The following is a 60,948-nucleotide window of genomic DNA, read 5'->3' on the forward strand; positions in this document are numbered from 1 at the left end:
TATTTTTTGGGGGGGGATGACTTCTCTTTTGCCATGCCTCCCACTGCAGTCATCTTGTGGCGGTGGCTAGAACAGTTTCTCAGATAGCCAAATGTGTCCACAGCCCAAGACAGCTTCCCACCTTAAGGACTGCCCTCCAGAGCAGTGTGCATTGAAATGCAGTATGCATGAACATACTATTTCTCCAGTGCACATAACCCTTGTAGTTCCAAATCTTTTAACTTGGGCTGCTTCCGGATAAGGAATGTAATGCACCACTGCCCTTCCTCATTCCCAGAGATTTACAGGGGATACACATGTCATAGGTTTTCCACTCCTAACCCTTTTACGTTTACCCAACAGTTGTCTTTTTCTTATTGCGGAAAATCTAAGGGAGAAAAGAGGGAATTGCTGCCCAGTGCCTTCCTATCGGTAGCAATAAGAGCCCTCTAAATATCCCTAGTACCAGATCTGTGCGTCTCCCCTCCCAAGTGTTCAAGCCTTTTAATTGACGAAGCAGGTTGGAAATTAGGGAGGTTAGCCAATATGTTTTGATGTGGATTGAAGTTTTTAATATCCTCCATTTCAAAATATCAGACAGGATTCTGTTCAAACTTCACTAATCTTTCCTTTGCAAATTTCTGTATGAAATTGTATGTCTGTTGGGAAAAAAACTGGGAGAAAATGAAAGGAAGCCAGGCTAAGCAATTTGAACCAAGATGTTGGTAGCCACTCTTAGGTGTTCAAGAGATTTTAATAGATGGTTTTGAGGTTCTGTTGTTTTTCTCTTGAGAGTCGCTGAACCTGAACATTATTGCTCTTTAGGGAGAGCTGTCAGTTTGCGTATGTTTCCAGTGCTACATTAAAATATGAAACATCACTATGTTTATGTTTGCACTCCAACCTCTGTAGTTTTCGGCATGAGGATCTATCCATTCATAGTTTTGATGCTTTCCCTAATTTACTGAATTATGGGACAGACTTAAAATGATTTATGGGCAAACAGTAGTGAGTTTATGAGTAGAGTGTTCAAGGGTCTGGGTTGTAGTCTGCATAAATTAGGCCTAGCTAGACCACCTCCTTACCTCTAAATATGAGCACAGTGGGAATCCCTCAGTAGGGAATTAGTTTAAGCAAGCTATTTCAGAAATAAAGGGCTGGCCCCATGCACATCACTTTTGCAGAGAATGTGAAGGATGTGCCCACATAGTTGTTAAGCATTGTCAGTGCTGGTGCACTAGCACATGTTGGGCAGCCTTTCTTTTCTGGTTGTTGCAGGTTCTTGTACTAGGAATGTGTGGTTTGCATACAGAAGGAACGAGTGTACAGGCGTGATATGTTACTTAACACACAAGTGCCCCAGTTTGCCTGTACTGCTGAGGATCTGCTCCTAAATGTACTTGTGAGTAAACAAGGCTCATGGCTGCAAGCAGATTTACTCTTGGGCATCCCAGCTTTCCAGTCAGGTGGAACATTTACCTGCCAGTAGAGTTACTCATGAATGGGAGCCCTGCTTCTTTATGAGTTCATTCAGACTATGAAAGTGCTGACAAAAATTGTGTGCACACAGGACAAGACCCTGGCTATTGAAACTTGCAGCACTTTAATTGCAAATGCTAAGGTTGTCTGGCATTTGGCTTGAGTACTTGAAATGTACCTGAATTCAGCTTTCCTGGTGGTAAGTACCACCCAGGATGAGACCTATTCTGCATCAAGTACTCTTGGGATAAAACTCAGGCAAACAACCAGTATCCTCTAAGAGGGGGCGGTAATGAACCTGTGCTCTATTTGGGAGCATCAAGCAGAAGCAAGCAATGCCTTCCTTATCCCCTTCAAAATATTTTTCTCTGTTTGCCTGAGATCACATTGCTATAACTTCCTAGACGGCGACTGCCCTTTCCCAGTTTAGATTGGCTGATTCTGGATGACATTTTGCTCCCCAACAACAGAATAAACCTTCATTCATGTTTAGTTCCACCACCACCCCAGTGCTCACACACGCACAGGCACACACATACACTTTCTTTTTGCCTTGAGTCAGTGTAAGTCCATGCTGTAATGGCTTCTGCTTGGATAGCCTTTCCCTGCCACTGGAGATCTGAGAGCTTGGCAGAGGTTGAAGGGGGGCTTTCTTTTCTGGAGAGAAATGGGTGCGGAAGCTGCTTCAGCTTTCATGTCCTTGGCAACTCTGTTATTGTTGGATGCCCTTTTTATAGGCTGCTAGTACTAATCGGGCTATTTTGCCTAAGCCCCTGTGTTCGGAGGAGGAGGAGGAGGAGGAGGAGGAGGAGGAGGAGTTGTGCATAGTTGTGCATTTTGTTATCAGGCCTGTCTCAGCACCCATGTGAGAGGCAGCTCTGAGGTGGGGGACTTGGGTGTTTGCCTTCTTCAGCATAATGTACTGAGTAGTAAAATCATGAACATGGGAACAGAGTTGTAACATGCTGAATCCTGCTTTTGGGACTCAATTTGGTTAATGTGGCAATTGGAACCTCTGGGGGCAGGGAGTGCATGCATATGTATATAAGTAGATGGATGCAAATAAATGCTGGCTTTTTTAATGCTTCACCTTTAACAGATAATGAAGTCCTTTTGAATATAGAACATGCTGTTCTTAATATTAGAAGAAGTCCTCTAAGAGCCTGTGAATTAAGGTTTCCGACAAAAGAGCCAGTTAGACACATCGAAAGTAGTCAAATGCTAAGCCAGATGTAGTATGTTGCACTGAAACTGATCTCTTCAGATCATGACTGGCCCTGGGTTTAAATAGCAGAAGGCTTTGCTTTTCGAACTCTGCAGTTCTGTGGCATGGCTCAGGACACAGAAGAGGCTAAGGTGTCTACTATGGAAAGGAAGAAGGTGGTCCTGGTTATTTTTATAACATGACTCGCATCTACACCAGGCATGTGGATATCAATAGGGCCTGTGGAAATGTACAGAGGCATCATCACTAGTTTTTACTAAGGAATACACCAGTTGGTGGCTAGCTCTGAGAATCTTCACTTTAATTTCAAGTGGCCATAGTTTCAGCTAGCGTTCATTTCGAGCTACAGTGGATTACAGGGGGAGGGCTAAATTACATAAAATAGGGAAGACCTGTGAGGGATTCCTGTGCTGGTGGGCAGGTATGATAGTGAGATATCCTGTTTTGGTCAGATTGGAGAAATTGCCTCATCCTGTATCCTGGAGTCACGTTTACATTCCAGGCCCTCATTTTGTTGTTTAATTTATGCATAAGTAGGCCTACAGCCCAGTGCTCCTAGGAATTTGCCAAATGCATGGTAGTAAACAATGCCTCCAAATTTCATCCAGCTGCCTCTTCCTGTTTTCTTTCTTAAAAATAAACATGCCTGGGACAAAAAGTACCTCCTCCTAAATCTATATAACAATAGCCCATTTGGGGAATTTTGTTACCCCAAACAAAGTAAACATATTGGAACATATTGGAACACAAAATGAGGTCAGTTAAAGGACATCTTAGTCTCTTTTGAATGCCAGGAAGAGGAGTAAACAAAAACTGAAATCCATTGTTATACTGATTGTAAGTTGAAAGGCCAGAGTATTGTTATGTTGACTGCACACTGACGTGGGATTCAGCCTGAAGTTACCTGTACTAGCTGAAGCCTGAACCCATTGCCCTGCTGATTGTAACCAGTTGGGGAAAACATACATTCAGTCAAACATGCTGGGTGATGCTGGGTGAAGGTTGAAGTGTCACCTGCTCTTGTGTGATGCAATGCAGCCTAGATGTGTTGCTGCTACATAAAGCCTCTTCTCTACCTATGTATCGAAAGCAGCACTGGAAGGTGGTGGAACATCCTCACTCGCCTCCTTCAAATGATTTATTATTTATTTTATTTATTAAAACATTTTTATTTATTAAAACTTTATTAAAACATGATGTGCATTTGATGTCTTTCTGACCTTTTCAAAGCTTTCCCTCTCATTCTGCTACCCTTCCTATAAGCTTTCAGACAACAATATTAACTTATCCTAATGTTCCTGTTCACTCTCTCCAATATTATCTTAAAGGATTGGTTAATAGAGCTTCCTTAACCTTTTGCTCTAATGCTTATAAACAGCAGTGCTCTATCCGGCTTATTTATCTTCCTCTTTAGCTGCTGATCTCTCTGGAGTTCATTATTCCCATCTCAGTAGGACCTTGGCAAGAAATAATGAACACAGGTTTGCTGGGGCTGTACAATCAAAATAACATTTACAGTTTATTTGGAAATACATGCAGTGTATATGCATGCAGCCCCCAAATGGACTACCAAGATGGAGTCTGTACAAGATGCCTTTATAACCTATCAGTTACATACACTATTTAGGGGAGGGTGGGGGATCAGTTTGCTAGAGGCACATGAGAGAAAAACAATAGGGTTGAATGGATAAACCACACAAAAGGATGAACTTTCAGAACAGGCAAACCTTAACCTAAAGTGTACTTGGGGAGGAAGACTTGCAACATGCTTCCCTGATCAGATCAGGATCTCCTCTTAAGCCTAAAACTGTTCTTACAATGTCAGGCTTTCAGCACCTGTAACGTGGCAGACCTTTTGCTCATTTTGTCCTGACAACTTCGAGGTACTATCTGGATCCAGCAAAGGCAAGCTTGCTTGTTCTGAGCAGTAAGTTGAATTTGTGTACATGTATTTCTTAAGATTTTTAAGATGCAGTTCCCAATATTCTCCATTTAGGACCTTTTCCTGTCCAAACTGGTATAGAACTGCACCCATAATATGTTGTTTGTCTAATGAAAGATGAAGCCCTGTGCATGCTTGCCTAGCAGTAAGCTCGGGAACAGGATTGACTTTTGACTAAACATGCCTAAGATGGCACTTTTAACTTAGTATAAGACTAAACTGGTTTAAGAATTTTCCAGCATACTCGTTGTTTATAAAAGTGAACATCTGCTTTGGTAAATTACAGGGTTTTTTCCCCCAGTAAGCCTCCTGTATCTTTATACTTGCATGACAGGCAGAAATTAACAGGTAAGGCTTTTTCTTTCATACAGATGAACAGCATAAGAAAAAAATCCAGTTGTTGAATTTCTGCTAGCCATGAAGCTGTACTGTAGCAATGTAAGGGAAAGAAAAAGTAGTAGACTTACAAAAGAATGTAGACAAGTTAAGTTTCATGTTTAATTTGAACACAGTCGCATTTTACAAAACAGTTAATATTTTTAGTCTTGCGTGCAGTTGTAATGGCTTAGAATTCCTTGATTTGGTTTAGGCCAGGGGTAGACAATGCACAGACTTGCAGGATGAATCATATTTCTAGAAGCACAGTTCTGCTTAGAAACTAAATTTGGCTTTCTGCACACCTTGTTTCCCTGCAAAATCTTTGTAATTGTTGCTACCACAAATTTAGCAAATTTAGTATGTCCATGCAGTCACCCATGGGGGCTGGGAGGGCACTGTGATCCTGGCACCCAGAAGTCGCCTGCCCCTTATTTACACCCATGGTGTGTGCTGCCCTCCAGATGTTGTGGAACTATAATTCCCATCATTCCTGGGTGCTAGCTGTGGCTGATGGGAGTTGTATGCCAAGAATATCTGGTTCCCTGCTCCTGACTTAGATCATTATGTGTTTTGTTTTGCTAAAAGGTGCTTAGACTTAATTACTAGGCAAGTATTTGAAAGTGTGACTTTTCTTTTAAACTGAGGACAGGATATTTGAAAAGTAAGTTACCTAAAAGGACAATTGCCTACCAATATATTCATGCCAATTTTTGCCTGTTTGCATCTTGCAATGAAAGCATATTTGTGATTTCAGAGGCTGCTGGGCCTCAACTTATAAATGCTCTCCTGGTGTCTTTTTGTATTTCATTAGAATTCAGCATACATAACTAAGGCTGACACCTCAGAATGGGACTTCATGGTTCCCATGAACTGATCTCAACTAATAACGGGCCCCACAGGATTAGTGTCTTGTGTAATGCTGAAATGGGGTATACGGATATTGGCCACTGTTGTGGCCTGATCAGGCTCTTCTTGGAGGCACCAGTCCTGTCCCCTCGGCCCCAGGCAAGAAAACTTGCTGTCTTCACTGCTACATTGGCTCTGTGACCAGAAAAAGGGGCTGCAGTGCTCCAACAATTCTAGACCAATTAGATAATTGAAAATTGTGGACTCAAGGACAGGAGAGGCTGATAGGATGGGAAAAGGCAACATGACAAATGGGATACGGAGAAACCTGTGGCAGTGCAGGAAGGCGAGGCTGTAAAGAGAGAAGAGGCTCACAATGGCTGTCCCAAAACCTGTAGGGGAAGAAAAGCGAGAGCAGGAAGATGGTGGATGAGATGCAAGGAGGCTTGTGGGCGGGGTGGGGGGCACTGAGAACAGATAGAACACATACCTGTCTCATTACGATGAGAGAACAACAAACCAAGGGGTGGTGGAAAGACATGCTATGATGCACACAGCAAAATCTAGAATTAACAGAAAATAGATTTTAAAATGAAAACATGAGATGAAAGGGGTAACCAAATGATGATGTCCCTTGTTAAACCTGGCAATGTAGCCTTGCAGATTTGATAAACTTGTAACATTTTTGGCTTTCCTTAAAACAGGCTAATAACAATATGTGGATTCAGGTTGTAAATAGCCATTAACAGTCAGGCTTTCTCGCTCTTTCTATTCATCCAGATGAAGCATTCTGTGAAACACACACAAACCTGTGTACTTGGGCACCAAACTAAGGTGGCCCAGAAAAAACATTCCATTTTGTCTGTTCAGGCCTTCAGAACCAACATGGCAATTTGTCTCAAACTTCTTAACTCCAAGGACACAATAGAGCAATTCCAAGAATCCTATTATCTGTGACTCAGGCAATGATGGTGAGGATATTTGTGGTATCCTAAAACTGGATGGATGAGAGTCTTCTGACCCTCTTTCTTTCTTGTCTTAGGAAGTGTGTTTTCTCAAATGGCTCAGCTCACTGGGTTGGACTGAAGAAAAATAGTTATAACCCAACAGTACAATGGGTTCTGTGAACAAGTGTTGGAATTACAGGACTGTCACTGTGGCTTCTTCTCCTTTCGAGGCTGAAAAGATACCTAGAGCTGCTGTTGTTAAACCTGATAGCCACAGGGAACAGGGAGAGACTTTAACTGTGAGATCAAAGCCAGGAAAACAAATGTTGTCCACTTGTCTGCCCCAGAAAGAAGTGAGAACATCCTGCAATGTGTATGTATTTACAGGAGGGCAAATTTGCAGACTGGCAGCAGTGTGGAGTTTTTGGAAGCCATAAAGACTTCAAGGCATTGCTTTGATATTTTGTTACTGCTGTTTGTGCTGGCTGCATGATTCCCCGTGTCCCATGAATTATTTTAAAGTGTTCTCGAGGGCAGAACTGATCAACTGCAGGTTTCTCTGCTGCAATATTCCATCCAAGGGTCCCTGCAGCTCCAGCTGTTTTGTGTGCCTTTTTTCCAAGCTAGCTGGACTTTTCAGAGATGTTGCCCCATCCTTTGCATTCCACACCCCAGCAGCACACACTGGCATGACTCAGGCCTGGGGCTTAAAGAATGCCCATTGACAGATCTCTGAGTTTGTGCTTGGAAGCAGTAAACAGCGGTAAGCATCCCAGAGTTTGGGAAGGAGGGCAGACAGCAATGGTCTCATCTTCAAATAAGCTGAAGAAATCTTACGTTCTTTGATCGACATACCTTTGTGTGCCCCCACAGTTATATCTTAACTTTTCTCTGAGTGTTGGGAAGAGTTGCCTCTGGCATTGTCATAGTACAGGGATAAATTGGTAATTAAGTTTTCTAGAGCAAAAAAAAAAAAAACCTCTTTCCAGATTGGATCTTTATTAATGTACTTCCATTAGTAGATGTAACAAGGGAATGTGACCCAGCTCAGACACTATGGGACATCTGAACCAAGTTAAAGCAGGCTCTGTAGTTGAGGCTCTGTAGTTATTTCGATTGCTGCACCTTTCCCATTTGCAAAGGCTTGACTGATTTCCTGTCTTTCTGAGATGCTCTTGGTCCAGAGAATTTGCTCCACTTCTCCTTCCAAATGCTACTTATCATAATGTGTTAGGTTTCCAGATGAAGGGTTCCTAGTACTGCCAATCAAAAGGCATTGAATAGCTCATTCATCTTTTTCTCCTTAACAGATTATTTTTCTAGTGAGAAATGCAAGGGAAAAAGGATTACAAATGGAAGGCACCAATGTCTTGATCCATGCTAAAATTCCATGAATGAAGCAGTGTATGATTGCATGACAAAAGCTTCCTTTTAAAGCCCTCATAGACTCTTGTACACATACGATGAGATATTGATGACTGCAATCCTTATAAACAAATCCATACCATATCAGTCACTTTCTGTACTGAGAATATTACTGTGTCGTGGTCAAAACCTGTCTGATTTTGGTTTGGGGAAAAAGTTCCACTTTCAGATCTTATCTGATAAAGGGAACAGACTTTTGAGTCTCTCTTTTCCAGCTGCCTCAGGCTCCCTCTGTGTTTGATCAGGGTCTCCTCAGCTTGGGAAGCTTTGTTCCTGGGTATTAAATGAGACAAGGCCATTTAGGCAATGTCCCTTTGACCGTGGCGCTTGTGTTTATATCCGTTCCGGAGATGCTCTTTGCCTCTTGTCAGAGAAGCTTTTGATCCACTAGTTCCCCGATTAAATTTTCCAAGTGCTGGTTTCCTTGTTTGGCGAAGGGGTGGAGGGGAGGGGTGTTGTGTGGTATTTCATGCTGGTAGCTTGGATTTCTGCATTCATGCACATGTTTCCTTTGAAGCACTCATTTACTTATTAATCTTTAAACATCAAACTAACAGTGGACCTGTGGCACTCTAATCATTTCAGCTCATGTAACGGAAAGAATGCTTCCCTTTTTGGCAGCTGCGAGTCCCTGTCTCTCCCCTCCTCCCATCCCACGCAGGGAAGTAGTCAGCGCCTGCTTCTGAGGCCTCTGAACAAACTTAGCAATCTAGTTAGTAGAGCAGTGTGAATGGCATGATCCTGCACCAGCCTTTGTTGCAGGAGAGTATGTTAGGGAGGTGAATTGATAAGGGCCAAGTGCCTGAAGGACAGGATTTCAGGGAGGCCATGGAGATACTGGTCTTCTGCGGGGATACGTGTAGCATAAACCTTGAGGCAGAAAAACGTAGTCGATAGGCCTCACTGGTTTTCTTTTGCATACATGCATGTGTGTATGGGGAGGTGGCAGGGTTGCCGGAATGGTGCGTAGAAGTTTACTGAATTGCACACAAGGTCCATGTAGTGTGGCTTAACATTTTGCCCTCTTTCCCTGTCGTATTCACAGTTACAATTCCCCCAGCGGGTTTTCTTTTGAATTTATGAAATGTGACTTCAGATGCCACACATTATGTCTGTGCCAGCTGTTTACGGTATGATGATCACTCACAGTTGGTGCAGAATGTACTCTCACCTGAAACTAACCTTAGCCCAGTTTTAGTAACATTCTGTCCTATGTTGAATGCTTGGACTACCCAAATGTACTATAAACAGTATCGTTATCATCCCTGCTTATTAATTATATGAGGAGATAGGGTTGAATGGTGGGTACGAGCAATTGCTTCTTAAGGAGTGAGGGCACAGTCCATAACTGGTGAGAGAAGCGCAGAGCTTTCACAAGTTTAAAATGTCTGAATATTTTTTTCTGTGAAACAACAACACAAAACTAGTGGAGCATTAGTATGTGGATAAGTCCATTAACAGAAGGTTCATTTTGATAGCGTGTTTCTCAAAGCTGTTTCCCAACCCAGGCCTTCAGGAACTGGAGAGGCTCAAAATGCTGCCTCCTTCAAATGTAGAAATACTTGTAAGCTGTTATATATGGCCCACAGATCTCTCTGCTTCTGAGTGTGTGTGCATTTATTATATTTATATCCCACCATTTTCCTGCAAGGAACCCAAAGCGGCTTACCTAATCTCCCTCCTTTCCATTTTATCCTCACTGGAAGTTTAGATTGAGGTAGCTAGGGCTGAATTCAGGTGGAGTCAGTGATTTACTGATTTTTACCCAGGGAGCTTCATGGACAAGTGTGACCAGAACCTAAATTTCCCAAATACCTGTCCAGTATTCTAACCTCTGCACCACAATGGTTCTTATAAACTCTGGAAATCATATTTTAGTTTCAAAATAGCTTAAATTTTACTAGGTTTTGGTTTCTGTTGTTTTGTTACAGCTGCATTATTACTATTTTCATTGTTAGGTGAAATCTTAATATCTTGGGACTAACCATAAAGAAACAAGACTCTCTTTTCAGAATGAGTGCCAGTTTTTCTACAGTCATTGCATGCTGTTCACCGTAAAGCCTCAGAAACTAGGCAAATAAAGCTGGCAGCCCTGTGCACACTAACCTGTGAGTTTCATTGAACCTGGTGGGGTTTGCTTCTGATAAACATGTATCAGATTGTGCTGCTGAGTAAGCCCAAACTCTGATCTCTGGGGACTGGTTTTCTTCTGGATTAAAATTGTAGGTATATTTCTGTTTATTTGGCAGAACAGGAAGGCTCCCACTTTGTAGTTGCAGGGTAGACCAGTCAGAATTTCCTCCCAGCATCCCTCCCCTTTGTCCAGTTAGCCAGGGTTGAAGGAGAGACCCAGGGGTGTGAACATCAGTTTTGAAATGCAAGGATGCATCCATGGCTGTGTTCTGTATCAGCAAACAATTCTGGCAGTTTTCGTCTCCGCCAGAAGCAGTCTTTGGTAAAGCTAATGGGTCTTCCTTGCTTATTCAAAACTAAGTCACTCCAACATACTTTGATGAAAAGAGAGAGCAATATACTACTGTCAGGAAAATTAATTCCCTTCCCCCATCTCCCGTGAGGATTGCAGCCATGCTCAGGGGAGATGGAATTCTGCGGGAGGGGTGGCTGATGATTCCAGCCTCTCCGCTAATTGAAATGTGCTGGCGCTGTGTACCTGGGAGCCCCAGCTCCACTCTGCCACTGCTTTCTGGACAGCAGTGACTGCCCTGAACCTGCCAGCAACAGTGTGGGGCTATGTCAGTCTGTCCTTACCTACCTTTTGTGGCCAACGTCACATGTGCTTATGTGCTAGCACAGGAAGGGAAATGAATGTTGCTCGGAGCCATAGCATGGTGGATGTTTGCAATATAGTAGTTTAATCTTTCAAGGCACACCTTAGGGTGCAATCCTGGGCTTGTTCAGACAGAAAAGTTTCTTGCACCTCCCAGCATCCCTCCAGCAGCTATGGTAGCTGGGGCATGCTGGGAACGGTAAGGTTTTATTTTTCTGTCTGAACAAGCCCAGGATCGCAGCATTTGCCTTCTTGCAGTCCAGGATGCCTTTCACTCATTATCAGTTGGGTTTCCAGGGTTTCCAAGCATTGGTTTTCCTCAGTGCTGACATCATTTTGAGCTTCTCAAATAGTCTTTCCTTCAGGACATCTGCATGAAGAGAAATCTGTACTGAGATTCTTAACTTTAATAGGCGTTGAACTAGTTAAATGAGCTGTCTAGTCACCTAAGCCCTCTATCTCTTGCAGAGATGTCCACATAGCATGTTCCAGTGTCAGACTAATTCCATGGTCTGCTTGTAAGCTTCCAGAGACATCTGGCTGGCTGTTGTTGAGCTAAAAAAATGCTGGACTAGGTGGATCCCCTGTCTGTCCCTCAAACTGCTTCTTACGTTCTGTTCTTATTAATGTACTGATGCTTTCAGGCCTTGTAGATTAAAAATGCATTGGAGCAAAGCTGATATGGTACATATCTCCCACATTCTCCCCTTGTGACCAAGGCCAATCAATTTAGAGCCCCATCCTATGCATATTTATAAAGAAAAATGTCCTACAACTCCCACTATTACTGGCTGGCTAATGCTGGATTTTGTAGGATTTTACTCTGTCTAAAATGCATAGGATTGTACTTCTAGTATCTTTTTTGCAACTTTTAACACAGATTTTCTGTTTTCTTTTTAACCTGCTAAACATGGCAAACTGTTCTTGGATATGTGTGAAGATAGAAAAGGAATGCTTCAAAGAAGCCTGCAATATACCACTCAGTTAAAAGTATCTGTATATGTTTAAAGGAAGTTGGTCCATTCAGTTTTATTGTAGTCCTATCTCAGATGGGATGGAGCTGTACTTTGCCTGACTAGACTAAGCTCCAGTGTCAAATAACACAAGTTCCTGCATTGTGCACCATCTGTTATTTCTGAAATTTGAGTTTTGGATAGTCTGTGGTACTTTGTGTCCTCTAACTTGGGCTTTGATTTTGGAATGTATTAATCTTTTATGAGTTCCAGAGGTTTTTAAGCTGTTGATTGAAAATATTGGAATGTGATCTTCAGTAGCTTTGGAGAATTCTTCATCCTACTACATTATCCCAGAACCCAAGTAAAGGAGTGGGGCCAAACATTCAAGAGCCAGAGTATCTATCACACAGAGGCAGCGGGGAACAATGCTCAACTTGGAAATGATGGTTGCCAGCAGTGAGATCACAAGTGGCCCCAAGTATTTTGTTTTCATTTTATAGTCTATCCAATAGAATAAGAATGAACATTGGTTAATGATGCCATCCAACAGGCCTAATGGTGTTAGGGGCATGCCGAGCTCGGTGGCAGGGTAATTTGTGGGAGGAAAACAGCGGTGGAAGGAAGTTGCTTTCTGTACATGTTTCTAAGTTGGATATGTGTTTAGCTTGTGTGTCTGAAGGAAGTTATTTTGACCTAGAGGGCTCAAACTGTTCTATAAATCTATTAAATTTAATTTGTACATAATAAGCTAGAGAATGTCTTGGCCATATTGGGGAATATGCTTTTCCTTGCCTTGCCCATAATGTTGTAACTGTGCAATTCTGGTGAAATATGCATAAAAGATGAGGAAAACAGACAAGGGGCACCCAAATGAGCATGCCTTGTGCCTAGCCTGAAAGAAAAGGAGTGAGCTATGGATAAGCCTTTGTGAAGGGAATTTTTATTGGCCAGACCCTCAGAAGAGAAAAAGGCGAGCAGGGGAGGGGGAGAGAATGAGCTGTGAGGAGGCGGCTGAATTTTGTGCGCTCACGAGCTGCTGTGTCATTCCTTTAAGTCTCTTCCAATTAAAAGAGCTTTGGACTGATGTCTTGCCAGTGGTGGGAATTGGTTAGGAAGGAGGAGCTCAAAGGCTAAAGCTGGACTTATTTGTCAACTTGAGAGTAAAAATAGGGTAGCAGCTCTATTGGGGCACGCTCTGTGAGTGTATGTGTGTTACAGAGTTGGTGCCGCGTGTGTCTGTCTCATTCTTGGACCATGTTCCTCTGCTGTCTCTCTCTCCCTCTCTCTCTCTTTGTGCCTCACTCACAGGCCCTGCCATGAATTTTCTCTGACCCCTTGGGGCCATTCCCACATGGAGCTTTGATGTGTGTGCCCAGAGCTTGATTGACAAGGAAGTTTTAGTGGCAGCAACTGGAGAAACGAAGAGAAAAGGGCAGGACTTTGAACTAAAGGGCTTTGAGCTCTGAGATGCTGTGCTTAGTTATCTCCTTCAGAATGTTAATTATTCATCACGATAATTGGGCAGGAGAGGGGAAAAAAGAGAGGGGAGGTTATTAAAAAATTCCAACACTAACACGCTACAAAAACCTCATTTTCCAACTTTGTGGCTGGCGTGAAAAGGATAGTGTGTATGTGGGGGGGGGGGTGTCCTTTTTTAATCCATTCCCTAAATAGTAGGATCCCTTCAGATGAAGGCAGCGGAGACATCAAAGCTTTTGTAAGAGTTTTCGGGGAGGGGGCGGGTTCTGAACTGTGTCTGGTACTTTTTTAATTAAAAAGTTTACGGAGAGCCGCCTTTGTGACTGGCTTCTGGTGAAACTGGCAACCTTGGGGTCTTGCCGCTTGAGAGAGGAAATGTTTTTAAGGGAGTCATAAACGTGGGTTCCTACTGCTAGGCCATCAGGTTAGCCCCATGAAAGATCTGGTTTCTGGAAAGGCGATGAATCTAAGTGCTGCTGGAGAAAGCCTTTCCTTTTCCTGGGAGCTGAATGTTCTTGACTGCTTTTGTACACATGCCTGTACACTACCGTGGGTCTTGATGCTTGTTACATAAACATTTTGAGTCCTTGCATTAAGTCAATAAAATGGATAAAGTCAATAAATTGTGATGTTGCCTAGCATTATGTTACGTAGCACAGTCATTTCATAGAATGGAAGATGCAAGATTTATGTTACAAATGGATATAGCCTATCTCTTTCCTGTAGTTAATCAAGAGATTGTTTTTGGAGAATGGCAATAAAAGAACTATGTACTTGATGAAAATACATTTTTTTGGCCCAATATGTATGGCTGCATGCTTGCTTACACTGAACCTCAAACCTCATTTGCCATAATGCTGCGCATTCATTCAGTTTGAAGCGATCCTTCTGGAAGCATCTTCAAATGAAATTAAGAACGTATTTAAAGTTACTAATGCATAAGATGATCCATCCTCTTATGTCTCAGGAGCTTTGTCAAAAGCTTTAAAAAAAATCAAGTGTATAATGTTTCCAGGATCACAGCCCATCCACACCCTTATTTTCAAAGAACTCCAAAAATTGTTAGTGAGGCAGGACTTTCCTGTCCAAGAGCCTTGCTGTTTCTTTCCCAGCCTGATTTGTTCTGTGTCAATAATACCTTCCAGTGTTTCTATCCCAGGACAGGTATTAGGCTAACTGGCTTCTGGTTTTCTGTCCCTTTTAAAGAGTAAGTAACATGTTAATTTCTTTCCAGTTTTAATGCCAACTTCTCTATTTTCATAGCTACATCAGCGATTTCACACTTAGGTTTCTTAAGACCCCTTAAGTGTACTTCATCGAGGAATAGCGACAGGCTAAACTCTAGTTACTCCTAGAATATCCTGTTCTGTCACCTGTTCTTAGTTCTTAGTTTAGTTCTTAGTTGTTGAACTTAGTTCTTCAGATGAACTTCCTGAAAAAAGTGGTTCAGGAGCAGATACCCAGATTTTTCTGCAGTGAAACCATATTTAAAGAATTCATTGCTGCAATTTCTCTGTCCTTTTCTGGGCAGTCCTTCCATTCTTTATCATCTAATAATCCAGCTGCCTTGCAGTATGGTTTCTTGCATTGTTACATTTAAACTACATATCATTGTATATCTAAACATTTGAAGCGTTTTTTCCCCCAGTTTTTCCTGCTTGCTTTTTTTTTTAAAACAAGTTGTACTACATTTTGTTCTCACTTGGCTAAGATGTTCACTTAAAACAAAAACACTATCTTGCCTTTCCTTGACTCTGCTTGTTAACCATGCTGGCATCCTTTTGTACTTGCTGGTATGTTTCCTACTCCATGGTATACATTTTAGCTGATGTGCTATTATTGTCACTGCCAGCCATCCAAGAGAAATTTGGCCCTTTTGACTCCCAATTTTCTACTTCCTTTAAACTCTCTAATCTATTTTGCTTCCTTTATAATATTCAGATTTATATGATTCTATTTGTGCTTTGTTATGTACTGTTGGTGAGTTGAGGCACTTTTTGTGGAATGCAGAAATGTGAACAAAATGAATTATTAACTAATGCTTTTATTTATTTGGTTAGAAGATTTCTTTTTGAGATGAAGTGTGTTTGACTTTCTGGACCAAGTTCTGCTTACACAGTACTTCCCGGTTCCTAGTTGGTTTCTCAATGCTTATGTCCTGCTCCAGATCCAGGACTTAAGTGCAGGCTCATTTACTTGGCATCATAGCCAGTTTCTTTTGCACTGTTCATGAAATCAAGTTTTCATTCTTTCATTTCAGTCATAATCTGAAAAATGATTGGTGGGAAGGGTTGCACAGAGGAAGTGCCATGGGGAAAGGATTATATTCACCCAGCCACTTTTTTCCTGCAAATGCAGCTACTGCTGGGTTAAAAATGCATTAAATGAGAAATCTCATGTTTGTTGTCCAGTTCTGCTCTGAAAAGTGTTACTTTTTATTCACAATATTAGCAAAACAATACCTTAATGTTGGGTCCAATATATGGTACAGAAAAGGGCAACCAAAATGATCAAGGAGTTCTTACCCCCTAAGAAGAATGTTTGGGATATATTAGTTTAGGAAAAAACGTGAATGCAGGGAGAGATGATACAGGTGTATAAAATTATACATGGTAGGCAAAAGTTGATAGAGAAAGGCTTCTCTCTCAATAGATCATTGTGAGAGATTTGTGACAGATGAAAGAAAGTACTTTACACAGTGCAAAGTTAAACTATAGAATTTGCTTCCAAAGGATAGTTTTGCCCACCAAATCGAATACTTTTTCAAAGGGAGAATAAGGCTATTGGTGACGACTACCATGGTGGCTGTATATTACTTCTAATACGTCGTACTAGTTGCTGGATAATACAACTGGGAGGGTGCTTTTGTGCTTGTGGATTGCTTGTAGGTTTCCTTGTGAGCAGCAGGTTGGTCCACAGCGTGAGCAGAAGACTGGATTAGATAGACCTTGGGTTTCATCCAGTGTGGCTCCTCTTATGTTCTGCTACCACTGTGTATACAGGGTGTGAGCAGCAGGCAACTATGGTTGGAACGCTGGAACCAGGGCTCAGGTGCAAAGCGGAGTCCTGCAGCGGGTTCAGAGGGCCCGAAGCAAGAGGTGTGTTTATTTAACAGTCCAGGGCCATGGTCAGGAAGACGCTAGATCCAAGCAAACACAGTCCCAGATGTCACAATCCAAAGGCATAGCCCAAAGGTCAAGTTCAAGAAAGAGACACATTCAACAACAAGGCAAGGCCAGAGAGGATGGGTGCAGGTACCTCAGAATCAGGAACAGGCTGGAGCAAGGCAGGAGGCAGGCTGGCCAGGTGGAAATCCAGATTCAGGTGAGGCAATGCAGAGAGCCATAGCACAAGGAAGTTGCAAGAACACCTTGTGTTGCTGTGGCAAAGAGCAGCGGTGTAGGGAGGCCTTTGATGCTGGTCTGTGGGGCCTCCAGCTGCACTTCATACTTGTTCCTCAGCTCTTCCCTGAAAGTGCCTGCAAAGGTGTTCCTGGTTCTTCAGGCACTTGCTGGGTCATTCACAGTTGACGCATGGCCTCAGTGGTCTGCCCTGCAGACCAATCATGTTCTTTATATCGTAGCTAAAGATCTATCAGAGAAACATGTCTTAACAGTCCCGTGGGGAAGGGGCAAGAACCATTAGCTCTGAAAATGAGGCAAATGTTGACAGGAGTGCAGATTAATCTATGATTTTATTGCATTTTTCTGCTGTTTTTCTCCATGAAACATATCTTGACTTGCTTAAATCTAGCTCCCAAATGTGTCACCGGGAAATGGATGGGGAATAAGAGCCTGAGTTAGTATAATGTTGGATTACATTGATTGTTTATATTTAAAAGGGCTTTGTTGCCAGGAGGGAGGCTGGACTTGATGTTTTTGAACAGCAGTGTGTTAAACAAGCAAAAAATGACCACTTTATGCCTGGGATAAAGGCTACTGCTCTCCTCATGTGCATTCTCAAGGCTGACCAGAGAAGAGGCATTCCAAGCTCTTTGTTCTAACCCTGGGATCTCTCTCTTGATTCAGGCTAACCTCTTCCCTGCTGCTGTTGTATACTTTGGATCTGAGAAGCACAAAAGTGAGTAGCAGCCTTCTCTTGTTCTTCCCAAGGAACTGCATAGCTGCTGGATGAGCATTCAAGCTGACTCTATCCCTGGCTTTAGTCCCCCATGCCTGTGGCAGTTGACCCTAGATTAGCATGTTGGGAGTAAAGCAGCGGACTACCGTTTGTTTGGGGCTTTTAGGTGAGGCTATGAAACCTTTTAACGTGACATATGCCCAGATTAGAAGCCAGCCTGATGGGGAAGTGACAGTAAAGGAAACGTCCTGTTCTAAGGTGAAATGAGCAAGAATCCTAATTCCATCACTTTTTGTCTACAGCTAAATGATAGATCTCAGACAAATTAACGTTCCATTTTTGGGTTGTTGTTCAAAGTAAAAGGTTGCTCTTCACTTGAGCCTTGCCTTGTTCCACTTTTCTTCAGTTTCTTAAGATCTCCACTAAACTACAGAGTGTTATTTGTCATATAATAATTGAATCCTGAATGATCTAGAACTGATAAGAACAGTGCAACATAGGTAAACAGATTTCTTTTAATTGGTCCAACTTGGCTGGTGTAATACTAGCTTTAAATCACACATTCTTATGAAATTTGGGTTAAAATTCATGGCTGAATTGTTTTTTATCTCACTGACATCAAACAGAAATCTGGGTCTATACCAGATGCTAATAAATGCCAGTGTAAACTCTTCACAATTGCCTTCAGCCACAATTCACCTTCAAGCTGAGGACAAGTGTTTGTGTAATACATCGTGTTACGGTAATCTTTAAAATACAGCTGGACTGACCACCGTAGCTGAATGGGCTTTAAGAGGATTTGTCTACAGCAAAGATCAGAATACGATTGAGCTGCAGACTGAAGATAACATCTAGTATGCTCTCTTAATGGTGCAATTTATTAGAAGTCCAATGGTGTAACCTCTTCAAGGACTAAATGATAAGAGAAACTTACATATGTTGGATGAGACACTGTCTCTGTCTAGCAGTTGTTTTTCTTAATGTTACAATCCTCATTAGTATAGTTTGACAGAATAGGATCTGAGACAGGCTGATGGTATCCTAAAATCTACAGTATCAAAATGTTAGATAAGGTTTCACAGGTTTGAAGATGAGGACTGAGGGGGATTAGTCTGGCTTGAAGGGTCATTCGTTTTGTAAAGAGAACATCATAGTCCCACATTGCTTTGAAGCATTTTGTTACAGATTTTAAAGGAGGAGTGTTACTTTATTTAGCAAACATGAGCTCTTTGTGTTTTCAGATTACTATCTGAGGTTGGACCTGCTGGAATCTGCAGTATCCCTTTCTGAAGCTGACATTTTAGTAGCTAGGTAAGTAACTATTGCGAGCAATTCCTCTCGAAGATATGGAAGGGATTATTGCTTTGCCCAATGAAGAGTTGGTCAGTAGTTGAAAAAACTTGCTTGCACCTTTGCCCTTGCTCACAGCTTAGTAAATCCCATATGAATGAACAGAGACCCTGTATTACCAACAGGACTGGAACACATTAGACATTTGCCTTTTGCAACAGAGTTCAAAATGTTAAACGATGGAAAGAAGAAAATCTAACATGCAATCTTTTTCTCAGGCAATTGTCTAAATCGGTAACTCATACTACTGAGCAACATTCGAACCCTGCTCTTAGTTCCCCACCTGAGCCACATGAGGCTGATGAGAGTGTAAGAACTGGGCACTCAGAACTGGCAGCAGCCCTTGAAGGACCTCAGCAGCAAGCAAGGAGGGCTCCATCAGGAAAAGTGCCAAAGTGGCTGAAACTGCCAGGTACCATTTAAGTGTTACTTGAAGATGTTTGCCGCCAGCCAGTGCCTTTGCGAGGAAAGAGGGATCCTGTGCATGGGCTTGCAGGCCGAGTACCGTTGTGCAAGGCAACAAAAAGCACAAGGAATTCTAGGGATATTGAAAGAGCTATTTCCGACAGTTCTTTTCCTTCCTTTCCATGTGGGAACAGGCAGTGAGTAAAGTATAAATGGTACCCTGAGGAGGGAAAGCTTATGTCAAAGTGCTCTACGTTTCTCTCTTGTAAGACTTCAGAGAGAATTGGGTGTGAATCAGGATATTGATATACTGGTTTGAGAATGGGCAGTGATTCCTCAGCAGAAGATTGACTGGAGGCAATTTGCTATCCTTACCATATGTGCCATATCCTTATTTTTTTCTTGCTATCCATACAAGGAATTATTATTATTTTATATATGCCCCCAGAGCAGAAGCTCTCTGAGTGGTTTACACAATCCATACAAACAAACGATAAAAATGCAAAAAACCAGAAAAATAAAAAGCTTAAAACAATAAAAACAGATGATAAAAACAGACTGTACAAAGAATGACAAGAAGAGTGACTCTGTGGAACACCTAGTGATCTCCCTCAAGCACCTGGGTGGCCAAGTAAGTCCTTAAAAGCCTCAGAAACGAGGGCCATCTTAACTCGGCACTGAAAGGAGGACACATTTGGCGCTAGCTGGGCTGCAGTGGAGAGGTTATTCCATAGATGGGGTGCCACCACTAAGAAAGCCCACCTCCATGTTGCCACCCTCCATGCTTCCCTCCAAGTTGGCACTGGGAGGAAGATCCTAGAGGTTTAGTGTTGTGTCTGAGTAACTTACAGGTGGGAGAGGCGCTCTGACAGGTATTGTGGTCCTAAGCCATGTAGGGCTTTGTAGGTTAAAACCTGGACCATGGATTGAGACTAGACGCATACTCGTAGCCAATGCAAGTAGGCCAGAACCGGTTTTGTGCATTTGGACCTATGGGTCCTGGTTATTAATCTGGCTGCCACATTCTGCACCAGCTGTAGCTTCTGAACTGTCTTCAAGGGCAGCCCCAACTTGAGTGCATTGCACTCATCTAATTTAGAGATTACCAGAGCGTAGATTACTGAAACTAGGTTATCTGTCCAGGAAGAGCTGTAGCTGGGATACTTGAGCCTCCAGTTTCAAAGATGGGTCAAGAAGCACCCCTACGCTACAAATCTGCTCCTTCAGGGGGAGTGAAACACCATCTAGAACAGGTTCAGTACCCCCCAGTCAGTCGAAGGAACCACCCACCAACAGCATCTCAGTCTTGTCTGGATTGGGTTTCAGTTTGTTTACCCTTATCCAGTCCATTATCGTATCCAGACATCAGTTTAGCACTTCCACAGCCTCACCTGCTGATGATGAAAAGGAGTAGAGCTATGTGTCTTCAGCATATCGATAGCAATGCACTCCAACACTCCAGTTGACTCCACTCAGTGGTTTCCTGTAGATGTTAGGGGACAGAACAGGCCCCTGAGGAACTCCATGCTGAAGAATCCACAGAGCTGAACAATGTTCTCCAAGCACCACCTTCTAGAGACGGCCCTACAAATAGGAGTGGAACCACTGCAATGCAGTGCCCCCCCACTCCAATTTCAGACAGTTGACCCAGAACAGAAGGATTCCATAGTCGATTATATCAAAAGAGGTCCAGCAGTATCAACAGGGTCACACTTGCCCTGTCTTGCTCCCGGCATAGGTCATTCATTATACAGGGCAACCAAGGCTGTTTCCATTCGAGAACCAGGCCTGAATCCTGACTGAAATGGATCCAGACAATCAGTCTCCTTCAAGAGTGCCTGGCAACCACATCTCAAGAACCTTACCCAGGAAAGGAATATTTGCTACCAACCTGAAGTTGTTCAGATCTTCTGGATCAAGGAATAGTTTCTTCAGAAGTGGTCTCACCACTCCCTGTTGGAGGCAGCATGGGACCATTCCCTCTCACAAAGAGGCATTAATGACCTCCCTGGCCCTGCTAGTTATTCCTTCCTTGCTGGCTTTTATACGACAGGAGGGGCAAGGATCCAGGACGGAGGTGGTTGCACAGACCTGGCCAAACACCACGTCCACATTCTTGAGCTGTATCTGTATATTCCCTTTGAAATGTGGATCTGTGCCAAGTCTGTATGCAGCAGTGTCCTGAAATAGTCTAATGTATTATCTGGATTGCAGATTGAAAGTACAGTACATATAATCGGGGAGGTTCATGAAAGCTTAAGAGTATAGAAGCTCTACTCTAGCAAATATTATTTCCAAGGTTGTCATTGTTGCTTTATGTGTGCATTTCAGGTGGGAAGAGATGAAGGTTTGGTGAAACCCTTCAGAGGGATGCCTTGCCTTTTTGAGAAGTGACAGATTCAGCTGCACCATTTTCTTCTTGTGAACATCTAGCAATGTGCCAAAAGACATGGCTTTACAACCTGATTTTTTCCAAAATAAAATTGCAAGATATCATTTTCTCTCGCCACTGTTACTGTGTTTGGAATATGTAAATGAAGCTCTGCTTGTATTTTTTTCAATAACAAATAGTTTACTAATAATTAAAAACAAATATAAAGCAGATAAATTCAAGTACATACACCATTATAAATACATATACAATGCTTACCAATTATAAAGGATTACAAAAGTTGCTTTTCAGAAAGAGTAATCTCTCAGAGCTCTCACAGAGTTTTACTGTCCAAATCTAGAGCAAAGTAAGCTTGTCTATAGCTTGCCATGTATTGCTGGGACAGAGCAGAGTCCATCTTCTTCTCAGTCAATTAAGTTGATAAATGATGACCAAATACGCTCAAATGTGTCAATATCTAGATGGTCTGTTGGATAGCTAAGTTGCTAGGTCAGTTTCTCTAATAGAGTCCAATTCTACACTTGCCAATTCCAGTTGATCAAATTAGGGATTCTTTTACTTTTCCAGCTTTGGACAACAGCTTGTCTGGCAGCCAACAACAGAAAAGAAATCAGATCTTTTTGTGAATATGCAATTTTGAATTTATTAATAAATTAAGAAAGATATAACCTGAACCTAGAGTGATTGGTTAGTAATTTTATTATTTTCATTTTCAGTCTCTGTAAACTTGAATGGTAGGATGAAGCAGACCAAAACTCCAGCCTTGCTATCATTTCAAATAACATGATAGGGGTAGGCATGGAAATTTTGCTGCATTTGTTGTGTAGGTGCTAGGAAATTCAAGGCCATGGTGTGGAGGCAGAAAGTAGATCTGGACCTACTGATAAAGCTCTATGTATTTTACAGTAAATAGGCCAGGACTTTTGAGTCCCAGCTGTTTAACAATATAACAGCAGCAAAATGACTCTCACTATATTATTCTGATGGAATAACAGAAGCTTGGAGTACACAGGAGTGGAGTTGTGTGTAGATAGACTGAAAGCTCGCTCTGGTGCCCCTCAGAATTCCAGAATTCTTTAATTTTAACTGTATGCCTTTTGTGCCAGCTCTGGTTGATTCTAATAAAATCAAAGATTTTACATACAAATACATGTTAGTTTGTACCCACATCTTAAATGCCATCCATATGCTCCCGTTCTGGCTTGGAAAATGTAGACAACTCTTGCACAGGTTCTGGTTGGTGATTTTTGGAATCCTAATAAACATTGGCCTGACATCTGCCCACCCCTGTGCTGATTATGCAGAGCAATAGTGCTTGTCATGTAATCCTTGGATTCAGTTTCTGGGCATACATGACTATGAAATTTAGTCAGTTTGTGGACAATCACTCTCTACTTTATGAATCTTTGACATCTTGCATGTTGAAGGTTTGCTTCCTCTAGCCAATAGGTTTCATGCCTGAAAGTCCCTGGATGCTGTTTTTTCAGTGATACCTATGTTATCTACAATTTTAATTATGACTGATAGATCAGAATGGAGAGATTACTTAAGACCTGGCACTACTCAATTTGAGTCTCAATAAGGATCTCTTTCAGTATTTGGGGTAATAAAATAGCAGATCTCTGCAAAATTGCTCCAGACAATAGAGTAACAGCAAAAATCATATAATTTCAAAGTCTTTTTCATTATAATCATTTGATACTTTTAAAATGCCATTAAACAGTTGCAGTGAACAAAGTGTGCTTTTGGCCATCCTTGCTATAGTTCAGAGGTGGGTAACATGTAACTACTGTTGTCTCCTACAGTTGGGGGGGGGGGTTTAAAAATGGTTATAGAGTGCCAAAATTAAGGTTATTTGCAAAATTAAGGTTATTTGACTCTTTTAGTGCTATAGAGGCTGTTAAAAGTGTCTGCAAGAGGGGCTGAGGCAAAAATAATCTCCAGACCGCTTGCAGTTTCTTACTCTGGCTATAGTCTCTGTGCCTGATGTATTAATAGTGGATGTGAACAGGAAAGCAGGCTACTGTGGCAAAGAGCATGCTTTGGGCTTCAGATCCACGATGGGATTTCCATGGCATGGAGTCCCCAATGAAGCATCTCTCTTGGCTCTTGTGTTCCCTAATCCTGGGCCTCAAGAAAACTTCTTGCCTGTTTTATTCTATAATAGGCTCTTCCGCATCCTTGGAAGACCCACATGATTTCCACTATTTGGCCAGTGGGTCTGCAGGTTGATAGGACTCCATATTCCTGCCTGTAGCATTTTCCAGTGCTGCCAGTTCCTGCGCATGTATCTGCAGCTTTTAGGGGAGTGTCTAGTTGCTCTAATACACTCGTGCTGGCCCTGACAGCAGTGCTGTCCCTGCCCAGGTGCACAGGTGGATAGCAGCTGCTACTTTTTCCTTGCCACCAGCGGCTCCTCCCTTGAAGGCCAATCCCCAGCAGTGATGCCAGCAGGGAGGAGCAGAGGAGCAACTATCCACTGCTGACCTCCAGGGGGCACTGGGCCCAGAGAGTGAGGGTGGGCGGGTGGGCTGGCTTCATTCATTCATTCATTCATAGCTGAAGCTCTCTGGGTGGTTAACAAAGTTAAAAAACACACAGTGAAAAAGACTTAAAACATTAAGATCGCAGCAGTTGCAACCCAGGCGGCAGAGAGGTATAGCAGCAGTGCATGGCAAAATACCATATTAAAACCAAGGTTAAAATGTTAGATGTTAAAATTCGGGGAGAATAAAAAGGTATTCACCTGGCACTGAAAAGGATGAAGAGTAGGCTTGAGGCGCACCTTTTTATGGAACTCCTTCCATCATCAGGATGCTCCAACCAAGAAGGCCCTTCTCCTGGTAGCTATCCTCCTTTACTTCCTTTAGAGGGGGCTCCTGGAGATGGGCTCCTGCAGAAGACCTTAGGGTCTGGGTAGGCACATATGTGGCAAGGCACTCCTTCAGATAGCCTGAAGGACCACACCACCAGCAGCAGTCTCAAGAGCTTTTGGTTCCCTTGTCCAGGGAGGTTTGAAACCATGGTCATCGGGGATACCAGGCTTGTCTGAAGGTTGCCAAAACTGTGTCAGAAGGCCCCTTTCTTCCTACCAAGATCACCTCTGAGGTAACGTGTGAATGAAGAGGCAAGATTGGATTGCTATTTGGAATCGTTCTGGTCAAAACTGCAACAGAATCTGAGTGTTTGCAGACTTCTGACTTTTGTTTTCAATTAATGAAAATATTTATTATTATATAAAAATTACTAAGCAGGAAAAAGTATGTTCTTGTAATTGAGGACTTTTACAATGATTATTTCAATATGTAGCAAAAAGGGAACCAACAGGGCAGCAATTACTCAAAACTTCTTTTTCCATTTGGAATCATAGCAATAGTCAATTTCCACTCCAAAAGAGTACTTTCCTTTCTAGGTATTCTTTGATATGCACTACTCATTTTTTTCCACTTAGAGGCTTATGACTAAGCACTTTAGTGTTTTTCCCAACAATATCACAAAAGCACCAGGTTGAAGCTTAAACCAGGTATCTATTAAAACATTTTTCTTAAGATTTTTACTACCCAAGCACAAATGTGATATTCCTTGTGTGACATTCCAACATTTAAATTGGTTTTGTAAAACTGATTGGGCCTACGGGAAAAGATACCATCGACATATAATGTTTACTGTGCTGCTGTCATTTTCAAAAGAAAATAATAGAAACATTCACTTTGCATCTTGTTTCATAATTGTGATACCTAAGATACCCATCTACCCTTGGTTTAGAATACTGGGGTGTGTGTGTGTGTCTGACAGTAATCGCCACTCTTGTCACTTCCTATTGGATCTTTTTCCCCTTTCATAATCAACATCTCCACTTAATGTTCTCTTTTTGCTTTTGTGCCAAGAAATGTCAAACCTGCACATACTGATAGAAAAAAGCTGTCCCCCAATTTGGTAGATACTCTTGTTTTAGTTCATCTTGTGCTGATCCAAGAATTTCACCTCTAGCCTCTGTCACTAGAGCCTTGTTTCTATTTGGCCCTCAGGGTTGCTGCGCACGTTCCATTAGACGCAAGGTACATCGTCTGGCTGAGCACCAGGCTGGCAAACTAAGTAGCACTGTTTGTGGAGACATACAGGCTGCTCTAAGCAGGGACATGCCTTCTGCATGGTAGCTCTGCATTGCTCCATACTGAGCAATGTGCAGTGCTAAGCAAACTGAAAGCAGTGTTCCTCTAGCCTTTGCTGAATTTAAACTGGCGATCCTGTAAAAATTAAAAACAGGAGCTTGAGGGATATCAGTCCTTCATGAACATCTATGCATTCATCCTAGTGTAATGACTGTACGGATCTGTGGCCTTCAAGGGTTTCTGTGTCTCCAAGAGTGACAGGAACAGATAGAAGAGTCATAGTTACTGCTTGGTAAATAACTGCAAGGCTAAGCTAATTTCTTAAACTCTGTGCTATATATACTACTCAAAAGTCCTAATTCTTCTGTACAGGAAGACACTTCTTATTTGGCAATGTCTTGATCCTGTTTTGTGACAGCACGACACCAACAACATGAACAGAAAGATGACATCTTAGATGGGTGCTAAGTGTATGACTTGCCTGTAAGGGTGCATCACTCGTAGAGATGACTTAAAGACAGCTGGCTAGAGAAAGCCTTTTGGTCATTCTCCCTTTGAATTGTACACTCTCTCCACCCACTGTCTAGGGGTCTCTATCAGTTCAGAGTAACCTGCTTTCTATTCAGTGGGTCTGACATGGCCCATTTCCCTCCTGCCCCCACTTTTCTAACAAAGAAAACAGAGCATTGTACCATCTGAATGAACTTCAAAGTGGCTGGAAGGGGCACCAAGGGTTCCTGGCACTTGTCATTGTCTCCCAGACTGGCCAACATTTCCCTTCAGGTCTAATTACTTCCAAATGCTTCCAGCCACTTTGAAGAAAATCAGGAGGGGGGGCAGGGGAAGAAAAAAGGTAGGGAGAAAAGCCTTAGAGCACAGGGAGCAGAAAGCAGTTAAAACAGCAAGAGACCCGATCTTTTAATGTCACCCAAAAATGAGCCACCGAAGAGGAATGTGTAAGGCAACAGCAGATGCAAAGGGTCCTAGGCATACAGGCACCCACCATGCTGCCATCTGTGGTACTGGGAGGCAGAGGCTGCTCCAGAAGACAAGGTAGAAATTAAACGCAGGCGGCACTACCACAGTGCCAACTCTAACCTGGAAGAAAGCAGTCTGTGTAGTTCTTCAGTAAGCCTGTCTCTGTCTCTCTCTGTCTCTCTCGGGTTTGGAAGCTTGGCAAACATCTTTTATCTGCTCTCTGTGGTGATTTGTAATTGTTTCCTTTGGGCCAGTTCCTGTTGACACCAGTTTCTTTCTGGTTTCTCCTATGATCTTACAGTATAAAAGATACCAAGGTAGATCAGGCGCATAATCAAGCAGCCAGCATTCGGGACTGAAATGTTCAAACAGAACACACACACTGCTATTAGGATGGATTATTCACATCAGCATATGGGCTTCTGGTTGAAAGGTGTGTGTATTCTTTAAAAATACAGAATTTTGGTTTACTGATGTATTTTTATTACAAGCGGGGGAGTGAGTAAGTAGTTAGGCTGGGGACACTTCCCTGGAGGCAGAACTTTCATACTTAAAATGCCAGATTCTGTCTTATTCCTGGGATTTGACCATAAAGTTACTTTCATTTCTTTTACTCACAAGATGTTATTAGAGACTTTTCTTTAAAAACCCGAAGCGGCAGCATTCAGAATGCTGCTGAGTTCTGTGCTGTAGTAAAAGATTTAGAGACAAGCATGCCACATCCCCAATTAGGATGGGTGCTTTCACTGTTTCCTTGGGTTGAACCTTCCTTTTGAGTGCAGTTTCTCTGCTGCGCTAGCACACATTCTCTCCATGGCAAATGCTAGATGTGCTCTGGGTGGCTTGGCTTAGCCAGGGCTGCCTTTCTCTAAGCCAGATCAGCAGATAGATACAAGCCCTGCTTTAAGAACCTTCTTGCTGCTGCTTGTTCTTTTACAGCCGAGGGAAATCATCAAGCTTTCCTCCCTTCAAAAAAATTGCCAATGGCATCAATTTTCTTTAGCCCGCTTTCTCCTACCCAGCAGTTATTTTAACACCTTTCCCTGCACATTTGCAAAGTCTTGTAGTGATTCTTCCATGAGAAATTTGTGAAATAAACATTAGGCAGTCTGAAGTTTAGTGACTAGAGGGAAAATATTCAACTTCTGGTCTAGTAGAGGGTATTGGGCCTGTGCTTCAAGAAGGAAGCTGAACTTTGATTTGCTGTCAGGCTAGTGCTTTTAATAGACCATGTCTCATCTGTACTTATTGTCAGAGCCTCAGAATTAAAATCCTACTCATTTGCAAATGAAGGCACAGCCTGCCCTGCTACACCTACTGTACAAGTATTGTACTGTACGAGCAGATACCACTCTTGTCCAAGTTGCCAGCCTTGATGTGCTAGATGAATGTATCATCTAACCAAGTTGTGTGCTTTTTTAATGGAATAGGTACAGCAAAACACTGTGGGAGATCGAGGTCTTAGCAGTACAATCCTATGCAAGTTTACTCAGAAATTAGTCCTCTTGATTCCAGTGGGACTCTATTCCCAAGTAAGTGTGAGTAGGCATGCATCCTAACTGAAATGAGCCAAGAGCACCAATTCCCTCTGATCCCATTCCTGGACTAAGCAGTGGTTAGCATGCCATGAAAAACCTCCTTTTCTGTTTTAGAACACCAAGTTTGGGCCAGAATTTGGATTTATCCTAGAGAAATCTAAACACTGAACCCTGTTAAGAATCAGTGTGCAGGCATACCCAGATCAGAGAGCTACATGTGTTTTAGTTTAGCTTTGCTGAGGGTACATGTGTGTTCAAATCCATATTGAGTGTTCTGTAGTACATTCACACCCCTTGCCTAATGGGGATTAAGTTGTGTGTGTAGCCAAAGCTCCTGCTGTGGTGGTGTCTAGCCTATTTTTAGACAAGTCAAAGCTATATGTGAAGCAGCTGCCTGGACCATTTGTTGTTGTGTGGAATAGGCTACATCAAAACAAGTGGAAATGAAGGTAGACCTTTCAGTCATTGCTTCTGCGCATTAGAAGAAGATGCTTGCAACAGCAGAGAAATGGCCTCTAAGGCTGCAATCCTATGTGTGCTCCTCTGGGAGTAAGTCCCACTGTAATCAGTGCAAGTTATGTCTGAGTAGATATGTAGAGGATTGCACTGTCAGACTGTTACACAGACTTGCTTCAGAGTAACCAGGCATAGGCTAAAGCTGGCACCCACCTCTAACTTACTTTACATGGATGTTGTGATGTTTAAAATGGGGCAGGAGTGGGTGGTGGGGAGAGAAGGCAGGCTAAAAGTCTAATGGAGATGTATTTAAGACAGTAAGTTGAAGCACACTTACTATGAAGTAAGCCCCATTACGTTCAGCTTCCCCATAAATATGCGCAGGATGGGAGTGCATGAACATCAGTGACGTGTCACACAATTTTTACAAGGCAGTGGAAGACAGAATGGTCTTTCCACTTCGTTCTTGCAATACAAGCTTTTTGCAACAAGGCAGCATTGTGCTGGAATCGTTTAGCCATGGCACTGGCTCTCTACGAACTAGAAAAGGAGGATTGTAGCTAAAAGCAGAACAGAGATTTTCATGTAAGAGGCCACAGATTCAGTCCCTGAAACCTGTTTATGATAGAGGCAGCAGGTGATGGAAAAGATGCTGGGGAACTGGTCCCAGTCAGACTACAGTTCGAACAGCCTTCCCCAACCTGGGACTCTCTAGTTCTGTTGAACCACGATTCCCATATGTCCCAGTGACCCATTGGCTTTGTTGGCTGGGGATGATGGAAGCTGCAGTCTAACATATCTGGAGGATGCCAGGTTGGAGAAGGCTGAGTAGGTAGTACTGGGCTAGATGAACAATAGTCCCACCTCCGTGAAAGCTGATGTTTCTGTTCTCCAACTCTGATTTGTAAGTAGAAAGTCAGGCAGAGTATGCATATTTCCACCTCTCTTCCTTTGATATACATATCCAGAGGTATTAAGTAGCATTTGCAAACCTCCTTGCATGCCTATGCATAGACTCTTAACCCAGAAGTAACACCAAGCCATGGTTAAAGCCAAACAATGGCTCTTAATTTATAGACTGTGCCTTTAAGGATCACAGCATCAAGCCAGCTTAAGCAACATTCCATGTAACTCTGATCCTACGTCTTCACGAGTAAACAGCACACCAAGTCAGTGGTCCTTTGTCTCTATTCATTACAAAAATGTAGAAGTTGGGACGGTCAGTGTCTCCTTGGCAAGCTATCTGCAGCAATCAGCACGGCTGTTTATCATGGCTTGACCATATCATTGCCTCCTTGGATTCGAGTTGTACTCACACTGCAGTCCTATACATGCTTAGACGGGAGCAAGTCCCACTGAGCTGTGGAGATCTGCAAAGGACTGCATTGCCCCTTCCTTAAGGTGCCGTTCCTCGCCCTGCTGCAGGCCAGCTATCCTTTCACGGCAGAGCCAGACTTATTAGGGCTACGCCCTGCCTCCATGTGTAAGGTTTACTGTTTCACAGCTTCCCCCTCCCCTGCTGATGGAGGAGCTGCGTCGTGCGTGATGTGGGATCCTCACACATGCTGTTTGTTATTCTGCCCCTTTTAAAAAGTTTTTCTTTCGTCCTACAAAGAGGGGGTGGGGGGAGGCCAAACAACTCTTTGAAGCGACTTGACTTTCTATGATTAATTGCAACAAGGAGCCCGCACGAGGGAGGGAGACTATTTTTGATTTATTGAAGTTGCTTTGTGAGAACAAATTTATAGCAGAGGGAAGCAGCTTCTGAGAGGAATATCAAATGGTTAAAAGGTTCCAAGCACTCTTTGATGTCATGGCCCCAGTGGAATGCTGGAAAGGATTGAGGGACAGGCACTGTTTATTTATAAAATAAAGATCAGGTACCTGCTGCTGGCATAGGCCAGGGACTGGGCTCCTGGTTAAGAGCTCAGACAGCAGGCAGGCCTGGAGCTGGCCTTTAAGCGCCTGCCGAGGTGATGAGAGCCCACGGCGCAGGCAAGGCATCCAGGCAGACTCACTCTTTCCACACACCGCTGCAGGAAGGCACCTGTTTCTCCCATTGGAAAAGTGGAGGCTCTGCCTAGCTGTGAATGGGAAGCGGCAGGACAGGACGCAGTCTTGGACAGCAAGGCACCATCTGCTCCATGCGTTCTGTCACAAAGGGAGTAGAAAGTCCGCCTCCCTGGGGCAACATCTGACAGCCACTGGACTCCCAGGAAGACAAACCGTGATGACTGGGAAGGAAGGCGCACTAACCAGACTATCGTTCCCGTGAGAAGAGTTACATTGGAAGAGAGCAAAGTCCATGTGCACGTCTGTGGTCTGTTTTAGCCAGGCAAACGTTTTTCTGCGAAAAGGAATGCAGGATTTGCCCCATCAGATTTCTTAGAAGTCCAGAAGCTGTGGAAAATATAAGCACTTTTAAGTTCATGTGAGCGACAAGTTTTCCCCAAATTAATTAACAGATTTGCTTTAAGTTCCAGGTGCCCATTGAGGATATTACTAACCAGTCAGATGCCCCCCTGAAAGAAGGGAATCAAGAGGTCTTTCCCCATGTCCTTTATCCTGTCAACTAAGGAACTGGAGCTGTGCTTTACATACCACCTGCGGCAGCACTTTTTCCACATGCTCCACATCCACCCTGGTCAGGTCCTCAGTCTGAGCTTGCCGTGCTCCTCGTGCTGCTGTCTCTGCAAGACATATAAACACTGCAAGCAAAAGACAACATGTAGGTGTTGGAAAGGACAGCAGAAACCAAATGGCCCTTAGGTAAGTGTGAAGTCTTTGGAGTGACCAAAGGAGAATGTATTTTTATGAGGCTTTCGCCTGTCAGCTTCATCCAACCTGCCCCCCCCCCCACAACTCGCCCTCCAGCAATCAGCAGTTTGGAACACCAGTACAGTAGCTTCACTGTAGGAAAATGCTGGATTCTCACCACTCAGTACTTCTCAAGATTGTACTCAACCTCCAGGAAAATCTCCCCCAAACTAAGCAGGTGCCCCCGTTCTGTCCACAGCCACCTAACAGTGAACACGGTATGTCATGGACAAACTGATGGAAAAGGTCTAAGTGCCACAGAATTGCTGGGAGTCACAATCCAACATGTATGTTCAAACTCTGCCTCTTGTGTACCAAGGCCAAAAATCAAATTAGGAAATCAGAAGAAAAGATGAGGCTCTGAGCACAATATATTTATTTCTGCTAGGAGTTTGCAGAATGTGATTTTCTTTCTGGAAGGGCTGGGCTGGGAAGGTGCAGGCAAGCCAGGAAAGGCATGCCACAGGAATCAAAGACTCCAGGGAAGGAAAACAGCCATGGAAAACTTGGAAACCCTGATTAGCCCTCTCCAATTTCCAAACTGAGCTGGCATTGCTTTCTAGATTAGCAGGAAAGCTAGAGCTTAGAAAAAGTGGAACATGAATTAGGTACTAATGATACCACTTACCACCAACCTGTGACTGCCATTCCAAGGAACGAAGACCCATCCCTTAACAACTTACCTCGGACAAACACTTTGAGCATTTCTGCCACCAGCAATACAGCATCACCACTGACTGGAAAAGGGAAAAAATAATTACCATGAGACAAGTGCCTCTAGCCATAGCATAGTTAACTGCCCAGCTGGGGATCAGCAGGTAGCCACCATGGATCTTGGTTAATCCTGATATTCCAGGGCATGGTCCCTCCACAGGAAAGCTTTGGGAAGATCTCCAGCAGGAATTGGCCTCTTTATTGAGACAGAAGGAAAAGCAATTACCTCGTGTTTTGTCATCTTTGAAGTGGAACTGGAGCAGTTTGTTCACGGTCTCCTGCATGGAAAGGGAATCAGTCAAGGAGTGTTAATGGAGAAAAAGTGGATCTCCTTTTTTCTTTCCATTTCGAAGAGATATAAAACAGGTAAAGTAATCTCTTTTATGAGATCAACTTCTGTTGGTGCAGGAATACATCAAAAGAGACTAGTCAAGTAAAATATATTACCTTACCTGATTTGCATCTCATTCTCTGGAAGCAACAGCTAAGGATGCCAATTTTCCATCCCTATATAGAGCATATAACTGGCCCCATTATCCACCCATCTTGTTTCTGTCGCTGTGACCACCTCTTTGCCACCAGTCGTCTCAGCTGGCGAAGGCCACTCTTCCTTGAAGAACAGCTCTCTCATTCATTCATTCATTCAAATTTATTAAAAACAGCCTCTGAAGAATGGCAGGACAGCAATCATTATCCTTTGGACTGATGATGGGAGTTTGACAACCAAGGGGGTTCAAGTGTGGAACATACTTTTGAGCACAATAGAATTGCCCCCTTTCCGTGTTTCTACTTTAGATGGTGCTGGAATGTGCAAGTGGCAATGAATTGTATGCCTTGTACCAATGGAGGCCCTGTCATAGAATATGAACATTGGAAGACCCAATATAGCCATCTGGTCCAACATCCTACTTGATGCAGGACTCCAGGATAAAGCATCCCTGACAGACAGCTGTCCAGCTGCATCCTGAATGCCTCCAATGTGGGAGAGCCATGACATCCCTAGGTAACGTGTTCTATTGTTGGACTGCTCAAACGGGAACCTTTTCCCGATGTTCAGCCAGAATCTGGCTTCCTGTAACTTGAGCCATTATTCTGTGTCTTGCATTCTGGGATGATTGAGAAGAGATCCTGGCCCACCTCATTGTGACAACTTTTCAAGTATTCAAAGAGTGCTACTGTATTTCCCCTTAGACTTCTCTTCTCAAGGCCCAGTTCTTTCAGTCTCTCCTCACAGGGCTTTGTTTCCAGCTCCCTGATCATCTTTGTTGCCCTCCTCTGAACCTCTTCCAGTTTTTATGTTTCTTCCTTAAGCTGTGGTGCCCAGAATTGGACACAGTACTCCAGATAAGGCCTTAGCAGTGTTGAGCAGAAGGGAACCAATCCTTCGTGTGATGTGGATGTTTTATTTCTGTTCCAAAATAGTATTTGCCTGTTTTGCAGCTATATTGTTGACTCATATTCAGCTTGTGATCTACAATTCCAAGATCCTTTTTACTTGCAGAATCATTGAGTCAGGCATCCCCTGTCTTGTAACTGTGCAACAGGCCCCTTCTCTGCCTACAGAGTAGGTTAACAGTATCTCTTGGTTCCAGGAATGCCATATGAAAGAACCTTCAACTGTGATTTAACTCTTATGCTTGGACACTTAATTACGAACTATACTTTAGATGTCAAATTTGCTGTCTTCCTAGAAGCTGTCTCCAGACAAAATACTCGCTTGTGTAGATTTGTTCATGAAAAGGGACCTAACCAGCCGCACTGGGGAGGCATCAGTGGTAGCTGTAGAGACAGAAGGCTAAAGTTAGGATCACGGATATTGAAGCACAGAAGAAAAGGGAGTTTCGCCCTAATCCCATTGCAAAGAATGTTTAATGATGCCAAATAAATATGACCACTACACCTAGAAAGCTGTTAAGCAGCTGTTTGAATCTTAGCTCCTTATTCAAGTGAGATTCCAGCACTGTGCAGAAGCAGTGGAAACTCCTGCATACCAAATCAGAAGACCATCAGTTCTTTTGTCTCACTATTGTCTACACTATTTGGCAGCAGCACTTCAAGATTTCACGTGGGCGTCTCCCACCTAGAGATGCCAGAAGTTGCACGAAGGATGTTTTCTATGTAAAGCATGTTGTCTGCCACTGAGCTACATCCTTTTCCGGAAGACTTTTGAAACCATAGGGTTTAAGCATGCCAAACTCAGCATAAAATTGAATTGTAAAAACAGGCTAGCTTCAAATGCATTCAGCTAGCTTCTTGATATCATGTTTTTAAAAGGCATTCTTATGCAAGGCACAAGCAGGCTTCTGGGTTTTCCCTTGTGGGCTTGTTAGAAGAAAAATGTGCAAAATCCAGCAGGCAATAGCGCAACCTGCTGCATCTCACTAGAAGTGCTCTGAAGAATTTAATTCATTTGGTAGCAGATTCTTGTGACAGAACAGAAGGACGGGTTTTGAAAAGTTTGTAGCTCATTCTCTCTATGATTTTTTGTTTTATATGTTTCAGGTCACAAATGGAACATTTGAGGAAAGGAAGATAACTAGTATATAGCATAAGATGTGGAGCAAACTATCCAAATAGCTACAGAAGGGCCAATTTGTACAACACTACTGCCCATCATGGATTAAATTACTCTTAGGAAGCTACAATGGTTGCTGGTGACTGTTATAAGCATGAAAACCCCAGTTCCAACCAAGGTGGTGGGTGCTATTTGACAGTTAAAACGATTTTATTCCTTTCTGGGCACCCAGGTTTTTAAAAGATGCACAAAACCAAGAAAGGGTTCAAAGGAGGGCAACAAAGATGATCCAGGGTCTGGAAACTAAACCCTTTGATGAGAGGCTGAGAGAACTGATCATGTCTGGCCTTGTGAAAAGAATACAGTAACAGCAGCAAAATTGATACTAGCAAAGAAATGAAAAAAGAAATGGGATCTCCAGTTAATTGAATGGTATACAAAAGTTTGGAATATAGTAGTTAATGATAAGTTGACGTGTGAGATTAAAGTGAAAAAACTCATAAAGAAGAAAGATTGTAACAATATATGGGATCTCTTTATTGAACATGTATTAATAAAAGGGGAGGGAATTAAACCTCTGACAGATATAATGCAATTTTGGATGGAGGGGGGTATTTCTGCAAGAGTGGAAAAATGAAAGAAAAAATATACTGTACAGCCATGGTCCTGGTGGAGTGATTTTCTTTCACATATTTTCTTTTGTGTTTTTTTCCTTTTATTATATGATTTTTGTATTTGCATGTTTAAAAAATTAAATTAAAAAAATTAAAAAGAGAAGACTACAAGGGGGATATGATAGCACTCTACAAGTACCTCAGAGGCTGTCACAAAGAGGAAGGAAAAGACCTCTTTTCACTTATTTATAGTATTTGTATGCCATCCCATCGCATAGCCTCGGGACAGCTTACATAAAATAAAATAAAACATAATACAAATAAAATCCAGATACACCCTGGCTGCAGATTAAAACCTATAAGCTGATGTTAAAAGTTATTAAAATATTGTTGAAATAAAAAGTGTAGGACATGGAACAACCAACTTAAACTGTAGCACCCCAGATTCAAGCTAGACACCAGGAAAACTTCCTAGTGGAACCAGTTGCCAAAAGAGGTTGTGAGCTCTCCAACACTAAAGACATTCAAGGTAAAAGCGGACAGTCATCTGAACAGCATGCTGTGACTTGGTGTCCTGCTCCAGGAAGGGGTTGGACCTGATGACTGCCTTGGCCCCTTCCTGTCCTACTATTCTATGTATCTACAAACTCTTGCATAACCCTAAAAGAGACTGGGGTTGTACAAGGTTTGCTTACCCATTAAATAATGGCATGATAAGCTACAGCAAACCTCAGGCAAAGAGCATATTTGTTATTGTTGTAAACCACCCAGAAAGCTTCAGCTATTGAGTGGTATTGAAATTTAATTACAACAGATGACATACACCACTGCACCCTAAGTGTTAATCAACTCATGTTGGGCTGTCATTGTCCAACCAGGTCACAAAAGATTTGTATAAGATGCTCTCTCTCTCATATCAAGTCTAACATCTTGCTTTTTTTTGATAGCAATGCTTCTGGGAAGTCTGGAAGGTGAAGGCACTACCCCTGCCCCGACCATGCTGTGTGCTCCACCCTGCCCCAGAAATGGGTATTCAGAGCCATATTGCTACTGCATCTGTAGATTCCATTCAGCCATCATGGCTGCTCACCACTGATAGACCTCTCCTTCCTGAAACAGCCTGACCTGCTTTTTTAAAGCCATCTAAGCTAGTCATCATCATCACATCTTGTGGTAGTGAATTTTGTAAGTTAATTGTGCATGGGATGAAGATTTTTTTTCTTTTGTCTGTTTCAGATCTAAATTAACAATCAGTTTCACTGGAACAGCTCAGGTTCTAATCCTATGAGAGGAGAAAAAGCTCTTCCCATCCATTTTCTCCAAGCCTTGGATCATTTTATAAACCTCTCCCACATTCCTCTCCTAGTCATTAGCCTTTCTTCCTACAGAAGATATTCATACACTTTCCATCACTTTTCATTGCACCTTTGTGAGATGAGATGCCCCGAACCCTCTACATTATTCCAAATGTAGCTGCAGCACTATGAGCTTCTATAAAGGTGTTCTGTTATGGGTCATTCATTCCTTTTCACACAAGCATGAAATTTGCTTTTATTTTCCCAAATCATTTTATTTGTTTTCAGAAAATATGATAGAAAGAAAAAATGGGGCATATAGGGAGAAAAGAAGGCAAGGGTTATTCCAAAGATTTAGCAAGTAACTCCTCATGTATGATTTTGCTTTTTTCACCATTGCTGCATACCGAGTTAACATCTTACTGCTTAGTCACCAACCAGTTCAGGCTAGCAGTATATAAGTGACAGTAGGTGAACTTTATCAGTACATAAGTTATATTTTGCCCTAAGGTGTCATCATGGTGCAATCAATTCATTGAACCCATACCTGCCATTTTGTTGTCCAGTCATCATTTTTTAAAGAAATCCTTTACAGATCTTTGAAGTCTGTTTGGGTTTTCCCAACATTTTGGTGAAGTTATGGCATCTGTTAGTGTTCACCTCTAGTTCCAGACTATTTGTTCATTAGCTTAAACACCACTCTCAATTCAGAGCCACATGGGGCCCCCTACCTATTTCCTCTCATTGTGAGAGCTTTCCTTTTACACAGACTCCCCACCTTCTATTCTTTCTCTAGCTTCTTCGTATAACAAGGACCTGTCCTTTTAGCCCATGATTGCAAAGCTTATTGAAAGGCCTTTGTCAAATACTTTTTTGGCAATCCAAGTACGGGTATGTAATGTCTAGTTGATCACTACTGTTCACTTACTTGTTGATATTCCTAAATAACTTTTAAAATTAGTGCACCAAGACTTCCCTTTGCAGGAGCTATTATGACATTTCTTCTGTAAGTTTTGATCTTTTACATGTTTCATCATAATAACTTTAATAACTCTTTTCATCAATTCCCCAGGTATTGATGGGAGCCCAATAGGCCTTCCATTTCCTATTTCTCTTTTGGGTCTTTTTTTTTTAAATCATCATCACTTTGTCCACTTTCCAAACATATGTTAACTTAGGCCAGTGTTGATGACAAGGACATGTAATAATATTTGGTCACATCCTTATACCCATGTCTCCCCTTTCCCTAGTCAGTTCTTCACTGTATTTAAGACACCAAGGCCTTTAGGGGAAAGAAGAATCTGTCTGTGTTGGTATGTGATTCTGTAAAGCACCAGGTACACTTGTGGAGCACTATAATCATTAATACATATTTTTGTAAATGTACAACAACTATTTCATATTTCCAGTGAATGTTTGGATAGAGAAAAGTTCTGTAAATTCCAGCATTCTTTAGCCAGCTTTTAGCCTTTAACCTTATATATATATCAAAAGACTAGGAAAGGTACAATTCAATGTTCTGCAATTGTATTTTAAATAGTCTCCTGACATCTGAGAGAAGTGGGACCACGCTGACTCTTCCTTTCAAGACTACTTGTATTTTAAAACTTTGCTGCAATTAAGTTTTAACACAGCTCTCCACTTTTAGTTTGAACAACATATGCTAACACTGTGTTTCTAATCAGTTCAACAACACATCAGTCTCACACTGTCTCCAAAATGACACCAGAATCACATTTAAGGTCACCTTCCTTCTAGCCAGTTCCATGGCACAGTTTCTCTTTGCTTCCTCTCTGTTTTGTGTGTGATCTAGACTTGCATTTTACCTAAGCAGTATGAAAGTAGCTGAAGTCACCCATTATTACAACACCCATTATCACCATTATTCCTATACTCTTAGCCCTCACATTTCTATAGCAAATCAGTGCCTCTGTTTTCTCATCACGACTGGGCTGCAAGCAGGTGTGATGTGGTGGGCAGGAGGCACTGGCTGATCTACAGATCCAGGCACGGGGTAAAAGCAGCGGGCTGGGTTCAACAAGACTTAATATTACCAATGTATTGTTGTAAGCCGCCCCGAGGCTTCGGCGAATGGGGCGGCATAAAAATGTTTTAATCAATAAATAAACTTATCACCCCAGATCCTGAATTATACTTGAGGCTCCTTGGTCCTCTGCCACCTCCTTCCAACCCCCAACTAAAAACACTAGCTCGTCCCCTTTAAGCAGCGGGGGGCTACTTGATGGCCAAAGCATCTGGAGGGCCACAACTCCCATGAACCCTCGCCAGCGCAGCCAGTGGTGAGGAATCACAGATAGACCAAAACATGTGGAGGCCCGTCCCTTCAGCCACCCCACTCTCTAGGCACCCTTCTTCTCCGTTCCCAGAACAGAAGCCGCTCCAAGTTTGCCGACGCACGCCCTCCTCCAGTCCCCAGCGTCAACCACGCCTCCACTGCCCAAACGTCTCCTGCCAAACTGCCGCAATATCGTCCGTCTGCCCCAGTAAAGGGCGGAAGGCCACAGCCCGACGGCAGAACTCGACGAACATAACTAGATTTCAGCCACTCCGCTCAGGTCAGAGCCCGCCGCCGCCTGCGTCGCTCTCTCGGCCTGACGTGCTGGGAGCTTCAAACTACCACGCTTTCCCTCTCAACTCTCCCCGAGCCCGTTACAATCCTAACCGGTAATTTCCAGAGCAAGCTCCCCTTTCTCCCCGCTTCCTCCGACCTTTTTGAAGCTTCTCGCGCCCTGCTCCCTCTTCTCCATTTCGAAGCGGATCCACCCCTTGAAGCCCTTCCAATCACCGCGCACGTCGAGCGCCGAGACGGCCAAGAACCCCGCGCGTCGTGACGCACAGCCTGCTGGAAAATGTAGTCTCTCCCAAGTTTCTGCGCCTCCCCCCCCATTTCCTTTCGCTTCCGATGGCGGACAAGGGCGCCTCTGTCAGGCATTCTGGGAGTTGTAGTTGACTTCCCGTTCCATCGCTAAAGTAAGTCATGGAAGCAGTTTGGGATTTGTTAAACTAAACGTCTTCTTTTATGGAGGACAAAGGAAGATGGCCCTTGGAGATCGGAGCTGAAAAAGGAAGCGAAGTGAAACGGTGGGGGGTGGGGAGCAAGCAAAAATGCGTGAGCCATGACTCGAGTCCTGCGAAAGCGGTTTGTGGCATCCTTGCGCCTTTGCTATTTAATGGCGTTTGCCGAGCCACGCCTACCCTTGCCATTGCTGCGAGCGGCAGCATTTCTTCTCAAACACTCGCTCTCTCATGGCTTCAGCATGCTCTGATCCCTCTGGCGTCGCTCCCACTAGGCGCTCGAGCGGGACCACGTTTGCTCTGCAATGAGTTCCGCTTTATGGGAACGACATTAGGATCGACGAAGAGAGTATTCACCATTAGCCCTACTGGATCATAATCGTAAAGCACTTATTTGGAACTTTATCAGTGGGACTTAAGTCCAAGAATACGTTTAAGTCCAGTAGGATGTACTCCCAGGTAAGGTTATGATCCGAGGCTGCCAATCTAGTCTCACCGAACTCTGTGGGAGTTACTGGGCGTTTCTAAGTGAGGTTTCTGTGGTGCCATCAATGGAATTTCAGGGGGCATCCAGATGGCATCTTCCCTTTGTAACCTCTGTGGTTTGCCACCACTTATTTCACCTTTTCTCCTACTGCAGAAAATCTCTTGAGAGAGAAAAGAAGGAATAGCTGCACAATGTGTCCATACTGATAGTGCTAGGAGCCCTCTGCCTGGAGGCATTCACTGAGGAAACCGGCATAGAATTGGCCTGCAGTGCCACAGTCCTAGACATACCTGAAAATGAGTTCCATTGAGTTCATTTGTAGGTCCAAGTCAAACAGGCCCTGGACTGGACTTTTAGGCCCTATTTCTAATCTTATTTCTCTGCACATTACGTTGAATTCTATGTGACTTAGGACCAAACATTATATTTGGGATACTGGGCTGCAGGCTACAAGCTACTGATTCTGAAGTCATTCCAAAGTTTTTCCATCACCAAGGCATGCATACTTTGTGGCACCTGTATGATAGGTGCTCTGCAAAACACAGGTGAAGTGCTCTCTTGTTAGGGTGATATTGGTGTGAACCTCTCCAGTAGGTCAGGTGTTTGCATACAAATAGGTGCAGAACAAAGAAATCCAGTGACATATATTCCTTCTTCAAATTTCAACTATCAAGAATGTATTCTAGTATAAGCCCTTTGGAAGTCCACGTCTTACACATTCCTGAGACCAGAATAATGTGCTTAGCCACCTCTTCCCTAAATTCAATAACAACATTCCCCATACCACACTTGTTCCACAGTGGTTTTTTGTGTGCCTGTGGTGGTCTGAATGGAAATGAGTGCATGGAAGGTTCACAGCAAGATCCATAGTTATTAAGATAGAAAAGAGCCAGTGTGATGTAGTGGTTAAGAGTGTGGGACTGGGACTCAGGTGATCTGAGTTCCATCCCACTCAGACATGGAACCAGCTGGGTGACTTTGGGCCAGGTACAGACTCTTAGCCCAACCTACCTCACAGGGTTATTGTTGTGGGGATAAGATTGAGAGAACAGGAGGAGAATGGTGTAAGCCACTATGATGTCTTTAAAAGAAAAAGGTGGCATATAAATCTAATAAATAACTAAACAAAAATGTATTATTATTACATTGTATTTATATACCAATACAAAAGAGTATTTTCCTCTTGAGAGTAACACAAAGTGGCTTGCATGGCTCCATTTTATTTGCACAACAACCTTTTGAGGTAGTTGCAGTGAGAGTCTGTGACTGGCCCAGGTCACCTGGTGAACTTCATGGCCAAGTGGGACCTAGAACCCAGATCTAGAACTAGAATTCTAACTACCAATCCACACTGGCTTTCATATAGATAAGACTGAAATTGTCAGGATAGTTTGGGATGATGTTGGGGAGAGGCTGAATAATTAGATGGCATTAAAGAAAAACCTACATATTAAACTGTTTCAGTTTTGAGGATCAAAAAACTTTCTTGTTGATGTTCATGTATGTATTAAAAATAAAAAGTTAGGGTTCCTGATAATTTCATACGGCAGTCTCATAGGTTGCAAAACTTTTAAATTGCACAGACCAGAGCCTCCCAGGCAAATCCAGGGAGAAAGGCAGCCTTTTGGTTCTTCTACTCCAAAGACCGTCTCCACCTATCCAGTTTAAATAAAATAAAATTAATGCATAAAATAGACAAGGTTGCCAGATGTCTTAAGTTCTATTGAATGTGCATTCCCAGATTTCAACAACTCCACAGACCTACACACTGCATTTTGAGAGCCTTGTACAGCAGCCAAGCACATTAGACTAGCCAGAGGTTTATTTTTAAGGGTTGCATCTTACTCCACTGATCAGGGCTTCTGAAAACACAATCAATGCACTATCAATGAATCAATGAGCAGGCACTAAACATATCTCTAGTGTCCCTTATGTTGGACATTGGATTGTACCAACGCTGCTATTTCATTTCTTAGTTCAGAAATCCAGGTAAACAAGAGCAGTCCTTTATTTAAGTTGAGGATAGATTTATACATATAGTTCAATGTATAAAGCAAGAACTCAATGGAGAAAAGTAATGTCCCGGAAATAGTCAGTGGTGCCTCTGAACTACATCTCCCAGCATGCCTCAGGATTTGGGAGAGGACAAATTTAACTACAATACCCATCATGCTCTGTTTTCCGTAGTTACACAGGTTGGAATTGGCAGTTGACGGGTGAGTCCGTATTTCTAGCAACCTTCAGTAAGCATTCGGAAACAGGTCTGCCTGCTCATCTAGGTGCTTGTTGTTCTGGGATAAAATGGGTAGGGCTGGTGCCATTACTGGTGAATTCAGGTGGGGCTTAGAATCCTGAAGTGCAATCATCCAAAAGACAGCATGAAGCAGCATGTACCACAGCAATAACCTCTGACCATTGCTGTCCCCCAGGCTGTGCCATCTGCTGCCTGTTCATGCTGGGATCTCCTTTGAAATTCTGCATCTACTCAAGGGGCAGGAGTAACACGAATGCCTGCCACAGAGATGGATGATATCCGACGGTCCTATGCCAGGCTATGCAAGGAGAGTGGCGCCGAGCCTCAGGAGAGCATCCTGCAGCACTTGGAGGAAGCAACAGGGAGAAGCCACTTGGATTTTGCGACACAGAGCCTTTCCGTGGATACATGTGGAGCCCTGGGCAAGCTCCTACAAGATGAGCTCCAGTTCACTGAGATAATGCTGAGCGATTGCATGTTGAGTGAAGAAGGTGGGCTCTGTTTGTGCACAAGGCAATCCTCGATTTATCTCCTTTCCTGACAATGGGGGATGAAAGCCAATACTCATTGCCTCTTCTCCTTCTGACTTTTGCCCCCCTTATTTCCTCTAAACTGGGTTTTTGTTATTCTGCACAGTACATTTCAAAGAGTTACCTGAGTGGGATTTCTTTCAAAGGCAGCTTGTTCATTAAATTGAAGCAAATCCTGATAATTTGTCAGGAATGCATTTCTAGAGGGGCAGCAGTGTTAGTCTGTTTTCAACACAAATCAGCCTTGTGGCACCTTAAAGGTGCTTACCAATCTGCCACAATGTACCTGCTAGTCTTTTAAGCTGTTCCAAAGACTTTCTCTTTGCACTGGGACTAAAGCTGTAATTTTATAGAGACAAAGATGAACTACCTGTCCTTTCCCTTGCAGGGGCTAAACTACTACTACATGGACTTTGTTCGAACACAGTTGTGAAATCCTTGGACTTGAAGGTGAGTCTTTTACAGCCCAAACATTATGTTAGGCTAAAACTCCCACTTTTGGAAATAGGTAATTTGCTGGTAAGAAAAGAATTCAGCAAAAAAGACAGTCTAAGCTCGTTCTAATCCATCTTATTGTCCTGTGGCAGATAGTACAATCAGTCATTAGTCCAAACCTATTGACCAGGGCTGAGCACATGTGGTCTTTCAGACGCTTTAGCTACAGCTCCCATCATCCCTCATTACTGGCTATGTTGGCTAGGACTGATGGGAAATGTAGGCCCAAACTTCTGGAGGGTCATATGCTGCCCACCCTCCTATTGACCATGGAAGCAAACTTTTGTGCAACCTTTGGAATCCCGCTCAAGTTTTGAGAGTTCCAGCTCAATCTGGTTCTCACAGATTCAAAGTTAAAATTTAAAATGTAACGCAAAAATCAGAATCAAGGGACCAAGAAGGAAAAAAAGGCTAGTGACTTGTTTTTCAGCTGTTATTCTTTCTGTATGTTTTGCATTGGATTCAGCTTTGACATTCCCGCCAGAAGACTGTCACTGGTGAAATGGGACTTCTGCATCCTGTCCTCCCACTTGCAGCCTCCTGAGAACTCTCCAGATTTCCTCTGGAGAGGAGCAAATTTGGAGGGCATATGGGGGGTGGCAGGAAGGGGGAGAGGAGGTGGAGTTCCTGATTCACCAACTGTATCCTTTCACTAGAATGAAAATGTTGGCTCCAAGACAACAGCCTGGAACCAGGCCCTGTTATGAATGCTCTAACTCTTCATAATCCCCATATGAGCCAAGAGAGGCAAATTTTTGTTTGTGTAAGTGGGAATGTGCTATTAGCCCAGACTTTACTCATGCATCATCTGCCTCTTTACAGACTTGCACTGGTTTGCATGCCACAGCCGCCTCCCCAGAGGAATCCTAGGCATTTGTTTACTTAATTATACAATATCTACTCTACCTTTCTATGCAAAGGATACAAAAATGGTGCATTACAGCAGCACCATAGAAACAACTGTTCAAAACAACTGAATATAAAAGCATGAAAATCAACTTGAATTGTAGCTCTGCAAGGGTGAAAAGAACCGCAACACCCACTACGAGTGCCTAATGCCCACGGTTCCTTGGGTGAAGCTGTACAAAGCAGCTCCTAGCTTTTTGTAGTGCTGCTGTGGTAGACATGGTAGGCATGACTTGAGCAGAGCTGGCTGGAGCTGGGGTCAGACTAGATGGCCTGGGAGGCCCCTTCTGACTCACTCTGTTTCTATGTTTCCATGATGTGCTTCCATGTAGCAGGACACTGACTGAGCCTGGTTTGTTTCAGGGAAACAACCTGCGAGCTGTGGGGGCCGAGGCTCTGGGGAAATTGCTCAGGCAAAACAAGTCTATCCGGAGGTGAGCCATGCCGGGGAGACGTGGTGGGGCTGCAGTTCCTTTTAACTCACGGTGTGTGGACACAGAATGGGGGCAGAATGTGAGCCAAGGATGCCCTGTGATTCTCCGAGGTGCTTGCTTTGAATGTGCTTGCCTGTGTCGTCTCTGCTCCCCCAGCCTCACCTTGGAATGGAACAACCTGGGCGTGTGGGAAGAAAGCTTTGCCCTGTTCTGCGAGGGCCTCCGCGCCAACTGCCACCTCCAGTGCCTGGATTTGCGCAACAATCAGATCAACCATCAGGGGGCAGGGGAGCTGGCCATGGCCCTGAAGGGTAATTCCACTCTACGGGAACTGGGTAAGGCTGTTCTTTCTCAGCAACAAAAAGTATTCCCACCACCACCCTGTTAACTCAGGGGCATGACAACCACCCTCTCGGGAATGTAGTAGGCAAACTGGCTTACTAACTAGCAGCCACCTGCACTTATTACATTGGCCAGAGAAATGGGCTGCACCTGCACCAGAAGATTTCTGCACAGCTGCTTGTGCTGAGCCTGCGCCAGCGGCACAGCGTCCCACTTTCATCCCGGGAGGATCGCCTAATGCGCTGCATCTGCCAAATGCTACTGGGCCGCCTTTGCAGAATAGGCCGTGGCTCTGGGGCAACTGGCCGCATCTGTCAGCTCGCAGGGGTGTGGTGTTGCGCTCTCTCTGTTCGAAAGCACGTGCATTCGCCCACTGCCAACCAACCAGGTCTGGGCGAGCAGAACACAGAACTGTGTGACTGCAGGCACGGCTTTCCTGCCCTGGCTTGTGCTTTGTGCTCTGGCACCTTCAACTGCTGAACATTATTCATTGCCCTCCTGGTTCCCCATAAGCAGCATTTCATGAAATGCTTGTTTCGTCACATTTCTTTGGATTTATTACCACTCAACCGATGAACTCCTTTGGGACAGTTCAATCATAAAAGGAAACAACAACAGCAACAACGAAGCAAAACAGCCCAAAGTAACAATCAAAGTATCAGAGTGATACAGTATTAAACTTTAGAACAATTAAAAATATTGACGAGCCAGCAGTAAAACTAATAGCCAGAGTAACAGATTGAAGGTTTAAAGGCCTGCTTAGAGAAGAAGGGCTGGTGCCTGAGTGTTTGGGTGGAGGTGGGGGGCCGTGACAGAGGAGGTTACCGCCCATCACACGGTTGTTGTACACCCTGAGAAGAGGCCCTGAAGATAGCCTTGCATTAGCTGACAGGGCCAAAGCAAAGGGGCTGAACATCTCATTTGCATTCAGGCCACCTAAGCGCCATTCACTGGCCTGACTGGAGAGGGCAGGATCTCGAGCCGCTGGGCTGGGGAAGGAGTCCCTCTTTGTCTGAGGGAGACTCTGGAGACAGAGGCTCTGCTCCCTGTCTTCTCATGGTACCTCTCAAGCCCAGAAATGCACCTTGCAGCAGCCTCTTCCTTGCTCATTCCTTGTTCTCTGCAAAACTGGGGACATAAGAATCCGAGTCCCAAAAAGGAAGCTGAGCTTGCACAATGCTACTCTGTTGGGGGATCCACCCTTCTAGATGGGGGGCCCTGAGCCTCTGACAACCCCCCACCCCACCCCACCCTTTTGCACTCACATAAGTGATATCTGGCTGTGAGGCATCTGTTGAAAAACCTCATTTTCCAAGCTGCTCTCTGGAAAGGCAGCTGAAGTGACACGCTGGAAGGGGAGGTCAGGCTCCGGTGCCGGGGTTTATTTCTTTGGCTTGGGATATGACTTCTGTGTGGAGTCAGGTGCACCAAAACCTGAAGAAATCAGTGGGCATTTGCACTTTTAATTCTGCAAAAAGGGGGCAGAGTGGGATGCTTTTCCAACGTGCTTGCAATTGTTCAGGAAAGTTTTCTCTATCCAGTACAAATTCGACACTTGACATGAGCCAGAACAGCAACAGAAATTGGAGTCACGGAACCGTATGAATTCCTGTTTCAGTTAACTCATCCAAAGGTAGCCCAGTTCCAGCTGCTGGTGTTCCAGTGCTTGGGAACACATGCCCTTGTGTTTTAATGGATGTCCCTGTGGGATGACTTGCTTCTCACTTAGACCTGCGCTGGAATAACATCGGACTCCTGGGGGGCCGGGCACTCCTGAATTGTCTGCATAGCAACCGGACACTGCAACAACTGGAACTGGCTGGGAACAATGTGCCCAGTGACATCCTGAAGGCTGTAGGTGAGTAACTCTGCCTAGGTTCTAGAGCTCTAGATTCAAGGGCTGCAGCAGGCCGCAATGCACCCAATTCGTTGTTCAACAGGGTGGAAATCAAAGCATTATCTAGTGTGAGATCCAATGAAATGCAAACTCAGAACGTCCAGAGAGATTCCTGACTCTCTGAAGTTGGGAGCATATGCACGGTTTGGAGTGTGTTGGAGAGGGAAGTGTGAAGTTTTGAGTAGTGCTATCCTGTGGCTTCTAGGCAGCCTCTAAGTGGCCATAGGACTTTTTGGATTCTCAGCTGTGGGCTTGGAAAAAACCCTGACCTTGTAGCTCAGATCTCCCTCACTGCCATCATAGCCGGTACAGAAGGAGCGGTGCTGGCTACGTCTCTAAGGTCAGAAGAGTGACGTCAGAGAAGGGCTTTGGGGAGCGTTCTGAGGGTGTGGGGAGAAAAGGAGAGCAGCACTGCCCCCACACCACATATCCTGGAATCGCCTCCGTCTCCTTCTCTCATGCCCCACCATGCTACCCTTTGGCAACCAGGACCGGCTGTCTAAATGTTTGCAGAGTGAAAGGAGCATGGAAGCAGCTTTCACTTCTGTGCTCACTTCTGTGCTGCAATGCTCTTAATCCTCTGCGTGTGGAATGTAATAGGCATCCCCACAGGATTGGACCCAAGGCACATATCGGGGAGCAGAGAGGTTGGGAGGGGAAAGTTATTATCCTCGTGTCCCATTTGAGGGTTCCTTTAAATAGTATAACTATGTGCTTATATGTACACTTGTTCTTTGACCCACTTTGAAGACATTTTGTCTGGAGCGTACAAATCACAGTGATGGTTATATCTGTTCAGACACATCTGATTGGCCAGTGTGGCAGACAGGACCAGGTGGAACTTGGCTTTGCTCTTCTTATGTTATGCTCCCTTTCTGGTTCAAGGTGCAGAGGGAACATGTCCGTGGCAACAGCTGCATTTTCTGGGTGAAAAAATGTGGAGATAGCTGAGCGTCTCTGCAGTCCCATGGAGCAAAGAACATTTGATGGAAAGAGTTTAATCTTGAATGCTTTGCTTCTTTCTCTTTGGCCCAGGCCAAGCCATGGAACATAACCAAGAGCGCCAGGACATCCTCTGCAAGAGTCGAAGCAGGACGCAAGTGCTCAGCAAAGAGGTGCTGTGCTTAAAGGAGGAGAAAGCAAAACAGGTATGTTAACCTGGCTACACTCGGGCTTGACGGGGTCTGTGAGTGTAAATGTGGCATCTCCAGCGCAGCCTCTGGAAGCACTGTGGGACCCATGAAGCCGCTCGGAGGCCTTGCCCAGCTCTTGCTGCCTCTAAATTTTCTCTCCCCTGTGCAGATCAGGCAGTGATTCCACTGGCTTACAATGGAGTGTGTCTGTGCGGTGGGGGGTGGGGGGTGAGCAGTGCCTTTGAAAATGGCTGCCAATGGAGTCTCAAGTACCCTTGAGCAAGAGGGGCTCAGGTGAGGTGAGCTTCTCCCCCATCAGTGGCTTTTCCCCCTACATGCAAGGCTATGGAGTGCTCTCTCTCCACAGACATCCTGATGTATTGTGACTGGCTGCTCGTCTTGTAGGCTGAACCACAAAACAGCAGCTACAACACTTCTTAAGAATCCGAAAAGGGTTGGGTTCCCTCATATCTTCCAGCAACAGGCCGCAAGCAGTGGTGGGGCTGTGCTGCCCTTTTTATCCAGGCAGACGTCAGGCAGAAGAGCGCCAGATGCCGCTGCCCCTCTCAGGACTGATCTGCCGCAGGGTCTGAGGGATCCTGGCTGGCAGACGCAGCTTCCTAACCTTATTTGATGATGCCCCTGAGCTGCAAGGGAGAGTGATCCTGATCTACAGTACCCTTTCTTCCTTGAGATCTGACACTCAGCTACATTGAACAGTCTAAGAATTAGAGAGGTGTTGGAGCGGATGGTCTAGTGGGCTCTAGGGAGGATTGTTCTCATTCTGTCCTTGGATTGCAACACCCAGGCACTGCCTCTCAGGAAAGACTGCAGCAGCTGGGATTGTTCAGATTGGAAGAAAGGCACGTAAGGGAGACATGACAGAGGTGTATGGAGTTGAAGAGGTGCATGGTGTGAAGAAGCAGGAGAGGAAGGCACTTCTCTCCTTTCCCCATAATACTAGAACCTAGCCAGGGACAGCCTATGAAGCTGACTGGTGAGAACTTCAGGACAAAAGTACTGCTTCACACAAGGCCTGGTTTAACGTGGAGAATTCACTTCCACGAGATGCAGTGATGGCCACCATCCGAAGGGCTTTGGAAGAGTTTGCGCAAACACATGGAGGAGAAGGCTATCAGGTCTATGAGCCTCAATGGCAATGATATGCCACCTCTGCTCTCAGAGGCAGTGTGCCTCCAGACATGGGTTGCCGGAGAACTTCGGCAGGAGGGGGCTGCTGCATTCACATCCCACTTGTGGGATCCGGTGGGCGGCCTCAGTGGACAGAGTGCTGGGCTAGGTGGACCCTTGGTTGGATCTAGCAGGATGTTTCTTACATGCTTACATACCTGCTTTTCAGTTCCTGGGTCTGATGGATACCATTGACAAACAGCGAGAGGAAATAAACCGCAGCAGCAGGTGAGTGGGGTGCAAGATCTTGCTGCTCCTCCTGGGCCCAGGCGGCCCAGCTCTTGACAGAATCTGAAGCAGGGGCAGGCAGCACGCAAGTGTTTGTGCTCCCCCTGCCACTTGTCCTTGAGTACGGGGTGTGTGTGTGTGTGTGTGTGTGTGTGTAACGGTTTAGCTTCCACAGTGGTTTGGAAGCCTAATTTGTCCCTTTGAAAGTTCTGCAGCAATTTTTGTCTGAATCTGTATAGCAAGCCCACCCATCTTTTGCTGTGATAGCAGGACTGCAGCCTAGGGAACTCTTCGCAGGGGTTTAAAGTGCCCTGGGCACCCGAAATTGTCCACTTAGTGTTCATTAACTTCATGAAAATAATGTATTAATAGAGGTGGCTTGCAATTAAATCAGCCATTTAAATCAGGAATGCTTCTTGGTGAAACAAATGGGAAGCTTGGTGATAGGACACCTGGCAACATGATGTGCAATGTCAAATGTGGATCCCACACCAATTTTTGAGTAGTATTGGTGATCTTTCAATATGGCTAATGGGATACATCATCCCAGGCCAAAACATCATTGCTATTCAACTTAGAATAGTTGTATATTCAAATACATACGTATTTTATGGGCAAAATCCACTGTTCTACAATTGGAATTCTGCTCATTCAATGGAACTTTCTCCTTTTTCCTCCCCTCTGCAGCCCCTCAAAGTCCCAAAATCTACCCAGGATTATTCCCCAACCTTCTGGAACTGATTTATGAGGGTGCACAGGGAATCGCATGTGGGAAAGGAGAAATGCTGCCTCCCTGGTCCATGAGTGGAAATTGTTCTGTTAGAGGGAGGGGTTGATTGGTTACCACCTTCACCTGGAAGCACCATGCTTCTCATAGCAACAGTTCATAGAATATACCATTTTTAACCTGCTAAAACCCTCCTCCTGACTTGTCAAACCCATTGCCCCGTTTTAACCAGTGCTCATCTCCTCTCGCGCTGCAACTCTGCTACCCCCTCGTCCCCCGCTCATGATGCAAGACATCATTCTGGACAGTTCCATACTTGGATCTCGCTCTCTGTTCCCCACGCAGGGTGTCAGCAGCGCGGGTCGGGCAGCTGCAGGAGGCCCTCACTGAGCAGCACTCTGTGGTGAATGCATTAAAAGCGAAGTAAGGAGCAGCAGGTCCCTGGGAGTGGGACAGGTGGGGGGCTGGGTTGGAAAAACTGGGCTGTCCTTGCCAGCACTGCCTCCAGCGGGAGCAGCATTCCTGGTCTGTGTGGGGGTGGCCGTCCCTCAGCCTCACACTCGGAGTTAGCCGGCGGTTGCGGAAGAGAAGCTGCAGCACAGGGGCTTCCTTAGCCTGGGTCCAAGTGCAGCAATCGTGTGGGCCAGGTATCCTTCAGCTGTGTGGGCATCGCTATTCACTTCTGTCTGGGGCTGGTGAATGCCTATTTTCCCAGTGATTAAACCATGAAGACGACTACTCTAACTGGCATCAGTCACACACAGAATGAGGTGCTAGGTTAATTCGCCTTGAGAAAGGCTCTCCCCATCCTCTGACTGGCACACTGCAAAGAGCAGCTGTGGAGACAGAAGGGAAGATGAAAGGCAGTTCAGTTCTTGGCCGTCTGACTCTGGGCCCAGCTGGTCAGGCACTCGTTCCCCGGTTGTGGGTGCAGGCGTGCCTACTCCTGTTATCGCGTTGCAGGGAGCCCACGGAGACGCCTGGCCGTCTTGCGCGAGGCTGACGTGGCCCTTCCTGCCTTGCAGGCTCCAGATGATGGAGGCCGCGCTGGCTCTGTCAGAGCAGAAGGCGAGTGAGCTGGGCGAGTTGCTGAGCGCAGCAAAGCAGGAGCAGGTGAAGCAGACGGAGAGCCAGGCCAAGGAGCTGCAGCAGTGTAAGAAGGTAGGCTAGGATTCCCTGGCACTGGGTGGGGGCGTGTGTGAATGCATGAGAAATCTGCGGCCGGGGGACAGAAGCCGGGAGTTCCTGGGAGGAAGGCCGTGCTCAAGCTGCACTTGGGGGTTTCTGGGAGTGGAGAGCATACAAAGAAGTGGAGATGGGGGCAGAGGAAGAATTGCTGATGAGGACAATGATGGCTGCCCTGTTTCATTTCTATACCAGCCCGGAGCCAAAGCCCTCTGGGTGGTTTGCAGTCCACTGATAGTTCCCACTCTCTGGCTTTGTAGGATGCTGCTGATCGAGAGGCGAGGCTTCAGCGTGAACTTTCTGCAACCAGTGAGAAAAACCTTCAGCTTAGGAATCAGGTAAGAGGAGCAGCTCGAGCACCTGTGGAAGCACACGGACCCGACAATCCCCCTCAGCCCTCCTAGTACTCCTGGGATGAACCACAACGCAATGCTCTACACCAGCCTTCCCCAGCCGGGCCTCCTCCTCCTGAGTTGGACTGCAAGCACCATCAGCCACATTCCCCATGCTAGCGGGGAATGGTGGGGTGGCATGCCAATGCCTTTGGCAGCAGCTGGGCAGAGGATGGCTGGCACTACAGTCTTTCCCACCATCTGAGGCAACCTGGTGTCCTCTGCTTGTTTTGGACCAGAGCTCCCTCAGCTGGGGCTGATGGGAGTTGTAGGGCATGCATCTGGAGGGCACCAGGTTGCTTTCATCCAGTGAAAGGTATAAGAATCAGGCTTCTCTCTGTCTCACGGGGTGCCTTTCTTCTAGGTGGAGGAGTTAGAAAGAAAGAACAAAATGCTGCAGGAGCAGCTGTTCCAGGTGAAGGAGGACCTGACCCACACGACGGCGGAAATGAAACTGCGGGCTCTGCAGGCTGAGGGTGAGCGTGGGGAGCGGGGCAGCCATGCAGCGCTGGGCGCCTGCTGGGGCCTGGGTTCCCTGGAGAAGGGGTGGCAGGCTGAGGCAGCGGGCTCCTCCCTCTTTTCTCCCCAGAGCGCTTGGAGATGGAGAAGAGGAGGTTCAAAAAGGGCCTGGAGGATGCTGAATCCCTTCGACTGAAGGAGGTGAGGAGGGGGCTGCTGGGACCACACTGGAGCCCCCTCTCAGTGGGAGGGGCATTGCTGCTTCCGGCTCGTGCGCTGTACTCGTGGGCAATTCATCTTGCCCACGCCTTCAGCATCTTGTGCCGTACGAGGTGGGGCACGTGTGTCTTCCCTGAATCATCGGACTGAATAAGGAGCAAAGGACTGCTCCAGTGGAAGGCCCTAAGGCTGGGGAAGGGGCCCGTGTCTTCCCTCCTGGAGGATTCCCCAGTGGCAGAGCCCCTGCACAAGTGGAAGGATGCTTTTGGAGCTGCTGCCTCCCCTCAGACCTTGTGCCCCAGGATCGGAGGGGGGGACAAGGCAGTGTGTTCCTCCTCAGGGAATTTCCTGGCAAGGCTGGAGCCCCCCTGGAATTCCACAGAGTTGCTGGGCGGAGCAGACCACCTTGTGTAGAGGCACCATGCTTTTAAATCAGGTCCCCTTTTTCCACAGGCCTTGTGGCATGAAACCTGGCCCTTTTGCAGGGGAGGGAATGGTGTTAAATAAGGCACAGAAGCCTCTATCCCAAGCCATGATGTGGCTGCAGGGTCACATTTACTTCTGTCTCCACACTGCTTTAAGAGGACCACCATTTCCCAAAGAGAGGAACGGGTTAACTGGACTGCATTCAGGTGCTGCTATATTGGCTGCCTGCCTGGCTGTCTGGCTGTCTGTCCCTTTCTTTCTATGAACTGGCCAAATGGCAGATGCTCTCAAGGAGGTTTACCATCGCAAAACCCCCAAAATGATAATGTAACAAATGAAACACTAAATACAACAATGAAAATGTTAACAAATTAAAAATAATAAGGAACTGCCCTGATAATCGGAGTAACAGATTAAAGACTAAATGCCTGCTGGAAGAGGAAGGGCTTAACCTGGTGCATAAACGTACACTGTCAAGGGCAATGGGAGGGGAATTCGCTAGGTGGGGGGCCAGCACAGAGCAGACTCTCCCCGGTAGCCAACGATGGCACCATGGCAGAGGGTGGCACCCAGAGCCGAGCCGAGCCGAGCCGAGCCGAGCCTCTATCAGTGACTTTCGCAATCGGGCAGGAATACCTGAGAGGAGGTGCTCCTTCAGGTATCCCCTGACTGCTGCTGCTGCTGCTTGTAATGCAGGTGAATCACATGGCACATCACCTGGAGACGAGTGAGCATGCGCTGCAGGAGCGCATCCAGAGGCTGGAGGCCACCCGCATCAATCTTGAGGAGGTGAGTCGGAGGGGGGCACAGTATCGTGCCCCGGTTGCAAAGAGCTCTCTGTGATAGTTGGCCTTTCTCTGAATTACATCCTGTTCCCACCCTCCACTGGCTGGGTCTTCCCTGGGATTTTGGTCCCAGATGCATGGACCCAAAGGCTGGATGAGTCTGGGGAAGAAGTCTTTCCCATTCACTTCTGATACCCTGATGTCATGCAGTCGTCTTCTGCTTTCTAATTAGGAACTGAGCCGGGTGAAATCTGCTGCCCTTGTGGAGCGAGGACAAATCGAGGAAGAGCTCATCAAAGCCAAAAACCAAGCTAGGCTGGAAGAGGTGCGTACAGCAGGCAACTCAAGGGGGTCAATCATTTTGCGCAGAACCGCATGCTGCAAAATACATGGAGCTGCTGGGCAAACAAACTGTGCTTGCAAGACGCCCTCATTCTACTGTCCCCTCCTTCTGTTCCTCCACCTGCACAAGCGGCTGCCAGGGATGCGCAGCAGGGGCAGGGAGGAGCATGGGGCAGTGACTTGAGGTCCACTGGAGGGGGAGCAGCTCATGCCACGTGGGGCTGGTGTTTCCATTGGCAGCCCCCCGATTCCTATAATGGTAGAAAAAGCATGGCCCTTGAGATGTTGCTAGGCTACAACCTACCAGGCACGCTTTTCCCATCCATGCCTTATAATCCACAGCTCTGTTACTGTAGGACTGCAACATTGCCATTGTTGAGTGACCCTGTTGGAAAGGAACCCAGCATTTTGTGTTGGCCTAGGACATGGGTCCTCAAACTATGGCCCGGGGACCAGATCCAGCTTGCCATGCCCATTTGGACCCGATGCGCGCACCCCCATGCCCACGCGTGCACCCACCGCTGCCCACCTCGCCCCAAGTGTGGGGAGGCAGCGGTTTGCTTGCTCACAGAAAGCGATCTCCAAGCAAGCAAGCTGTTGCCTCGTGCGCCCGCCTCGTGGTGCGTGCCCACCCAGCCTCACCTCGCCTCACTGACCCCAGCCCGCGCGCACCACCAGCACCACCTTTTCGGCCTGTGCCCAGCACCGGCAGCTTTCAACTGGCCCCCTGGTGGAAAAGTTTGAGGACCCCTGGCCTAGGAGCTGGAAGTCCTAGAGTCAAATATTCTACTTAGCTGCAAACTCACTGGGCAGCATTGGCCCAGTTGTTCTCTTGTTCAGCGGACCTTGTCTCACCAGAATGTTGTGAGGATATAAAAGGGGAAGGGAGGACTAGGTATACAACTCTGAATGCCTTAGATATTGGTGCCTATAGAATCTGCAGCATTTCCCCCCATCTCTCACACAAACATCATCCAAGAACAAAGTAGGTCCTCTGCTTCAGAGCTGTTGTTTTTATCCATGGGCTAGTCCAGTTTCAAAAGTAATTGATGAAAAGTACGCAGTCCACAAATCAACTATCGCAAATCAACTGAGATGACATGAATTGGGTAGCAGCTCTTCTTGGGAGCCACTGTTTGGCTTCAAGCACGTGGCTTCCCTTCGTCTTTCTCTGCTCCTTTGCCATTCACAGCAACAGCGACTGGAGCACCTGGAAGAGAAGCTGCGGCTAATGATGCAGGCCCGCGATGAGGCTCAGAATTGCTGTCTGCAACAGAAACAGTCAGTAGCAGAGGCCCATGCGAAGGAGAGCCAGCTGAGTCTGCAGGTGGAAGGGCTCAGGAGGCGGGCAGAGGAGCTTCAGCAGGTGAATGGGAGCTTTGGCTTGAAAATGGACATACCTGGGCAGATGCTGCTGCACGGCTAGGAAAGCCTGAATCAGCACGTGGATCAGGGCTGCAGTCCTCTGCATCAGGAGCACAGAGCATCAGGGCCAGGGGGCAAATCCAGTTTCCTGGTCCTTAACCCAGCCTTTGGGTCCCACAAGTGTCCATGTTGCCCGTCTTACTCTGAGTCCTGTGACCTTTCTTCCTGACCTTGGTGGCTCAGTGGTTCCCCTCCCCAAAGCAATGGTAAAAGGTTGAAATGCATCTCTTAAGGCTTAGTTATTGGCAGTAGGAACATTAAGCTATAACAGGCTGATATAGTTGTCCAGCTCCCTTTTTCCTTCAGCCGTGCCCTTCACTGGAATGAGGCCCTGGAGAGTTTCTCCAAATGGAATTCAACCCTGGGGCTGAAAGTACCTCTGCCGGGCATACTTACCTGGGAGACAGTCACTCTGCACTCAACAGAGCTTACTTTTAAGTAGGCATTTACAGGCTTACACTATTACTCAGTTTTCGAATGTGCTCAATTTCTGTTAATTGTTGCACTCTTCATATACAATTAAAGTGCTTGTTTTATAATTTTACAAAAACAGGTAATAGGAGAGAACTAAAGAAGTATGGAGCAAGGAGGGGCACTTCTCTAACTACTGCAAGTTTTATTCTGGTTCATCCTCCAGCCACATTCAAACTTCCTGTATAGCCACGAGAACTAGCCACTTCCTTTTAAGTTGATTTAAGTGTCTTTGGGTTCCACATTTCCTGTTGTGCATTGTGCATCTAGCTGCCTGTTAGGGTAATGTGCACATGGAATTGATCATAAACCAGCAACATGTCCAAGCTAGTAGTTTCCATTCATCAGCTTCTCATCTGAATCTTCCACCCAACAACCAGACATTTGTCTGAGGGCATGCATAACCAATGCCGGTGATGTTAAAGGAAGGCGAGGGACTGGGGGAAGAATACAGATCTGTTGGAGCCCATCGTTTGGTGACAGGATGGTGCAGCCTTCACTAACCTGCCCTCCAGATGTTTCTATGGCCATCTTGGCAGAGAAGGCTGGGGAGGCAACGCCACACATCTGGAGGATACCAGGCCAGCGAAGGCTGGCCAGCACTGTGACTCTGGCTGCAGTCAAGCACGCTTAGGCTTCACTGCCCCCATGCATGGCAGGAGCTGAGCAGCAAGGAGCAGGAGAAAGTCGCAGAGGTCAACAAGGTGCGAGTGGAGCTGCAGGAGCAGATTGGACACCTGGAGGCTGAGAGAACAGCACAGGAAGGACTGCGAGAGAAGATTGCAGCCCTGGAGCGACAGCTGAAAGGTAACAGGCCCGAGGGGAGAGGTCTCTGCTTCCTCGGAAGCTGCAGCACATAAAGGACTGTGGCAATGGCTACTGGCAAGGACCTTGCCCGTGCAGGCCAGCTGTTACTGCTTTCTAACGCTACCAAGTACTTTTCTGTGTGTGCCATTTGATACCCCAAGCCTGGATCTTTCCTATGAGATACCTGCAAGAGAACGAAAAGCCAGGGCGCTCTCTCTCAAAGCAGTGGTCTGGATGCAACCCTTGCCTGCCTGGTGGGCCGCAAAGGGCCCCACTCATGATTCTCATGCAGCTCTGCATGCCTTTGCCAGCTCCCATTCTCTCTGCGCAGCACATCCACACTCCTTCATGTGCCCCCTCAGCTTGGGGCACCTCAGCCCACGTGATGCCTGGGCATCCTTCTCATCTCCTCCTGGGCTGAGGTTGCTCTTGAGCTGTCTTTCCACCTCGTTCAGTCCCAACAAGCCTAGAATAAGGAAACTGGTTGCCAAAAATCCCAAGTCCGTGAGCAGTAGCATGATCGAGGGAAGCAGTCTTATGTACCCTCACTCAAGATTAAATGTGACTGGTTGTGCTGGAAGCTTCTTTCAGTAGAGGGGCTACAAGTATCTTGGGGGAAGACCAGTCACAGTTAGGCTTGTCCTGCTAGCAAGAGAAGGGACCAAGTCCCAGTTTACCCAGATTGTTCCTGGATTAAGCTGTGGCATCATCTTGGAGGGCAAACCTACATTTCTCTACCACTGAATGGTATCTGGTGCTTTATTGGTTTCTGTCACTGCCATGTAAAATATGCCCTGCCTGGAAAGCATTTTCTCCATCCTGAGACCACAAGGACTGAGGCATTAGGGAGATGGTTTAGAGTTGGAAGAAACATGATAGAGGTGTACAAAATTTTGCTTGATGTAAAGGCAGTTAGGAGGAAGTTTTCCCTACTTTCCCATAATATTCAAACCCATAAAGCTGAAGACCCATAATGCAAAGTACTTTTTTTCCAGGGATGCATCATTAGACATAGAATTTGCGGTCACAGGAAGTAGTGATGGTCATGCACTTAGATAGCTTTAATAAGGGTCTAGACCAGGGGTCCTCAAACTTTTTCAACGGGGGGCCAGTTGAAAGGCTGCTGTGGTGGGCGCAGGCCGGTGAGGCAGGGGTGTCCACGGGCGCGGGCTGGTGAGGTGGCGGCGGGCGCGCGCATGGCAAGGCAGCAGCTTGCTCGCTCAGAGATCTCTGGGGGAGTCCAAAATGATCTCCAAATGAGCAAGCCGCCGCCTTGCTGCGTGCGCAGTGAGGCAGGCGGTGGTGGCGGGGGGCTTGGGCGCGAGGAGTCCAAAACCTCTGAGGCAGGCCGGATAAATGGTGGGCCGGATCCGGCCTGGGGCCGTAGTTTGAGGACCCATGGATTGGGCAAATTCATGGACGGAAAGGCTATCAATAACTATGCATCCTCACAGCTATCAATTACCTCTGGTATCAAAGGCAGAACACCTCTGTACGCTAATTGCTGCAGGACAAGGAGACGAGGGTGCTGCTGCGTTCCTGGCCTACTGGGGCGTCTGGCTGGTCATTATGTGGACAGAACCCCGACCTGGAAAGGCCTTTGGCTTGGCCCACCACGGTCTGCCTTTTGCTTTTATGTTTGTGCAGTGTTGTCCAGCAACCATCGGGAGAAGCTCCTGGACAAAGAGGGTGAAATCTCAAGCCTGCTCGAGAAGCTACGGGTCCGTGAGGCAGAAATCTGCAGAATGAGGGAGGAGGAAGCTCAGCGAGCCAGTTTTCTCCAGAATGCCATCATGGCTTATGTGCAGGGGTCCCCTCTTGGCTCTTTCAGCCCGAAAAAGTGAGCATGAGACTTGAAGGACCTTAAAGAATGATGTCGCAGAATGATAATTGTGGCTTGACTCTGGGACACATGTGTATCATGAATTCTGAGTTCCGTATGTCACTGGGATATCCTGCAACAGGGTGCATTATAAGCTACCTGAGTCTGAGGTGTCACCAAAGGACTCATAATTCCTGTAGAAGCCATTTCTGTGGTCTGCACCTAAACCACGTCCTGTCTAAACCTGAAAACCATGTTGAAGACCACCAAAGGTAAAGCCATGCATTCTGTTTTGTAGCCCACAAAAAGGTCAGTTCACATGGCTAAGAAAGAGACTGGGAGAGAAAAACAGTATCTCAATTTGGTTAGCTCTCATAATGCATCAGGAATGAGCAATTTCTCAAATCCCCTAGACCCTGCAGGTATTTCCCATGCCAGTTCCATAGAATATTGCTCTGATATGGGAGATGCCTTCATCCTTACACTTCCTGTAATCATGGAGAAATGAGGCTGGGGCAAGGGTTAGTTGATATGTCCTGGTCCACTGCTACCTTTAGCAGAACATCATTTATCTTCCCATGCCTGGAAGAGCACAGCTGCTGAAGCTTTCTAAAGAGGTCATTATAGTGAGCAAGCCTCAGTCAGTAGCGCATGATTTCTTTGACCTTAAAAATGGTACAGAGGGAGAGTACTAACAGGGGCGTGAAGCTGACTTATCCGTGGAGCCTGGTCGATCTCCATAGCAAAAGGAATCAAGCCTTTCACCAATGATAGCATTTTTGTTGATGGGATGTAGGGGTGTGGCACGGAGATTTGATTTGGGTTTTCCAGACCATCCTGATTTTGCTGTGTTCCCCTCCTGGAGGAACAGTAAACTCAAACAATCAGTTCTAATTTCATCTTTGAATCTGGTATGAAAATGAAATGTTTGTTCTTTTGTCCAACTTTAAGGACTGGTTTAGAATTTTTAAATATATATATATATATATTGTGCTTCCTCTGTGTGTATTTTCACATATAAAGTGTCTATATTTGATATAGAAATATGACATCTCTAACCACATTCCCTACATGTCACAAAGTGAAATAGCACACTAATATTTTGTTTTATACGAAGCCTTTTAATTTGGAAGCAGCAATATTCCCCTTCTTTCCATTACAACAGTCTTTTCCCACCATACTTCACAGTACACATGAGGTTTTCCCAAAACTTCCAGAAGACAGATATATTCAAATTTAGCCTTTTCCAACATAGTGATCACCAGATATGTAGAATTACAGATGTATGGTCCAACACACCTGCAGGGCACCAGGTTGGGAAACTGCTCTAAAGTAGGATTAGTCAAGGGCAGGTAAATCAGTATGCAAAGCAAACGCTTACTTGCATACAGCTGTCCTGTAGCCTGTTGTGTTAGATTCCTTGTACCATAACTGTACTGTTTGCTGAGTAGTGATGGTGAATCCCTGGAGAGCGGCTGCTGGTTGTGTCCACAGTGCCGGCCTGGGTGGACCAAAGCTGGGCTTTGTCTAGGCAGCCTCTGATCTTCCTGCCGCTCATACAGAAAAGCAGCATGGCTGGTGTTGGAATGTATACATCCCAGCCAGGGAATAAGGAGGTGTGTTTGCCGAGGCAGTGGCAGGGATGAAGAAAAGAATGATGCTAGGAGGCTTCTCCCTCTTCCTTCAAAGCTTTGTTGACATGTTTCTGGAGGGAGCCAAGTGCCCTTTGCTCATGCCTGTCTGGAAGGATCGGTGCTCTGCAACCCACTGCGTATGGCAAGGATGCCTCCCACCCCTGCACACCCAAACAGTGCCCAGGGTTCTAGGTGCATCACTCTTTAAAAACATATATACTTCTGCCCTGATGATTAATGGGATTTGACTGATTCTATGGGAAAGGAGAAATGTGTTCTCTTAGATTTGCCCTACAGTTTGGGGAGCTAAAGGGCAGCAAATCAGGATCTATATTTACTGCCACACATTTTAACATCGGCAACCAAGTCTTGCGTACATTCAGTCTTTTACTAAATCGCAGAGCATGGAGATTTCTGTAATGTGTGTGTTAGTGTCAATGAGCCTTATACAGGACACTAAAAGTGTTGAGCCCCTTTCTCTTGCACGGTAAACACACCTCTATTTTGCTGTTTCGTGACAGAAAACAGGGAAAAAAAGCCATTTTTAAATCAAAGATACTTCTTAACCAATACTTTTGAATTAGCTCTGTGTGTAGCTAAACACATACCCT

General features: G+C 45.2%; 3 protein-coding genes across 7 annotated transcripts in view; 2 read left to right on the forward strand and 1 right to left on the reverse strand.

The window, feature by feature from the left end:
- ASPSCR1 (ASPSCR1 tether for SLC2A4, UBX domain containing) overlaps window positions 1-21,775 on the forward strand; it is a 74,444-nt gene extending 52,669 nt beyond the window's left edge. The window contains exons 13-16 of the mRNA XM_044419923.1: window positions 17,473-17,524; window positions 18,766-18,835; window positions 19,093-19,286; window positions 21,611-21,775. Of these exons, the coding sequence (XP_044275858.1) occupies window positions 17,473-17,524; window positions 18,766-18,835; window positions 19,093-19,286; window positions 21,611-21,624 (330 nt within the window). The 3' untranslated portion in view covers window positions 21,625-21,775. The remainder of the gene's footprint in view (window positions 1-17,472; window positions 17,525-18,765; window positions 18,836-19,092; window positions 19,287-21,610) is intronic.
- An 8,674-nt stretch (window positions 21,776-30,449) lies between these two features.
- CENPX (centromere protein X) lies at window positions 30,450-39,512 on the reverse strand. 2 transcript variants are annotated; one of them, XM_044419925.1, is made up of 5 exons: window positions 39,440-39,512; window positions 32,513-32,564; window positions 32,256-32,309; window positions 31,357-31,445; window positions 30,450-31,155 (listed from the first exon to the last, which is right to left on the reverse strand). In XM_044419925.1, exons 1-5 carry the CDS (start codon window positions 39,476-39,478, stop codon window positions 31,141-31,143), a joined length of 249 nt encoding a protein of 82 aa, XP_044275860.1. In that variant the 5' UTR covers window positions 39,479-39,512; the 3' UTR covers window positions 30,450-31,140. The 2 variants fall into 2 exon arrangements, with proteins under 2 accessions (XP_044275860.1, XP_044275859.1); XM_044419924.1 differs by having other exon boundaries at window positions 31,357-31,463.
- Window positions 39,513-39,646: 134 nt separating this feature from the next.
- Window positions 39,647-59,696, forward strand: LRRC45 (leucine rich repeat containing 45). Of its 4 annotated transcripts, none has more exons than XM_044419926.1 (18): window positions 39,647-39,701; window positions 42,663-42,978; window positions 43,406-43,467; window positions 44,782-44,852; window positions 45,009-45,187; window positions 46,924-47,052; window positions 48,127-48,239; window positions 49,585-49,643; window positions 50,716-50,793; window positions 51,396-51,531; window positions 51,816-51,893; window positions 52,312-52,423; window positions 52,537-52,607; window positions 53,748-53,840; window positions 54,069-54,161; window positions 55,371-55,544; window positions 56,734-56,881; window positions 58,529-59,696. In XM_044419926.1, the coding sequence occupies exons 2-18, from the start codon at window positions 42,741-42,743 to the stop codon at window positions 58,723-58,725; spliced, it is 2,031 nt and encodes a 676-aa protein (XP_044275861.1). In that variant the 5' UTR covers window positions 39,647-39,701; window positions 42,663-42,740; the 3' UTR covers window positions 58,726-59,696. The 4 variants fall into 4 exon arrangements, with proteins under 4 accessions (XP_044275861.1, XP_044275862.1, XP_044275863.1 ...); XM_044419927.1 differs by lacking the exon at window positions 39,647-39,701 and adding an exon at window positions 40,069-40,205; XM_044419928.1 differs by lacking the exons at window positions 39,647-39,701; window positions 58,529-59,696 and having other exon boundaries at window positions 42,549-42,978; window positions 56,590-56,810.
- The last annotated feature ends 1,252 nt before the right edge of the window (window positions 59,697-60,948 follow it).

Source organism: Varanus komodoensis, unplaced genomic scaffold (assembly GCF_004798865.1).
Source record: "Varanus komodoensis strain SLA01 unplaced genomic scaffold, ASM479886v1 scaffold11, whole genome shotgun sequence".
In the NCBI taxonomy this organism is placed as follows: domain Eukaryota; kingdom Metazoa; phylum Chordata; class Lepidosauria; order Squamata; family Varanidae; genus Varanus; species Varanus komodoensis.

Coding starts and splice junctions, on each gene's coding strand:
- CENPX (XM_044419924.1), bottom strand. CDS start 39,478: ATGGAGAAGAGGGAGCAGGGCGCGAGAAGCTTCAAAAAG. Junction 32,310..32,512: donor CAAAGATGACAAAACACGAG/GTAATTGCTTTT, acceptor TCCCTTTTCCAG/TCAGTGGTGATGCTGTATTG. Junction 31,464..32,255: donor GCTCAAAGTGTTTGTCCGAG/GTAAGTTGTTAA, acceptor TTTTGCTTGCAG/TGTTTATATGTCTTGCAGAG.
- LRRC45 (XM_044419926.1), top strand. CDS start 42,741: ATGCCTGCCACAGAGATGGATGATATCCGACGGTCCTATGCCAGGCTA. Junction 47,053..48,126: donor TGACATCCTGAAGGCTGTAG/GTGAGTAACTCT, acceptor TCTTTGGCCCAG/GCCAAGCCATGGAACATAAC. Junction 55,545..56,733: donor GGGCAGAGGAGCTTCAGCAG/GTGAATGGGAGC, acceptor CATGCATGGCAG/GAGCTGAGCAGCAAGGAGCA.